The following is a 67,770-nucleotide window of genomic DNA, read 5'->3' as shown; positions in this document are numbered from 1 at the left end:
TTAGAGTTAGGTTTTAAGGTTAGTGTTAGTGTTAGGGTAAGGGTTAGGGATACGGTTAGGCTTCGGTTTATGGTGCAGGTTAGAGTTATGATTAGGTTAGTGTTAGGGTTAGGATTTGGGTTAGGGTTAGATGTTAGGGATAGTTTTAGGGCTAGGGTTAGTGTTACGGTCAGAGTTTAAGGTTAGGGTTAGGGTTTGAGTTAGAGTTATAGTGAGCGGTTAGCGTTAGGTTTGGTTTAGGTTTAGGGTTAAAGCTTAGGTTTAGGTTTAGGGTTATGGTTAGGGTTAGGTTTAGATGTTAGGGTCAGGTTTAGGTTTAGGGTTAGGGTTAAAGCTTAAGTTTGGTGTTAGGGTTAGTGTTAGTGTTAAGGTTAGAGTTAATTTTCATGTGAGGGTTAGGGTTAAGGTTAGGGTTATTGTTAGTGGTTAGCGCTTGGTTTAGGGTTAGATTTAGTTTGAAGTTTAGAGTTAGGGTTAGGCATAGATGTTATGGTTAGTGTTAGGTTTACGGTTAGGGTTAGCGTTAGAATTAGTGTTTCCGTTAGAGTTTAGGGTTAGGTTTAGGGTAAGGTTTAGGGTTAGGTTTAGGGCTAGGGTTAGGGTTATGGTTAGTGTAAGGGTTATGGTTAGAGGTTAGCGTTTGGTTTAGGCTTAAAGTTAGGGTTAGGGTTAGGGTTAGGGTTAGGATTACGCTTAGAGGTTATGGTTAGTGTTAGGGTTACGGTTAGGAATTAAAGTCAGGCCAAGGGTTAGTTTAAGGGGTAGGGTTACTGTTAGGGTTGTGGTTAGGGTTACAATTAGGGTTAGAGATTATGGTTATAGTTAGGGTTAGTGTTATGGTTAGCATTAGATGTTAGGGTTAGTGTTAGGGTTAGGGCTAAGTTTACGTTTAGGGTTAGGGTTTGGGTTAGAAGTTAGGGTCAGGGTTAGGATTAGGGTTAGGTTTAGGGTTAGTGTTAGTGTTAGGTTTAGGGTTAGGATTTAGGGTTAGTGTTAGGGTTAGGATTAGGGTTAGGCTTCGGATTACAGTTAGGGTTATTGTTACGATTAGGTTTAGGGTTAGGCTTAGGGTTAGGTTTAGTGTTACAGTTAGGTTTAGCTTTAGGGTTAGGTGTTACGTGTTAGGGATAGGGTTAGGCTTATGGTAAGATTAGGGTTAGGTTTACGGTTAGGGTTAGCGTTAGGTATAGTGTTAGCATTAGGGTTAGTCTTTAGGTTTAGTGTTAGGGTTAGGGTAAGTGTTAGGGATACGGTTAGGCTTCAGGTTATGGTGAGGGTTGGACTTATGCTTAGGCTAGTGTTAGCGTTGGGGTTAGGGTTAGGGTTAGATGTTAGGGATAGTTTTAGGGTTAGCGTTATGGTCAGAGTTTAGGGTTACAATTAGGGTTAGTGTTATGGTGAGCGGTTAGCATTAGGTTTGGTTTAGTGTTAGGGTTAAAGCTTAGGTTTAGGTTTAGGGTTAGGGTTGAGCTTAGGGTTAGGGTTAGATGTTAGGGATAGGTTTAGGTTTAAGGTTAGTGTTAAAGCTTAAGTTTGTGGTTAGGCTTAGTGTTAGTGTTAGGGTTAGGGTTAATTTTCGTGTGATGGTTAGGGTTAGGGTTAAAGTTTTGGTTCGAGTTTAGCGTTTGTTTTAGGGTTAGATTTAGGGTGAAGGTTAGGGTTAGTGTTAGGCATAGAGGTTATAGTTAGTGTTAGGGTTAGGGTTATTGTTAGGTTTAGGGTTACAATTCAGTTAGGGTTAGGGTTAGGGTTACAATTAGGTGAGGATTAGGCTTAGGGTTAGGTTTAGGGTTAGGGTTAGAGATAGGCTTAGGGTTCGCGTTAGGGTTAGTGTTAGAGGTTAGGGTTAGTGTTATGTTTAGGGTTAGGGTTAGGGTTAGGGTTAGAGGTATGTGTTTGGGTTAGGGTTAGCGTTAGTGTTAGGGTTAAGGTTAGGGTTAAGGTTAAGGTTATCCTAGGGTTATGTTTAGGGTTAGGGTTAGGTATTATAGACACGGTTAGCTTTAGTTTAAGGTGTAGGGTTAGGGTTAGGGTAAGGGATTAATGTTAGGTTTAGGGTTAGGGTTATGGGTATGTTTAGGGTTAGGGTTAGGATTAGAAGTTAGGGTTGGTGTAGGGTTAGGGTTAGGGTTATGGTTACGTTTAGGGTTAGGGTTAGTGTTAGGGGTTAGGTGTTAGGTAGAGTGTTAAGGTTAGGCTTCGGGTTACGGTTAGTGTTAGGGTTACGATTAGGTTTACGGTTAGTCTTAGGCTAGGGTTAGGGTTAGTGTTGGGTAGGTTTAGTGTTAGATTTAGGGTTAAATTTAGCTTTTGGGTTAGATATTAGGTGTTAGGGATAGGGTGAGGCTTACAGTTACCGTTAGGGCTACATAGATGGTTTGGGTTAATATTAGGGATAGTGTTAGTTTTAGGGTTACAGTTTAGGTTTAGTGTTACTGTTAGTGTTCGGTTTACAGTTAGGCTTCGGGTTATGGTTAGGGTTAGGGTTACAATTAGCTTAGGCTTAGGTTTAGGGTTAGGGTTAAGTTTAGGGTTTGATGTTAGGGATAGTTTTAGGGTTAGTGTTAGTGTTACGGTTTGTTTTAGGTTTAGGTTTAGGGTTATTGTTATGGGTAGAAGTTGGCGTGAGTTTTCTATTAGGGTTAGGGTTAAAGCTTAGGTTTATGGTTAGGGTTAGGATTAGGGTTAGTGTTCGGTTTAGGGTTATGGTTAGGGTTAGGGTTATGGTTGGCGGTTAGCGTTTGGTTTAGGGTTAGAGTTAGAGTTAGGTTTAGGCTTAGAGGTTATGGTTAAGGTTAGTGTTAGGATTAGGGTTAAAACTTAGGTTTAGGTTTAGGGTTAGTGTAGGATTAGTGTTAGTGTTAGGATTAGTGTTAGCGTTAGGGTTCTGGGTTAGGTTTTAGGGAAAGGGTTAGAGTTAGGGTTAAGGTTAGGGATAGGGTTAGGTTTAGGTTTAGAGGAATGTGTTAAGGTTAGGGTAAGGTTAGTGTTAGGGTGAGGGTTAGGGTTAGGTTTAGGGTTATGGTGAGGGTTAGAGGTATGGGTTACGGTTAGGTTTAGTGGTAGCATTCAGATTAGGGTTAGTGTTATGGTAGCTTTAGTGTTAGGGTTAGTGTTACGTATTACGGTCAGTGTTAGTGGTGGTTTAACGCGTAGTGTTAGGGTTAGGTTTAGGGATTAATGTTAGGTTTAGTGTTAGGTTTATTTTTATGGTTAGGGTTAGGGTTAGTGTTAGGGTTAGGGTTAGATTTTAGGTTTAGGGTTAGGTTTCTGTTATGGTTAGGGTTAGGGTTAGGACTAGGGTTATGGTTAGGGCCTGGATTAGGATTAGGTTTAGGTTTAGGGTTAGATTTTGGGGTAAGGTTTTAGGGATAGTGTTAGGGTTAGGTTACATCTAGGTTTAGGGTTACGATTAGGTTAGAAATAGGGTTAGGGTTAGTGTTAGCGTTTTCATTAGATTTATGTTTAGAATTATGGTTAGTGGTAGGTTTAGGTTTAGGGGTTAGGTGTTAGAAATAAGGTTGTAATTAGGGTTAGCATTAGTGTTAGGGTTAGGGTTAAGTTTAGGGTTAGTGTTAGAGTTAGTGTTAGGGTTAGGGTTAGGGTTAGGTTTAGAGTTCGGTTTAGTTTTAGGCTTAAGGCTGGGTTAAAGGGTTAAGGGTTACAACTTAGGTTTAGTGTTAGTTTTAGGGTAAGGGATAGGAATAGGTTAGTGTTAGGGTTAGGGTTAGTGTTAGAGGTTAAGTTTAGGATCAGGATTAGGATTAGTGTTAGGGTTAGAGGTATGTGTTAGTGTTAGGTTTAGGGATAGGGTTAGAATTATGGTTAGTTTTAGGGTTAGGGATAGGGTTACAGTTAGGCTTTGGGTTATGCTTAGGTTTAGGGTTATGGTTATGGTTAGCTTTAGGGTTAGGTTGAGCTTTAGGGTTAGGTTTAGCGTTAGAAGTTAGGTTTAGTGTTAGGTTTAGGGTAAGGGTCAGGGATAGGTTAGTGTTAGGGTTATGGTTAGGATAAGAGGTTAAGGTTAAGGTTAGTGTTAGTGTTTGGGCTAGTGTTAGGGTGAGATGTATGGGTTAGTGTTTGGTTTAGCGGTATGGTTATAGTTAGGGTTAGGGTTATGGTAGGTTTAGGGTTAGTTTTAGCGCTAGGTATTACAGTCAGGGTTAGTGTTAGTTTAATAGGTAGGGTTCGGGTTAGGGTTAGCGTTAGGCTTAGAGTTATGTTTAGAGGTTAACTTTAGATTTAGGGTTAGGGTTAGAGTTTAGGGTTAGAGTTAGGCTTAGGGTTAGTGTTATGGTTAACGTTATGGTTAGGATTAGAAGTTAAGGTTACGGGTAGGGTTAGTGTTATGATTACTGTTGGGGTTAAGGTTAGGTTTAGGGTTAGGGTTGGTGTTAGGTTGAGGGTTAGGGTTAGGTTTAGGTTTAGGGTTAGGGTTACTGTTAGGGTTAGAAGTTACTTTAGTGTTTGTGTTAGGGTTAGGGTTAGGGATATAGTTACAGTTAGAGTTAGGATTAGGGTTCGATTTTATGGTTAGGTTTAGGGTTAGGGTTAGTGTTAGGGTTAGTGTTACGAATAGAGTTTAGGGTTAAGGTTATGTTTAGGTTTAGGGTTAGTGGTTACCGTTAGGTTTAGGGTTAGTTGTTACCGTTAGGTTTAGCGTTAGAGCTGGGTTTAGGGTTAGGGTTAGGCTTAGGCTTAGATGTTATGGTTAATGTTAAGGTTAGGGTTAGGGTTAAAACTTAGGTTTAGGGTTAGGGTTAGAGTTTAGGGTTAGAGTTAGGCTTAGGGTTAGTGTTAGGGTTAACGTTATGGTTAGAATTAGAAGTTAGGGTTACGGGTAGGGTTAGGGTTATGATTACGGTTAAGGTTAGGGTTAGGGTTAGGTTTAGGGTTGGTGTTAGGTTGAGGGTTAGGGTTAGGTTTAGGTTTAGGGTTAGGGTTACTGTTAGGGTTAGAAGTTACTTTAGTGTTTGTGTTAGGGTTAGGGTTAGGGATATAGTTAAAGTTAGAGTTAGGATTAGGGTTCGATTTTATGGTTAGGTTTAGGGTTAGGGTTAGTGTTAGGGTTAGTGTTACGGATAGTGTTTAGGGTTAAGGTTATGTTTAGGTTTAGGATTAGTGGTTACCGTTAGGTTTAGGGTTAGTTGTTACCGTTAGGTTTAGGGTTAGAGCTGGGTTTAGGGTTAGGGTTAGGCTTAGGCTTAGATGTTATGGTTAATGTTAAGGTTATGGTTAGGGTTAAAACTTAGGTTTAGGGTTAGGGTTAGGGTTAGAGTTATGGTTAGGGTTATTGTTAGTGTTAGGTTTAGGGGTTACGTCTTAGGGAGATGCTTAGGGTTAGGCTTCATGTTACGGTTAGTATTAGTGTTACGATTAGGTTTAGGGTTAAGGTTAGGGTTAGGGTTATTGTAAGGGTTAGGTTTACTCTTAGTTTTAGGTTAGGTTTACGGTTAGGGTTAGTGGTTTAGTGTTAGGGATAGGATTACGGTTATGTTTCGATTAAGGGTTAGTGTTAGTGTTAGATTTATGGTTAGTTTTAGGGTTATGGTTACTTTAAAGGTTAGGGTTAAGTTTAAGTGTAGGTTTAGGGTTAGAATTAGGGTTAGGGTTTTGCTTAGTGTTTAGCGTTATGTTTAGTGTTAGAGTTTGGTGTTAAGGTTAGTGTTAGGGTTAGGCTTACAGTTTATGGTTAGGCTTAGTGTTAGGGTTTTCATTCAAGCTTAGGTTTGAAGTTAGGGTGATGGTTCGGATTAGGGTTATTAGGGTTAGTGTTAGGGTAAGGGTTAGAGGTATGGGTTAGGGTTATGTTTAGCGTTAGGTTAGTTTTAGGCTTAGGTTTATGCGAGGGTTAGGGTTATGGTTAGGTATTACAGTCAGGTTTAGGGTTAGTTTAAGGGTTAGGTTTAGGGTTAGATTTAGTTTTAGGGATTAATGTTAGGTTTAGGGTTAGGGTTAGGGTTATGGTTATGGTTATGGTTATGGTTATGGTTAGGGTTAGGGTTAGGGTTAGGGTTTGCGTTAGGGTTAGGGTTAGGAGTAGAAGTTAGGATTAGGGGTAGGGTTAGGTTTATTGTTACAGTTAGTGTTAGGGTTAGGTTTATGGGTTAGGTGGTAGCGAGAGGTTTAATATTAGGCTTCGGCTTATGGTTAGCGTTTCGGTTACAATTAGATTTAGTGTTAGCCTTAGGGTTAGGGTTAGCTTTAGGTTTAGTGTTAGTTTTAGGGTTAGGTTTATGGTTATGTTTGGGTTTGGTATTAGCATAGGGTTAGGGTTAGGGTTATGTTTTCGGTAAGGGTTAGGTTTACAGTTAGGGTTAGGGTTAGGAATCGTGTTAGGTTTAGTGTTAGTGTTTGGGTTTAGATTTAGGGTTAGGTATAGGCTTAGAGGTTATGGTTAAGGTGAGTGTTAGAGTTAGGGTTGAAACTTAGGTTTAGGTTCAGGGTTAGGGTTAGTGTTAGGATTGTTAGTGTTATTGTTAGGGTTAGGATTAGGGGTTAGGTGTTAGGGAAAGGGTTGGGGTTAGGGTTAAGGTTAGTGTTAAGTTTAGGTTCAGGGTTAAAGGTATGGATTAGGGTTAGGGTTAGGGTTTGGACTACGGTTAGGGTTAGGTTTAGTGTTAGTGTTAGAGTTATGGGTTAGGGTTAGGGTTAGGTTTAGAGTTAGGTTTAGTTTTTGGCTCAGTGTTGGGTTTATTGTTCAAATTTAGGTTTATTGTTAGTTTTAGGGTTAGGGCTAGGGATAGGTTAGTGTTAGGGTTAGGATTAGGGTTATGGTTAGGGTTAGCAGTATGTGTTAGGCTTGGGTTTAGGTGTAGGGTTAGGATTAGTGTTAGTGTTAGTGTTAGGGATATGTTTACGGTTAGGGTTTGGGTTATGGTTAGGGTTAGCGTTAGGGTTAGAAATTAATGTTAGGTTTAGAGTTAGGGTTAGGGTTAGGGTTAGAGGTATGGCTTAGGTTAAGGTTTAGGGGTAGGGTTAGTGTTAGGGTTAGTGTTATGGTACATTTAGGGTTAGGGTTAGGGCTAGATATTACTGTCAGGGTTAGTATTAGTTTAAGGGGTAGGGTTTGGGTTAGGTGAGGGTTAGGCTTAGGGTTATATTTAGAGGTTTGCTTTAGGTTTAGGGTTAGGATTAGAGTTTAGGCTTAGGTTTAGGGTTAGGGTTAGGTTTAGGGTTAATGTAAGGGTTAGGATTAGAAGTTAAGGAGAGGGGTAGGGTTAGGGTTATGATTACGGTTAGTGTTACTGTTAGTGTTAGGGTTATTTTTAGGGTTAGTGTTACCTCTAGGTTTATGGTTAGATTTACTGTTAGAGTTAGAAGTTGGTTTAGTGTTAGTGTTAGGGTTAGGGTTATGTTTAGAGTTAGAATTAGGTTTAGGGTTATATTTTACGGTTAGTGTTAGGGTTAGGGTTAGGGTTAGTGTTACGGTTAGAGGTTAGGGTTAATGTTAGGGTTAGGGTTATGATTAGAAGTTAGCGTTAGGTTTAGGGTTAGAGTTGGGTTTAGGGTTAGGGTTAGGGTTAGGCTTAGATATTATGGTTAAGGTTAGGGTTAAGGTTAGGGTTAAAACTTAGGTTTAGGGTTAGGGTTAGTGTTAGGGTTATAGTTACGGTTAGGGTTAGGGTTCGTGTTAGGGTTAGTGTTAGGGTTAGGTTTAGGGGTTAGGTGTTAGGGAGAGGCTTAGGGTGAGGCTTCGGATTATGGTTAGTGTTAGGGTTATGAATAGGTTTAGGGTTAGGTTAGTGTTAGGGTTAGGTTTACTGTTAGTTTTAGTGTTAGGTTTAGGGTTAGAATTAGGGGTTTAGTGTTAGGGATAGGATTTGAGTTATGTTTAGGTTAAGGGTTAGTGTTAGTGTTAGGGTTAGGGTTAGGTTTATGGTTAGTTTTAGTGTTATGGTTTGTTTTAGGGTTAGGGTTAGTCTTTAGATTTAGGGTTAGAGTTAGGGTTAGGGTTAGGATTAGTGTTAGGTTTACGGTTAGAGTTTAGCTTTAGGTTTAGTGTTATAATTTGTTGTTAGGGTTAGGGTTAGGCTTAGAGTTTATGGTTAGGCTTAGTATTAGGGTTATCGTTAAAGCTTAGGTTTTGTGTTAGGGTGAGGTTTAGGATTAGGGTTAGTGTTAGGGTTAACGTTAGGGTAATGGTTAGAGGTATGGTTTAGGGTTATGATTATGGTTAGGGTTTGGGTTATGCTAGGGTTAGGCTTAGTGTTAGGTTTAGGTATTACAGTCAGGTTTAGGGTTAGTTTAAGGGGTAGGGTTAGGGTTAGGGATTAATGTTAGGTTTAGGGTTATGGTTATGGTTAATCTTAGGGTTAGTGTTTGGGTTAGGTTTAGAGTTAGGAATCGTGTTAAGTTTAGGGTTAGGGTTTAGGGTTCGGTTTAGGGTTACGGTTAGGGTTACAGTTAGAGTTAGCATTAGGTTTAGATGTTAGGTTATGGTTAAGGTTACCATTAATGTTAGGGTTAAGGTTAGGGTTAGTGTTATGGATAGAATTTAGGGTTAATTTTAGGGTTAGAGTTAGGTTTAAGTTTAGGGTTAGGGTTACGGTTAGAGGTTAGCATTAGGTTTATCATTAGAGTTTGGGTTTAGGTTTAGGGTTAGATTTAGGCTTAGTGATTTTGTTTAAGGTTATTGTTAGGTTTACCATTAAAACTTAGGTTTAGGGTTAGGGTTAGGTTAGGATTAGTGTTAGGATTAGTGTTATTGTTAGGGTTAGGGGTAAGGTGTTAGGGAAAGTGTTAGGGTTAGGTTTAAGTTTAGGGTTAGGGTTACGTTTAGGGTTATAGATATTGCTTAGGGTTACGGTTAGGGTTAAGGTTAGGGTTAGGGTTAGGGAGAGGGTTAGGTTAGGGTTTGGGTTAGGTTAGAAGTTTGGTTTAGGGTTACATTTAGGTGTAGGGTTCGGGTTAGGGTTAGTGTTATGGTAGGTTTGGGGTTAGGATGAGGGTTACATATTACGGTGTTAGCGTCAGTTGAACTCATAGGGTTAGGTTTAGGGTTAGGGATTAATCTTAGGTTTAGGGTTAGGTTTATGGTTAGGGTTAGAATTTAGGGTTATTGTTAGATTTTTTTAGGGTTAGGTTTACGGTTAGGACTAGGTTTAGGTTTAGGGCTTGGATTAGGTTTAGAGTTAGGTTTAGTGTTAGATTTAGGGGTTAGGGGTAGGGATAGGGTTAGGGTTAGGCTTTGGGTTATGTTTATGTTTAGGTTTACGATTAGGTTAGGGTTAGTGTTAATGTTTGCATTAGTTATATGTTTAGTTTTAGGATTAGGGTTAGGGTGAGGTTTAGGTGTTAGGTGTTAGAGATAAGGTTGTATTTAGGGTTAGGGTTAGTGTTAGAGTTAGGTTTAGGTTAAATTTAGGGTTGTGTTAGGGTTAGGGTTAGGGTTAGGTTTAGAGTTAGGTTTAGTTTTAGGCTTAGGATTAGGTTTAGGTGTAAGGTTAAAAGTTAGGTTTAGTGTTAGTTTTAGGGTTAGGGTTAAGGATTGGTTAGTGTTAGTGTTAGGGTTAGGGTTAGAGGTTAAGTTTAGGATTAGGTTTAGGATTAGGGTTAGGGTGAGGGTTAGGGTTAGAGGTTAGTGTTAGGTTTAGGGTAACGTTTAGTTTTAGGGTTAGTGTTACTGTTAGGGTTAGAAGTTGGTTTAGTGTTATGGTTAGGTATAGGGTTAGGTTTAGAGTTAGAAATAGGGTTTGGGTTATACTTTAGGCTTAGGGTTAGGGTAAGGGTTAGGGTTAGGGTTAGGGTTAGGGTTATGATTAGAGGTTAGCCTTAGGTTTATGGTTAGAGTTGGGTTTACGTTTAGGGTTAGGGTTAGGCTTAGATGTTATGGTTAAGGTTAGGGTTAGAGTTAGTGTGAGGGTTAGAGTTACAGTTAGGGTTAGGGTTAGTGTTAGGGTTAGTGTTAGGGTTAGGTTTAGCGTTTAGGTGTTAGGGAGAGGCTTAGGGTTAGGCTTCGGATTTTGGTTAGTGTTAGGGTTATGATTAGGTTTAGGTTTAGGGTTAGGGTTAGGGTTAGTGTTAGGGTTAGGTTTACTGTTACTTTTAGGGTTAGGGTTAGGGTTAGGGGTTTACTGTTGGGGATAGGATTATGATCATGTTTAAGTTAAGGGTTAGACTTAGGGTTAGGGTTAGGGTTAGGGTTAGGGTTAGGGTTAATATTAAGGTCAGAGTTAGGTTTTCGGTTAGGTTTAGGATTAGGTTCAGGCTTAGGGTTAGGGGTTAGGTGTTAGGGATATGGTTAGGGTTATGGTTTGGGTTAGGGTAAGGTTTAGGTTTACTGTTAGGTTTAGGTTTAAGTTTACGTATAGTGTTAGTGTTAGGGTTAGTGTTCAGGGTTAGGATTATGTTTAGGTTTAGGATTAGGTTTAGGCTTATGGGTAGATGTTAGCGTTAGTTTTAGTGTTAGAGTTTGGGGTTAGGCTTATGGTTAGGGTTAGGCTTAGATTTTATGTTTAGGATTAGTGTTACGGTTAGGGTTAAAGCTTAGGTTTAGAGTTAGTGTTACTGTTATGTTTTGGGTTATGTTTAGAGGTTACTCTTAGGGTTAGATTTAGAGTTAGTGTTAGTTTTTGGGATAGGGTTAGGTTTAGAGTTAGGTTTAGGTTTAGGTTTAGGGTTAGTAATAGGGTTATGGTTAGGCTTTGGGTTACGGTTAGGGTATTGGTTAGGGTTATGGTTAGGGTTAGTTTGAGGTTTAGGATTATGGTTAGGTTTAGTGTTAGAAGTTAGGTTTGGTGTTCGGTTTAGGGTTAGAGATTAGGGTTAGGTTTAGGTTAAGCTTTAGGGTTAGGGTTTGGGTTAGTATTTAGGGTTAGTGTAAATTTAGGGTTAGGGTTATGGTTACGGTTAAGGTTAGGGGTAGGTTTAGTGTTTGGGTTGCGGGATAGATGTTAGAGAGATGGTTATGGTTTGGCTTAGTGTTATGGTTAGGTTTAGGGTTACGATTAGTATTAGGGTTAGGCTTAGGGTTATTGTTAGGGTTTTTTTAGGGTTAGGGTTAAGTGTTAGGTGTTATGGATAGATTTAGCGTTAGGTTTAGTGTTAGGATTAGATTTAGGGTTAGGTTTAGGGTTAAGGATAGTGTTAGGATTAGTGTTAGGGATGGGTGCAGGGATAGTGTTAGAGTTAGGGTTAGGATTAGGGTTAGGGTTAGGGCTATGTTAAGGGTTAGAGTTAAGGTTAGAGTTAGTGGTTAGGTGTTAGGGAGAGGGTTAGTGTTAGGCTTCAGGTTACAGTTATGTTTAGGGTTACGATTAGGTATAGGCTTAGGATTAAGGTTAGGGTTAATGTTAGGTTTAGGTTTAGGGTTAGTGTTAGGTTTAGTGGTAGAGTTTAGGGTAAGGGTTAGGTTTAGAGTTAGGTTTACGATTAATTTTAGGGTTAGGGTTAGGTTTAGGGTTATGGTTTAGGATTAGGGTTAGGGTTAGGGTTCATGTTATGATTAGGGTTAGTTTTAGGTTGAAGTTTAGAATTAGCTTTAGGGGTAGTGTTAGGGTTGGGTTAGGGTTGAGTTAGCGTTAAGGTTAGGGTTAGGTTTACATTTCACATAAGAGTTAGGGTTAGATTGAGGTTTAGGGTTAGGGTTAAGTTTCGGGTTAGGGTTAGGTTTAGGGTTAGATGTATGGGTTAGGGTTAGGGTTAGGGTTATGGTTAGGATTAGTGTTATGTTTAAGATTTGGTCTGGGTTAGGGTTAGGGTTAGTTTTACAGTTAGAGGTATGTTTTAGGGTTAGGTTTAGGGGTAGGGTTAGGGTTAGGATTAGTGTTATGGTACCTTTAGGGTTAGGGTTAAGTTTATGTATTAATGTGAATGTTAGTGTTAATTTAAGGGGTAGGGTTATGGTTAGGGTTAGGGATTAATGTTAGGTTTAGAGTTAGGTTTATGTTTAGGCTTATGTTAGTAGTCTTGTTAGGGTTAGGGTTAGTTTTTAGGGTTAGGGCTAGGTTTAGGTTTAGTGTTAGGGCTAGTGTTAAATTTAGGGTTAGAGTTTAGGGTTAGGGTTAGGTTTAGGGTTAGGTTTAGGGTTAAGGTTAGGTTTAGGATTAGAATATAGAGTTAGGGTTAATGTTAGGGTTAGGGTTACAGTTCGGGTTAGGGTTAGGGCTAGGTTTAGGGTTAGTGTTTGTGTTATGTTTAGGCTTAGGGTTTATGGTCAGGGTTAGTGTTAGGATTAGCGTTAGGATTAGGGTTAGGATTGGGTTTATGGTTAGGGTTAGGGATAGTGTTACAGATAGGCTTTGCGTTATGGTTATGGTTATGGTTAGCGTTATGTTTAGGGTTAGTGTTAGATGGAGGTTTAGGGTTAGGGTTAGTGTTAGGGTTAGAATTTAGGTTTAGTGTTAGGTGTAGGGTTAGTGTTAGGGATAGTTTTAGAGTTAGGGTTAGTGTTAGAGTTTAGGGTTAAGGTTTAGGCTTGGGGTTAAAGTCAGGGTTAGGGTAGGGTTAGAAGTAAGCTTTAGGGTTAAGTTTTGGGTTAAGATTAGTTTAGGGATAGTGTTATCATAGGTTTAGAGTTAGGGTTTCTGTTAGGTATTATGGTCAGTGTTAGGGTTAGTTTAAGGGGTAAGGTTATGGTTAGGGGTAGGGTTAGTGTTAGGGTTAGGGTTAGAGTTTAGGGTTATTGTTAGGTTTGTGTTAGTGTTGGGGTTAGGTTTAGGATTCGGGTTAGTATTAGGGCTTGGATTATGATTAGGGTTAGGTTTAGTGTTAGATTTAGGGGTTAGGTGTTAGGGATAGGGTTAGGGTTAGGCTTCGGGTTATGTTTAGGGTTAGGGTTATGATTAGGTTAGTGTTAGGGTTAGGGTTAGAGATATGTGTCAGGGTTACTTTTAGGGTTAGAGTTAGAGATAGGGTTAGGGTTATGGTAGGTTTAGGGTTAGGGTTAGGGCTAAGTTTTACTGTCAGGGTTATTGTTAGTTTAAGTGGTAGGGTTTGGGATAGTGTTAGGGTTAGGGTTAGGCTTAGGGTTATGTTTAGAGGTAAGCTTTAGGTTTAAGGCTTGGGTTAGGGTTAGAGTTTAGGGTTAGGTTTAGGGTTAGGATTAGAAGTTAAGGCTAGGGCTAGGGTTAGGGTTATGATTACAGTTAAGATTAGGGTTAGGTTTAGGTTTAGTGTTATGGTTAGGTTTAGGGGTTAGGTGTTCGGGAGAGGGTTAGGGTTACGGTTAGGGTTAGTTTAGGGTTAGGGTTAGAGGTTAGGTGTTAGGGATTGGGTTAGGGTTAGGCATCGGGTTACTGTTAGTGTTACTGTTATGATTAGGTTTAGTTTTAGGGTAGGGTTAGGGTTAACATTAAGGTCAGAGTTAGGTTTACGGTTAGGTTTAGGGTTAGGTTTAGGCTTAGGGTTAGGGGTTAGGTGTTAGGGATATGGCTAGGGTTAGGGTTAGGGTTAGGTTTAGGTTTACTGTTAGGTTTAGGTTTATGTTTAGGTTTAGTTTTACAGATAGTGTTAGGGTTAGGATTAGGGTTTAGGGTTAGGGTTAGGGTTAGGTTTAGGTTTAGGATTAGGTTTAGGCTTATGGGTAGAGGTTAGCATTAAGTTTAGTGTTAGAGTTTGGGGTTATGTTTATGGTTAGGGTTAGGCTTAGAGTTTATTGTTAGGGTTAGTGTTAGGGTTAGGATTCAAGCTTAGGTTTAGTGTTAGGGTTACGGTTAGGGTTAGGGTTATGTTTAGAGGTTAGTGTTAGGGTTAATTTTAGAGTTATTGTTAGTGTTAGGGTTAGGGATAGGTTTAGGTTTAGGGTTAGGGTTTGTGTTAGGGTTACGGTTAGGGTTTAGGGTTAGGGTTAGGATTAGGGTTAGGTTTAGTGTTAGGGTTTGTGTTAGGGTTACGGTTAGGGTTTAGGGATAGGGTTAGGGTTAGGATTAGGGTTAGGGTTCAGGTTTGGGATGGGGGTTAGTTTTAGGGTTAGGGTTAGCGTTAGAGATAGAGTTAGGGTTAGGGTTAGTGGATAACGGTGAGGGTTAGAGTTATGGTTAGGGTTAGGGTTAGGGTTAGGTTTATGGTAAGAGGTTATGGTTATGGTTATGGTTAGGGTCAGCGTTCATGTTAGGGTTACGGTTAGGGTTAGCATGACCATTAGGGTTAAGGTTAGGGCTACGGTTTGTGTTAGGTTTAGAGATTTAGGGTTAGGATTGGGGTTAAATTTAGTCTTTGGGTTAGTGTTATCATTATGGTAGGTTTAAGGTTAGATGTTCGGTTTAGAGTTAGGGTTAAGCTTGGGCTTATGCTTAGGGTTATTATTACGGGTTCATTTTAGGTTTAGTGTGAATGTTAGGATTAGTGTTACAGTTAGTGTTAAGGTTATACTTAGCTTTAGGGTTAGTTATAGAGTTAGGGATAGGTTTCGTGTTAGAGGTGAGGGTTAGGGTTAGTGTGAGCGTTACAGTTAGGTTTAGATGTTAGAGTTAGAATTAGGGTTAGGATTAGGGTTAGATCTTATGGTTAGGTGTTAGGGTTAGAGTTACGGTTTAGGGTTAGGGTTACGGTTAGTGTTAGGGCTAGGGTTAGGATTAGGTTTAGGTGTTAGGGTTAGGGTTAGAGTTAGGTTTAGGGTTAGAGTTAGGGTTAAGGTTAGTGTTAGGGTTAGGGATAATGATCAGGGTTAGGGTAAGTGATAGGGTTAGGGTTAGAGTTAGGGATAGGGACAGGGATTAGGGTTATTGTAAGTGTTAACGTTAAGTTTAGGGGTAGCATTTGGGTTAGATGATAGGGTTAGTATTAAGGGTAGGGTTAGGTTTACGGTTAGGGTTAGAGGTTAGGGTTAGTGTTAGGGTTAGTATTAGGGTTAGGACTTAAGGTTAGGTGTCAGAGTGGGGGTTAAGTTTATGGTTAAGGTTAAGATTCGGTTTAGAGTTAGGGTTAGTGATAGGGTTAGGGTTAGGGCTGTGTTAGAGGTTTAATGTCAGGGTATGTTTAGGGTTAGGGTTAGAGTTTTGGGTTAGAACTAGTGTTATGGTTAGTGTTATGGTTAGGTTTAAGTTTAAGTCTTAGGGTTAGGGTTTGTGTTAAGGTTAGGGTAAGTGTTATGGTTTGGTTTATGGTTAGGGTTAGGTTTCGGATTAGACGTTAGGGTTAAGGTTAGGGTTACGATTAGGCTTAGATGATAGGATTGGTCTTCGGGTTAAGGTTTAGGTTTAGATTTAGGGTTATGGTTAGTGTTAGTTTAGGATTACTGTTTAGGGTAATGGTTAGGTTTAGGTTTGGATTTACGGTTAGTTTTAGAGTTAGTGTTAGGATTGGATTAGGGTTGGTTAAGAGTTAGGGTTGGTTGAGGTTTAGGTTTAGGGTTAGGGTTAGGGTTAGAAGTTAGGTAAAGGGTTAGTGTTAGGGTTAGGGTCAGGGTTAGGTTTAGAGGTTAGTGTTAGTTTTAGGGTTAGTGTTAGGTTTAGTGTTGGGGTTAGGGGTTAGTTGTTAGGGAGATGGTTGTTAGGCTTCGGGTTATGGTTTGTTTTAGGGTTACGATTAGGTTTAGGGTTAGGTTTAGGGTTATGGTTAGGGTTTGTTTTACTGTTAGGGTTAGGGTTAGGACTAGGTTTAGGTGTTAGGGAAAGAGTTAGCGTTAGGGTTAGGTTTGGATTAGTGTTAGCGTTAGGTTTAGGGTAAGGGATAGTGTTAGGTTTAGGCTTAGCATTAGCATTAGGGATGGGGTTCAGGTTAGGCTTAGGTTTAGTGTTTAGGGTTAGTCTTAGGGTTATTGTTAGGGTTAGTGTTAGGTTGAGGTATAGGTTTAGAGTTAGGGTTAGGTTTAGGGTAAGTGTTAGGTTTAGGTTTCAGGTCAGGTTTAGGGTTAGGGTTAGAGTTTAGCATCAGGTTTAGGGTTACGGTTAGTGTTAGGGTTATTGTTAGGTTTAGGTTTAGATATTAGGGTTAGTGTTGTTTTAGTGTTAGAGTTAGTGTTATGGTTAGTTTTATGATTAGAATTTAGGGTTAGGGTGAGGGTTAGGTATTACGGTCAGTGTTAGGGTTTGTTTTAGTGTTAGTCTTAGGGTTAGGGTTAGGGATTAAGGTTAGGTTTTGGGTTAGGGTTATGGTGAGGGTTAGAGTTAGGTTTTGGTTTAGGGTTAGGGTTAGGGTTAGAGTTTAGGGTTAGGGTTAGGGTTAGAGTTTAGGGTTAGGGTTATGGTTAGTGTTCGTGTTAGGGTTAGGGTTATGTTTAGCGTTAGAATTTTGGATTATAATTAAGTTTAGTATTACGACTAGGCTTAGGCTTATGGTAGGGTTAGGGTTAGGGTTAGGTAGTATGTCAGGCTTAAAGGTAGTTTTAGTGTTAGGGTTAGGGTTGTAGTTAGGTTTAGGGTTAGGGTTAGGGTTAGTGTTAGGATTAGGATTAGAAGTTTGGGTTAGAGTTAGTGTTAGCGTTACGATTATGTTTAGGGTTAGGTTTAGAATTAGTGTTAGGTTTAGGGTTAGGGATGGGGGTTAGGGTTAGGGTTAATGTTAGGGTTAGAGATAGAGTTAGGTTTGGGGTTAGTGGATCAGGGTGAGTGTTAGCGTTACCATTAGGGTTAGTGTTAGGGTTAGGTTTATGGTTAGAGTTTAGGGTTATGGTTAGGGTTAGGGTTATGGTTAGGGTTTGGGTTAAATTTAGCATTAAATTTAGTGTTAGGTTTAGGTTTAGGTTTAGGTTTAGAGTTAGTGTTAGGGTTTAGGGTGAGGGTTAATTTTCGGATTTGTGTTAGGGTTACGTTTAGGGTTAGCATTATCGTTAGGGTTAAGGATAAGGTTAGGCTTAGAGTTAGGGTTAGAGGTTTAGGGGTAAGGTTATGGTTAGGGTTACAGTTTCGTGTTAGAGTTACGGTTAGGGTTAGTGTTATGGTTAGGTTTAGGGTTAGGGTTTAGGGTAAGGGTTAGTGTTAGGGTTAAGGTTTCGGTTATGGTTAGTGTTAGCGTTATGGTTAGGTTTAGGGATAGAGTTAGGTTTAGGGTTAGGTTTCGGATTAGAGATTTGGGTTAGGGTTAGTGTTACGATTAGGTTTAGAGGATAGAGTTAGTGTTAGGGTTAATGTTATGTTTAGAGTTAAGGTTACGATTAGAGTTAGAGATTAGGGTATGGGTTAGGGTTAGGGTTATGTTAGGGTTAGGGTTAATGTAAGGCTTAGAGGGTAATGGTTATGGTTATGGTTATGGTTATGGTTATGGTTATGGTTAGGGTTAGTGTTAAGTTTAGTGTTAGGGTTACAGGTTAGTGTTTTCGTTAGGTTTAGTGATATGGTTATCATTATAGTTAGAGTTTAGGGTTCATGTTTGGGTTATGTTTAGGGTTAGGGTTAGAGTTAAACTTAGAGATTTTGGTTTGAGTTAAAGTTAAGGTTAGGGTTTGGGTTACGGGTTGGTGTTTGGAATAGTGTTAGGTTTAGGTTAGGGTTAGTTTTAGGTTTAGAGTTAGGTTTAAGTTAATGGTTATTGTTAGGGATAGGTTTAGGTTTAGGCTTAGGTTTAGGTTTAAGGATAGGTTTAGGTTTAGTGTTAGGGTTAGGATTACGGTTAGGGGTTAGGCTTAGGGTTAGGATTAGGGTTAGGGTTAGGGTTAGGGGTTAGTGTTAGTGTTAGTGTTAGTTTTCGTTTCGTGTTAGAGTTAAGGTTAGTGTTAGAGGGTTAGGGTGAGTGATAGGTTTAGGGTTACGGTTAAGGTTAGGGTTAGGGCTAGGGTTTTGCTTATTGGTTAGGGTTAGTGTTAGGGTTAGAGTTATGATTAAGGTTAGGGTTATGTTTAGCGTTAGGGTTAGAGTTTAGGGTTTGGGTTATCATTAGCGTTAGGGTTAGGGGTTAGGGGTAAGGGTTACGTTTATAGTTCGTGTTAGGGTTACGGATAGGGTTAGCATTACGGTTAGGTTTACAGCTAGTTTTAGGGTTAGTGTTAGGGTTAGGGTTAGGATTAGAGGGTTAGGGACAGAGTTAGGCTTAGGTTTAGAGTTAGGGTTAGTTTTATGGTTATGGTAGGTTTAGGGTTAAGGTTAGGGTTAGAGCTTCGGTTTAGAGTTAGGGTTACCCTTAGGGTTTTGGTTAGGGTTAGGATTGGGGGTCCAGCCAGGGTTAGTGTTAGGGTTAGGATTAAGGTTACGGTTAGCATTAGGGTTGTGGTTAGGTTAGGGTTAAGGTTAGAGTTAGGGATAGTGTTCAGTTTAGATGTTAGCATTAGGGTTAGGGTTAGTTTTACGGTTAGGGTTCGAGTTTAGGTTAGGTTTAGGGTTAGGATTAGGGTAGGAGCTTATGGTTATTTGTTAGGGTTAGGGTTAGGTGTTAGGGTTATTGTTAGGCTTAGCTATAGTGTTAGGTTTAAGGTAACAGTTAGTGTTTGAGTTCGGATTGAGTTTAGGGTTAGGTTTATGGTTAGGGTTAGTGTTAGGATTAGGGGTCAGGGTTAAGGGTTAGGGTTATGGTTAGGGTTACCCTTAGGTTTAGTGTTATAGTGAGGTTTATTGTTATGGTGAGGGTTACGGTTAGGGTTAGCATTAGAGTTAGGTTTAGGAATTTTGGTTAGAGTTAGGTTTAGTTTACAGTTAGGGGTTAGGGTTCAGTTTAGGATTAGGGTTAATGTTAGTGTTAGGGTTAGTGGTTAGTGTTAGGGTTAAGGTTAGGTTTAGGTTTAGAGTTAGGGTTAGGGTTAGTGTTAGAGGGTTAGGGTTATGGTTAGTGTTAGGGTTACCCTTAGGGTTAGGGTTACCGTTAGGGTTAGGTTTAGGGTTAAGGTTAGGGTTAGGGTTAGAGTTAGGGTTAATGATTAGTTTAGGGTTATGTTTAGGGTTAGGGATAGGGTTAGGTTGTTGGGTTAGTGATATTGTTAGTGTTAGGTTTATGGGTAGGTTTAGGGTTCCGGATTAGTGTTAGGGTTAGGTTTAGAGTTAGTGATAGAGTTAGTGTTAGGTTTAGGTTTATGGATTAGGTTTAGGGTGAAGGTTATTATTAGAGTTAGGGTTAGGCTTAGGCTTATGGTTAGCATTAGGGATAGGGTTAGGTTTAGGTTTTGGGTTATTGTTTGTGTTAGGGTTATTGTTAGGATTTAGGGTTAGGGTTAGGATTAGGGTTAGGGTTTGGGTTAGGGTTAGCGTTAGAGATAGAGTTAGGTTAGGGTTAGTAGATGAGGGTGAGGGTTAGGGTTACAGTTAGGGTTAGGTTTATTGTTAGAGGTTAGGGTTTTGGTTATGGTTAGGATTAGGGTTCTTGTTAGGGTTATGGTTAGGGTTAGCATGACCGTTAGGGTTAGGTTAGGGTTAGGGTTTTGGTTAGGGTTAGAGGATTAGGGTTAGGGTTAGGTTTATGTTTAGGCTTTGGGTTAGTGTTACAGTTATGGTAGGGTTAGCGTTAGAGGTTTGGTTTAGATTTAGGGTTAGGCTTGGGCTTATGGTTAGCGCTATGAATAGGGGTTAGATTTAGAGTTAGTGTGAGTATTAGGATTTGTGTTACGGTTAGAGGGAAGGTTATGCTTAGATTTAGGGTTAGTGGTAGAGTTAGGTATATGTTTTGGGTTAGAGGTGAAGGTTAAGATTAGGGTTAGCATTATGGATAAGGTTTGGGTTAGGGTTAGGGTTAGTGTTAGGGTTAGGGATAGGGATCAGGGTTAGGGTAAGTGTTAGGGTTAGGGTTAGGGTTAGAGTTAGGTTTGGGGATAGGGATTAGGGTTAGGGTAAGTGTTAGGGTTAAGTTTAGGGATATCATTTGGGTTAGATGGTAAGGTTAGGTTTAGGGTTAGGTTTAGGTTTACGGTTAGGGTGAGAGGTTAGGGTTAGTGTTAGGGTTAGGGCTTTAGTTTAGGTGTCAGAGTTGGGGTTAGGTTTATGGTTAAGGTTAAGATTAGGGTTAGAGATAAGGTTAGTGTTAGGGTTAAGGTTCGGGCTGGATTAGAGGTTTAATATCAGGGTTATGGTTAGGGTTAGGGTTAGATATTCTGTTTAGAGTTAGTGTTATGGTTAGGTATAAGGTTAGGGGTTAGGGTTAGGTTTAAGGTTTGTGTTAAGGTTAGGGTTAGGGTTATGGTTACGTTTTGGTTTAGGGTTAGGGTTCGGATTAGACGTTAGGGTTAGGCTTAGGATTACAATTAGGCTTAGATGATAGGGTTGGTCTTCGAGTTAAGGTTAGGTTTAGAGTTAAGATTGCTGTTAGAGATTAGGGTTAGGGTTAGGTTTAATTTAGGGTTAGGGTTAAGGTTAGAGGTTTAGAGTTTGGGTTAGGGTTAGGGTTAGGCTTAGCGTTAGCTTTAGGTTTAGAGTTAAAGGTTAGGGTTAGGGTTAGGGTTAGTGTTAGGTTTAATGATAAATTTAGGGTTATGTTTAGGGTTAGGATTAGGGTTAGGGTTAATGTTAGCGTTACGGTTATGTTTAGTGTTATGGTTAGAGTTGGGCTTAGAGATTTTTGTTTGGGTTAATGTTAGGGTAGGGTTGGAGTGAAGAATAGTGTTAGGGTTTGGTTTGGGTTAGGGTTAGGGTTAGGGTTAGAGAGTTAGGGTTAGTGTTAGGGTTAGGTTTAGTGTTAGGGTTAGGGTTAGGGTTAGTATTATGGTTCGGGTTAGAGTTTATGGTAATGTTAGTTTAGGGTTAGGGTTTTGTTTATGGTTAGGGTATGGGTTATGGTTAGGTTTAAGGTTATGTTTAAGGTTAGGTTTAGGGTTCAGGTTAGAGGTTAGGGTGAGGGTTATGGCTAGGGTTATGGTTAGGGTTAGAGGTTAGGTTTAGGGTTAGAGTTTGGAGTTAGAGCTGGGTTAGTGTTAGTGTTAGTGTTAGGATTAGGGTTATGGTTAGTGTTAGGGTTCTGGATAGAGGTTAGGTTTAGGGTTACGTTTAGGTTTAGAGTTAATGTTACGGTTAGGGTTGGAGATTTGGGTTAGAGTTAGGGTTAAGGTTAGGGTTAGGGTTAGTTTAAGGGGCATGGTTAGGTTTAGGGTTAGGGTTAGTGTTAGGTTATAGTTAGGGTTAAGGTTAGGGTTATGGTTAGAGTTTAGCATTATATTTAGGGTTAGAGATTGGGGTTGGGTTAGGGTTTGGTTTAGGCTTAGAGGTTAGGGTTAGGGTTAAAGCTTAGATTTAGGGTTAGGGTTAGTTTTAGTGTTAGGGTTAGATGTTGGTTTAGTGTTAGGGCTAGTTTTAGGGTTAGGTTTATGGTTAGGGTTAGGGTTTAGATGTTAGTTATAGTGTTAGGCTTAGTTTTAGGGTTAAGTTTAGGTTTACGGTTAGGGTTCAGGATAGTGTTAGGGTTAGGGTTAATTTAGTGTTAGTGTTATGATTTGTGATAGGGTTAGGTTTAGGGTTATGGTTAGAGTTTAGCATTAGGTTTAATGATAGTGTTTGGGGTAGGGTTAGTGTTAGTGTTAGGCTTAGAGGTTATGGTTAGAGTTAAGGTTAGGGTTAGGTTTAAAGCTTAGGTTTAGGGTTAGTGTTAGGCTTAGCGTTAGGGTTAAGGTTAGGTTTAGAGTTAAGGTTACAGATTTGGTTTAGGGTTAAGGTTAGGGTTAAGGATAGTGTTAGGGGTTGGGGTTAGGGATAGTGTTAGGGTTAGTTTTATGGGTAGGGTTAGTGTTAGGGATTAGGCTAGGGTTAGGTTTATAGTTAGGGATAGAGTTAGTGTTAGGTTTAGGGTTAGGAATTAGGGTTAGGGTTAGGTTGTTTTTAGGGTTAGCTTTAGTGTTAGGCTTAGGGTTAGCGTTAGGGATAGGGTTAGGTTTAGGTTTAGAGTTAAGGTCTAGTTTAGGGTTATGGTTAGGTCTTAGGGTTAGGGTTAGAATTAGTGTTAGGGTTAGCGTTAGGGTGGAGGGTTAGTGTTAGGGTTAGGGTTAGCATTAGATATAGAGTTAGGGTTAGGTTTAGAGGATTAGGGTGAGGGTTAGTGTTATGATTAGGGTTAAGGTGAGGGTTAGGTTTATGGTTAGAGGTTAGGCTTATGGTTATTGTTAGGGTTATTGTTATGGTTAGGGTTAAGTTTAGCGTTAATTTCAGTGTTACGCTTAGGTTTAGGGTTAGAGTTAGGGTTAGGGGTTAGAGTGTGGGTTAGTGTTCGGGTTCGTGTTAGGGTTATGGTTAGGGTTAGCATTACCTTTAGCGTTAAGGATAGGGTTAGGTTTAGGGTTAGGTTTAGATGGTTAGGGTTAAGGTTAGGGTTAGGGTTAGGGTTAGAATTTCGTGTTAGAGTTACGGTTATGGTTAGTGTTATGGTTAGCTTTAGGGTTAGGGTTTAGGGTTAGGGTTAGGGTTAGTGTTAGTGTTTGGGTTATCGTTAGTGTTAGGTTTATGGTTAGGTTTAGGGATAGGGTTAATGTTAGGGTTAGGTTTCGAATTAGAGATAACGGTTAGGGTTAGGTTCACGATTAGGTTTAGAAGATAGAGTTGGTGTTAGGGTTAATGTTAGGTTTAGAATTAAGTTAATGTTTAGGGTTAGAGATTAGGTTTAGGCTTAGCGTTATGTTATGGTTAATGTTACTCTTAGAGGGTAATGGTTATGGTTATGGTTATGGTTATGGTTATGGTTATGGTTATGGTTATGGTTATCGTTATGGTTATGGTTAGGGTTAGCGTTAGGTTTAGGGTTGGGGTTAGGGGTTAGGGTTAGGGTTAGGATTAGTGATATGGTTATCGTTATAGCTAGAGTTAGGGTTAGTGTTAGTGTTATGTTTAGGGTTAAGGTTAGAGTTAAGCTTAGGATTTTGGTTTGGGTTAAGGTTAAGGTTAGGGTTTGTGTTATGAGTTGGTGTTAGGAATAGTGTTAAGTTTAGGTTAGGGTTAGGTTTAGGTTTAGATTTAGGTTTAAGGTAATGGTTAGTGTTAGAGATAGGGTTAGGGTTAGGGTTAGGTTTAAGGATAGGGTTAGGTTTAGTGTTAGGGTTAGACTTACAGTTAGGGGTTAGGCTTAGGGTTAGGATTAGGGTTAGGGTTAGGCGTTAGTTTTAGTGTTAGGTATATTTTCATGTTAGAGTTAGGGTTATTGTTAGAGGGTTAGGGTGAGGGATAGGGTTAGGGTTACGGTTAAGGTTAGTGTTAGGGCTAGGGTTATGCTTAGTGGTTAGGATTAGTGTTAGGGTTAGAGTTATGATTAGGGTTAGCGTTAAGTTTAGCGTTAGGGTTAGAGCTTAGTGTTTGGGATATCGTTAGCGTTGGATTTAGGGGTTAGGGGTTAGGGTTACATTTATAGTTCATATTTGTGTTAGGGTTATGGTTAGGGTAAGCATTACAGTTATGTTTACAGCTAGGTTTAGGGTTAGTGTTAGTGTTAGGGTTAGGGTTAGAGGGTTAGGGATAAAGTTAGGCTTAGGTTTAGGGTTAGGGTTCATTTTAGGGTTATGGTAGGTTTAGGGTTAAGGTTAGGGTTAGAGGTTCAGTTTAGAGTTAGGGTTAGCCTTAGGGTTTTGGTTAGGGTTAGTGTTGGGGGTCAGGTTTAGGGATAGTGTTAGTGTTAGGATTAAGGTTACAGTTAGTGTTAGGGTTGTGGTTAGGTTTAGGGTTAGGGTTAGGTTTAGCGATAGTGTTCAGTTTAGAGGTTAGCATTAGGGTTAGGGGTAGCTTTACATTTAGGGTTATATTTTAGGGTAGGGTTAGGATTAGGGTAGGAGCTATGGTTAGTTGTTAGGGTTTGTGTTAGGGGTTAGGGTTATTTTTAGGCTTATTGTTAGGCTTAGGTTTAGTGTTAGGTTTAAGGTAACGGTTAGTGTTTGGATTAGGATTAAGTTTAGAGTTAGGTTTAGGGTTAAGTTTAGGGTTACGATTAGGCATCAGGGTTAAGGGTTAGGGTTATAGTTAGGGTTAGCCTTAGGTTTAGTGTTACGGTTAAGTTAAAGGTTATAGTGAGGGTTACGGTTAGGTTTAACATTAGATTTTGGGTTAGTAATTTCGGTTAGGCTTAGGGTTAGGTTTAGCGTTATGGTTAGTTTTACTGTTTCAGTTAGGTGTTAGGGTTCAGGTTAGGATTAGGGTTAGTGTTAGTGTTAGGGTTATGGGTTAGTGTTAGGGTTAAGGTTAGGTTTACGGTTAGAGTTAGGTTTAGGGTTAGTGTTAGAGGGTTAGGGTTATGGTTTGGGTTAGGATTACCGTTAGGGTTAGGGTTACCACTAGGGTTAGGTTTAAAGTTAGGGTTAGGGTTAGAGTTAGGGTTAGGGATTTGGTTTAGCATTAAGTTTAGGGTTAGGGATAGACTTAGGGGTTTGTGTTAGTGATATTGTTAGTGTTAGGTGTATGGGTAGGGTTAGCATTCCAGATTAGGGTTAGGGTTAGGGTTAGAGTTATTGATAGAGTTAGTGTTAAGTTTAGGTTTAAGGAATAGGTTTAGGGTGAAAGTTATTATTAGGGTTAGGGATTAGGGTTAGGCTTAGCGTTAGCGTTAGGGATAGGGTTAGGTTTAGGTTTAGGGTTAGGGTTTGTGTTAGGGTTACGCGTAGGGTTTAGGGTTAGTGTTAGGATTAGGTTTAGGGTTCGGAATAGAGATGGGGGTTAATTTTAGGGTTAGGGTTAGCGTTAGAGATAGAGTTAGGGTTACGGTTAGTGGATTAGGGTGAGGATTAGGGTTACCATTAGTTTTAAGTTTATGGTTAGAGGTTAGGTTTATGGTTATGGTAATGGTTAGAGTTAGGGTTCGTGTTTGGGTTACGGTTAGGGTTAGCATGACCGTTAGGGTTAAGGTTAGTGTTAGGTTTTGGTTTAGTTTTAGAGGGTTAGGGTTAGGTTTAGGTTTAGTCTTTGGGTTAATGTTACGGTTATGGGATGGTTAGGGTTAGAGGTTCAGGTTAGAGTTAGGGTTAAGCTTAGGCTTATGGTTAGCGTTATGATTAGGGGTTTGTTTTAATGTTAGTGTTAGTGTTAGGATTAGTGTTACGGTTAGTGTTAAGGTTATTCTTAGGTTCAGGGTTAGTGGTAGAATTAGGGATAGATTTCGGGTTAGAGGTGAGGGTTAGGGTTAGGGTTAGCGTTACGTTAGGGTTAGAGGTTAGAGTTAGAGTTAGGTTTAGGATTAGGTTTAGATCTTATGGTTAGGTGTTAGGGTTGGAGTTAGAGTTTCAGGTTAGGGTTACAGTTAGGGTTTGTGTTAGGGTTAGGGTTAGTGTTAATGTTAGGGTTAGGGTTATATTTAGTGTTAGGGTTAGAGTTGGGCTTAGAGATTTTTGTTTGTGTTAATGTTAGTGTTAGGGTTGGCTTTAGGGATTGGGGTTAGGAATAGTTTTAGGGTTTGGTTAGGTTTAGAGTTAGGGGTTAGGTTTAGGTTTAGTGTTCAGGTTCCTGTTAGAGTAAGGGTTTGAGTTAGGGCTAGGGTTAGTGGGTTAGGTTTAGCATTAGTGTTATGTTTAGTGTTAGGGTTAGGGTTAGGGTTATGGTTAGGGTTAGGTCTATGGTTTAGGGTTAAGGTTAGGGTTAGGGTTAGTGTTAGGGTTATTGTTTGGGTTAGTGTTAGTTTAAGGGACTTGGTTAGGTTTAGTGTTAGGGTTAGTGTTAGTCTTAGGTTTATGGTTATAGGTTAGTGTTAGGTTTTGGGTTAGATTTTTTGGTTGGGTTAGCTTTAGGTTTAGGCTTAGAGGTTAGAGTTAGGGTTAGGGTTAGGTATAAAGCTTAGGTTTAGGGTTAGTTTGAGGGTTAGAAGTTGGTTTAGTGTTGGGGCTAGTTTTAGGGTAAGTTTTAGCATTAGGTTTATGGTTAGGGTTAGGATTAGGGTTAATTTAGGTTTAGTGTTAGGGTTAGGGTTATGGTTAGAGTTTAGTGTTAGGTTTAGTGATAGAGTTTGGGGTTAGAGTTAGGGTTAGTGTTAGGCTTAGAGGTTATGGTTAAAGTTAAGTTTAGGATTAGGTTTAAAGCTTCGGTTTAGGTTTAGGGTTAGGGTTAGCATTTGGGATAGGTTAATGGTTAGAATTAGGGTTAGTCGTTAGTTTTAGGTTTAGGGTTAGGGTTAGGTTTAGGGATAGGGTTAGGTTTTCTGTTGGTGTTATGGTTAGGAATAGTGTTAGGGTTAGTGTTAGGGTTAGGATTAGTGTTAGTGTTAGGATTAGGGTTAGGTTTAGGTTTAGGGTTAGTGTTCAGGTTAGAAGTTGTTTTAGGGTTAGGGTTAGGGTTAGGGTTAGAGTTACAGTTACAGTTAGGGTTAAGGTTAGATATTAGGGTTAGGGTTAGTGTTAGGGTTAGTGTTACAGTTAGACTATAGGGTTAGGGTTAAGGTTAAAGTTAGGGTTAAAATTAGGGTTAGGGTTAGGTTCAGGTTAGGTTTAAAACTTAGGCTGAGGATTAGGTTTAGGATTAGGGTTAGGGTTAACGTTAGGGTTAGTGTTAGTGTTAGTGTTAGTGTTAGTGTTAGTGGTAGTGGTAGTGGTAGTGTTAGATCTAGAGTTAGGTGTTAGGTGTTAAGGAGAGGGTTAGTGTTAGTCTTTTGGTTACGGTTGGGTTTAGGTTTACGATTAGGTTTAGGCTTAAGGTTACAGTTATGTTTAGGGTTATGTTTAGGTTTAGAGTTAGGGTTATGGTTAGTGTTAGGATTAGGGATACTGTTTAGGGTAAGGGTTAGGTTTAGTGTTAGGTTTACCATTAGTTTTAGGGTTAGGTTTAGGGTTGGGTTAGGGTTAGGTTAAGAGTTAGGGTCAGGTCGAGGTTTAGGTTTAGGGTTAGGGTTAGGGTTATAAGTTAGGTTTGGGTTAGTGTTAGAGTTAGGGTTAGGGTTAGAGGTTAGTGTTAGTTTTAGGATTAGGTTTAGTGTTGGGGTTAGGTGTTAGTCGTTAGGGAGATGGTTATGGTTAGGCTTCGGGTTACGTTTAGTTTTAGGGTTATGATTAGGTTTAGCATTAGGTTTACTGTTATGGTTAGGTTTTGTTTTACAGTTAGGGTTAGGGATAGGTTTAGAGCTAGGGTTAGGTGTTAGGGATAGAGTTAGCATTAGTGTTAGGGTTAGGATTAGTTTTAGGGTTAGGTTTAGGGTTAGGGATAGTGTTAGGTTTAGGCTTAATGTTATGGTTAGGAATAGGGTTTGGGTTAGGCTTCGGGTTACAGTTTAGGGTTAGGGTTAGGGTCATTGTTAAGGTTACTGTTAGGTTGAGGTTTAGGTTTAGGGTTAGCGTTAGGGTTAGTGTTAGATTTTGGTTTCAGGTCAGGGTTAGGGTTAGGGTTAGAGTTTAGCGTTAGGTTTAGGGTTAGGGTTAGGTTTAGGGTTAGGTTTAGGGTTAGATATTAGGGTTAGGGTTAGGTTTAGGGTTAGAGTTAGGGTTAGGGTTAGTCTTATGATTAGAATTTAGGGTTAGTGTTAGGGTTAGGTATTACGCTCAGGTTTAGGGTTAGTTTTAGGGTTAGGGTTAGGGTTAGGGTTTAAGGTTAGGTTTTGGGTTCGGGTTATGGTGAGGTTTAGGATTAGGTTTTGGGTTAGGGTTAGGGTTAGGGTTAGGGTTTAGGGTTAGGGTTAGTGTTCGTGTTAGGGTTAGGGTTAGGTTTAGCCTTAGAATTTAGTGTTAGAATTATGTTTAGGGTTAGAATTTGCTTAGGCTTGTGGTCAGATTAGTGTTTGGGTTAGGTATTACGTTCAGGGTTAAATTTAGTTTTAGGTTTAGGGTTAGAGTTAGGTTTAGGGTTAGAGTTTAGGGTTAGAGTTTAGGGTTACAATTAGGTTAGGGTTAGGGCTAGGATTAGTGTTAGGGTTAGGTTAACCGTTAGGGATAGTGTTAGGTTTAGGCTTAGGGTTAGGGTTAGGGATAAGGTTCGGGTTAGGTTTAGGGTTAGGATTTAGGGTTAGGGTTAGGGTTAGTGTTATTATTAGGTTTAGAGTTAGGTTTAGGTTGAGGTTTGGGGTTTGGGTTAGGGTTAGAGTTAGGTTTAGTGTTAGGGTTAGAATTTAGGGTTAGGTTATGGTTATGGTTAGGGTTAGCGTTAGTTTTAGGGATAGATACTAGGGTCAGGGTTAGGGTTATTTTTAGGGTTAGAGTTAGGTTTAGGGTTAGTTTTATGATTAGAATTTAGGGTTAGGTTTAGGGTTAGGATTAGGTTTTATGGTCAGGGTTAGGGTTAGTTTTAAGGTTAGGGTTAGTGTTAGGGTTAGGGATTAGGTTAGGTTTTGGGTTAGGGTTATGGTGAGTGTTAGTGTAAGGTTTTGGGTTAGAGTTAGGTTTAGGGTTAGAGTTGAGGGTTAGTGTTAGTATTAATGTTAGGGTTAGGGTTAGGTTTAGCGTTAGAATTTAGGGTTAGAATTATGTTTAGATTTAGGATTAGGCTTAGACTTATGGTAGGATTAGGGTTAGGGTTAGGTATTACGGTCAGGGTTAAAGTTAGTTTTAGGGTTAGTTTTAAGGTTAGAGTTAGATTTAGGGTTAGAGTTTAGGGTTAGAACTAGGTTTAGGGTTAGGTTTAGGGTTAGTGTTAGAATTAGGATTAGAAGTTAGGGTTCTGAGTAGGGTTAGGGGTCAGTTTAGGGTTATGATTACTGGTAGGGATAGGGTTAGTGTTAGGATTAGGGTTACGTGTTAGGTGTTAGGGAGAGGATTATGGTTAGGCTTCAGCTTACGGTTTGTGTTAGCATTACAATTAGGTTAAGGTTTAGGGTTATGGTTATGGTTAGAGTTAGGTTTACGGTTAGTTTCAGGGTTAGGTTTAGGGTTAAGCTTAGGGGTTAGGTGTGAGGGATAGGTTTAGGGTTTGGGTCATGGTTAGATTTTATGGTTAGTGTTAGTGTTAGGGTTAGTATTAAGGTTAGATGTATGGTTTAGCGTTAGGGTTAGGATTAGGGTTAGGGTTAGGGTTATGCTAGGGTTAGGATTAGTGTTAGGGTTAGGTATTACAGTCAGTGTTAGGGTTAGTTTTAGGGGTAGGGTTAGGTTTAGGATTAGGGGTTAATGTTAGGTTTAGGTTTACGGTTATGGTTAGAGTGAGGGTTAGGATTCATGTTCAGGTTAGGATTTGAAGTTATGGTTATTGTTAGGGTTAGGGTTAGGTTTAGTGTTCGTTTTAGGGTTAGTTTTAGAGTTAGGGCTGGGGTTAGGTGTTAAGTATAGGGTTAGAGTTAGGGTTAGAGTTAGGTTTTCAGTTAGGTTTATGGTTAGGAATTGTGTTAGGTTTAGGGTTAGGGTTAGTGTCAGGGTTAGGGTTAGTGTTAGGGTTATGGTTAGGTTTAGGGTTAGGGTTAGTGTAAGGGTTAGGTTTAGGTTTAGATTTAGGGTTAGGGTTAGTGTTAGGGTGAGAAGTTGGTTTAGTGTTAGCGTTAGGGTTAGAGTTAGAGTTAGATTTATAGTTAGGATTAGGGTTAGATATTAGGGTTAGTGTTAGTATTAGGTTTAGTGTTACAGTTAGACTTCAGGGTTAGGGTTAAGGTTAGAGTTAGGGTTAAGGTTAGGATTAAGGGTTTGAAGTTAGAGTTAGTGTTAGGTTTAGGGTTAGTGTTATGGATTGGTTAGTGTTAGGGTTACGGTTAGGGTTAAAACTTAGGTTTAGGGTTAGTGTTACGGATCGGTTAGTGTTAGTGTTAGGGTGAGGGTTAGGGTTAAAACTTAGGTTTAGGGTTAGGGTTAGGGTTAGCGTTAGGGTTAAGTTTAGTGTTATTGTTAGTGTTAGGGTTACGGATCGGTGTTAGATATTAGAGAGAGGATTAGGGTTAGGCTTTGCATTATGGTTAGGTTTAGGGTTATGATTTCGTTTAGGCCTAAGGTTTCGGTTAGGTTTAGGGTTACGTTTAGTTTTAGAGTTAGGGTTATAATTAGTGTTAGGTTTAGGGGTACTGTTTAGGATAAGGTTTAGGTTTAGGGTTAGGTTACGTTTAGTTTGAGGGTTAGGGTTGGTTTTGGCTTAGGTTAAGAGTTAGGTTTAGGTCGAGGTTTAAGTTTAGTCTTAGAGTTAGGGTTAGAAGTTAGGTTTAGGGTTAATGTTAGTGTTAGGTTTAAGGTTAGAGTTAGGGTTAGAGGTTAGTGTTAGTTTTAGGGTTAGTGTTAGGTTTAATTTTGGGGTTAGGCATTAGTTGTTAGGGAGACGGTTAAGGTTAGGCTTCAGGTTAGGGTTATTAAGGGTTAGGGTTAGGGTTAGCTGTTAGGTGTTAGGGAGAGGTTTATGAATAGACTTCAGGTTACGGTTAGTGTTAGAGTTACGATTAGGTTTAGGGTTAGGCTTAGGGTTAGGGTAAAGTTTAGGGTTAGGGTTAGGGTTAGTGTTAGGGTTAAAAGTTGGTTTAGTGTTTGGCTTAGTTTTAGGGTTAGGTTTATGGTTATTGTTAGGGTTTAGGTATTAGGGATAGTGTTAGGCTTACGGTTAGGGTTAGGGTTAGGTTTACAGTTGGGTTAGAGATAGTGTTAGGGTTAGGGTTAGTTTATGGGTTAGGATTAGGTTTAGAATTGGTTTAGTGTTATGTTAGGGTTAGCGTTAGTGTTAGGGTAGGGTAGTGTTATGTTTAGGGTTAGCGTTTAGTGTTAATGTTAATGTTATCATTAGGTGTAGGTTTAGGTTGAGGTTTAGGGTTGGTGTAGGGTTAGGGTTAGAAGTTAGGTTTAGTGTTAGGTTTGGGTTAATGTTAGGGATAGGTTTAGCGTTAGAGTTAGTGTTAAATTTTATGGTTAGTGTTAGGGTTAGGGTTAGTGTTAGGGTTAGGGTTAGGGATAGAGTTATGCTAGGTTTAGGGTTAGTGTTAGGGTTAGGTATTACAGTCAGTGTTAGGGTTAGTTTAAGCGATAGGGTTAGGTTTAGTTTTACAGAGCAATGTTAGGTTTATTGTTATGGTTATGGTTAGGTTATGGTTAGGATTCGGGTTAGGGTTAGGGTTAGAAGTTATGGTTAGGGTTAGGGTTATGGTAGGTTTAGTGTTAGTTTTAGGGTTAGGTTTAGGGTTAGGGTTGGGATTAGGTATTAGAGATTTGGTTAGGGTTAGTTTTAAGGTTAGTGTTAGGTTTTTGGTTAGGTTTAGGGTTAGGAATAGTGTTAGCTTTAGGGTTAGGTTTTAGGGTTAGGGTTAGGGTTAGGGTTAATGTTAGGGTTAGGGTTAGGTTTAGGGTTAGGGTTAGTGCTAGGGTTAGAAGCTGGTTTAGTCTTAGGGCTAGAGTTAGGGTTAGAGTTAGAATTATAGTTAGGGTTAGGGTTAGATATTAGGGTTAGGGTTAGTGTTAGAGTTAGGGATATGGTTAGAGTTTAGGGTTAGGGTTAAGGTTAGATTTAGGGTTAAGGTTTGGGTTAGGGTTAGGGTTAAAACGGGTTTAAGTTTAGGGTTACGGTTAGGCTTAGGGTTAGTGTTAGTTTAGTGTTAGGGTTAGGGTTAGGGTTATGTGTTAGGTGTTAGGGAGAGGGTTAAGGTTAGGCTTTATGTTATGGTTAGGTTTAGGGTTACGATTAGGTTTAGGCTTAAGATTATGGTTAGGTTTAGGTTTAGAGTTTGTGTTATGGTTAGCGTTAGGTTTGGGGTAATGTTTAGGGTATGTGTTACGTTTAGGGTTAGGTTTACGGTTAGTTTTAGGGTTAGGGTTGTTTAGGGTTAGGTTAAGAGTTAGGGTTAGGTGGAGGTTTAGGTTTAGGGTTGGTGTTAGCATTAGAAGTTAGGTTTAGGTTTAGTTTTAGGGTTAGGGCTAGGGTTAGAGGTTAGTGTTAGTTTTAGGGTTAGGGTTAGGTTTAGTGTTGCGGTTAGGGGTTAGTTGTTAAGTAGACGGTTATTGTTAGGCTTCGGTTTACAGTGTGTTTTAGGGTTACGGTTAGGTTTAGCATTATCGTTAGAGTTTATTTTACGGTTAGGGTTAGGGTTAGGGTTAGGGCTATGGTTAGGTGTTAGATGTTATGGATTGAGTTAGCGTTAGGGTTAGGTTTACGATTAGTGTTAGGGTTAGGTTTAGGGTTAGGGATAGTGTTAGGTTTAGGCTTAGGGTTAGGGTTACGGATAGGGTTTTGTTTAGGCTTAGGGTTAGGGTTTAGGGTTAGGGTTAGGGTTATTGTTAGGGTTAGGGTTAGGTTGAGGTTTAGGTTTAGGGTTTGGGTTAGGTTTAAGTTTAGTGTTAGGGTTAAGTTTCAGGTCAGGGTTAGGGTTAGGGTTAGAGTTTAGGGTTCAGTTTAGGGTTAGGGTTAGTGTTAGGGTTAGGTTTAGGGTTAGATATTAAGGTTAGGGTTAGGTTTAGGGTTAGAGATAGGGTTAGAGTTATTTTTATGATTAGAATTTAGGGTTAGGGTTATGGTTAAGTATTACGGTCATAGTTAGGGTTAGTTTTAGTGTTAGGGTTATGGTTAGGTTTCGGGATTAAGGTTAAGTTTTGGGTTATGGTTATGGTGAGAGTTAGGGTTAGTTTTTGTGTTAGGGTTAGGGTTAGGATTAGGGTTAGAGTTTAGGGTTAGGGTTATGGTGAGAGTTTGGGTTAGTTTTTGTGTTAGGGTTAGGGTTAGGATTACGGTTAGAGTTTAGGGTTAGGGTTAGTGTTAGTATTAGTTTTAGGGTTAGGATTAGGTTTAGCGTTAGAATTTAGGCTTAGCATTATGTTTAGGGTTAGGATTACGCTTAGGCTTATTGTAGGGTTAGGGTTAGGGTTAGGTATCGCTGTCAGTGTTAAAGTTAGTTTTAGGTTTTAGTTAGTTTTATGGTTAGGGTTAGATTTAGGTTTAGTTTTATATTTTAGAGTTAGAATTTGGTTTAGTTTTCGGGTTAGTGTTAGGGTTAGGTGTTATTTGTTAGACAGAGAGTTACGGTTAGGCTTCGGGTTATTGTTAGTTTTAGTGTTATTATTAGGTTTAGCTTTAGGGTTAGGATTAGGATTACAGTTAGTTTCAGGGTTAGGTTTAGGGTTAGGATTAGCATTAGGGGTTAGGTGCTAGGGATCGGGTTAAGGTTAGGGTTAGGGTTAGGTTTAGTGTTAGGTTTAGGTTTACAGTTAGGTTGAGGGTTACGGATAGTGTTAGGATTATGATTAGGGCTAGGGCTAGGGTTAGGGTTAGGTTTAGGGTTACGGTTAGGATTAGTGTTACTGTTATAGTTACAGGTAGTGTTAATTTTAGTGTTAGAGTTTGGGGTTAGCGTTAGGGTTATGGTGTTAGGGATAGAGTTAGCATTAGGGATAGTGTTAGGTTTACTGTTAAGGTTAATTTAGGGTTAGGTTTAGGGTTAGGGATAGTGTGAGGTTTAGGGTTAGGGTTAGGGTTAGGGTTAGGGATAGGGTTCGTGTTAGGTTAAGGGTTAGGGTTTAGGGTTAGGGTTTGGGTTAAGGTTAGGTTTATGATTAGAATTTAGGGTTAGGGTTAGGGTTAGGGTTGGGGTTTTGGTTAGGGTTAGGGTTACGGCTAGGTTTAGGGCTAGCGTTACGGGTTAGGTCTTAGAGAGAGGGTTAGGGTTAGGCTTTGTTTTAAGGTTAGATTTAGGGTTTTTATTAGGTTTAGGCTTAAGGTTATGCTTAGGTTTAGTGTTATGATTATTTTTAGGATTAGGTTTAGGGTTTTGGTTAGGGTTTGTTTTACGGTTAAGGTTATGGTTAGGTTTAGTGTTAGGGTTAGGGTTAGGGTTAGGTTTAGGGTTAGGGATAATGATAGGTTTAGGGTTAGGGTTAGGTTTAGTTTTAGGTTGATTAGGGTTAGGTTGAGGTTTAAGTTTAGGGTTAGTGTTAGTGTTAGAAGTTAGGTTTAATATTAGTGTTAAAGTTAGTGTTAGGGTTAGGTTTAGGGTTTAGTGTTTTTGTTAGGTTTAAGGTTAGGGTTAGGTTTAGGGTTTGAGTTAGCATTAGGTTTAGGGTTAGAGGTATTGGTTAGGCTTATGTTAGGGTTAGGCATAGGGTTAGTTTAGGGTTAGGTATTACGGTCAGGGTTAAGGTTAGTTTTAGGGTTAAGGTTAGGGTTAGGGTTTGCGAGTAAGGTTAGATTTAGGGTTTGGGTTATGGTGAGGGTTAGGGTTAGGGTTAGGGTTAGGGTTGTTGTTAGGGTTAGATTTAGGTTGAGATTTAGGCTTAAGAGTTATTGTTAGGGTTAGACTTAGGGCTATGTTTAGGGCTAGCGTTAGGGGTTAGGTTTTAGGGTGAGGGTTAGGGCTAGGCTTTGGTTTACGGTTAGGTTTAGAGTACCAATTAGGTTTAGGCTTAAGTTTACAGTAAGGTTTATGGTTAGGGTTATGGTTAGTGTTAGGTTTAGGGGTACTGTTTAGGTTAAGAGGTTTTGTGTTTGGTTTATGGTTAATTTTAGGTTTAGGGTTAGGGTTAGGTTAAAGCTTAGGGTTAGGTTAAGGGTTAGGGTTAGGTAGAAGTTTAGGTTTAGGGTTAGAGTTAGGGTTAGAAGTTAGGTTTAGTGTTAGTGTTAGGTTTAGATTTAGTGTTAGAGGTTAGTATTAGGTTTAGTGTTAGGGTTAGGTTTATGGTTTGAGTTAGGGTTAGGTTTAGGGTTAGAGGTATGGCTTAGGCTTATGGTAGGGGTAGGGTTAGGTATTACGGTTAGGGTTAGGGTTAATTTTAGGGCTAGGGTTATAGTTAGGGTTAGGGATTAAGATTAGGTTTTTGGTTAGTGTTATGGTGAGAGGTAGGTTTAGCGTTAGGTATTGGGTTTGGGTTAGCGTTATGGTTAGATGTTAGAGTTAGGGTTAGGGTTAGTTTTAGTCTTAGGTTATGGTGAGGTTTAGGGTTAGAATTTAGGGTTAGAATTAGGGTTATGGTTAGGATTAAGTTTAGGCTTATGGTAGGGTTAGAGTTAGGCTTAGGGTTAGGTATTACGGGCAGGTTTAAAGTAAGATTAGGCTTAGATTTAGGTTTAGGTTTAGAGTTTAGGTTTAGGGTGGGGTTTAGGGTTATTTTCACGTTTAGGGTTAGGATTAGAATTCAGGGTGAGGGGTACAGTTAGTGTTACTGTTAGATTTAGGGTTAGTGTTAGGGTTAGGTTTAGGTGTTAGGTGTTAGGGAGTGGTTAGGGTTAGGCTTTTGGTTACATTTAGTGTTAGGGTTACTGTTCGGGAAAGGGTAGGGTTAGGTTTACATTTAATTTCAGGGTTAGATTTAGGGATAGGGTTAGGAGTTAGGTGTTAAGGATAGGGTTAGGTTTAGGGTTAGGGTTAGGTTTACAGTTAGGTTTAGGGTTATGTAAAGTGTCAGGATTATGCTTAGGATTAGGGTTAAGGTTAGGGTTAGGGTTAGGATTAGGGTTAGGGTTATGATTAGAGGTTAGCGTTAGGTTTAGTGTTAGAATTTGGGATTAGCGTTAGTGTTAGGGTTAGATTTAGAGGGTTAAGGTTAGGGTTAGGGTTAGGGCTAGGGTTATGTTTAGGGTTAGCATTAGGGTGAGGGTTAGTGTTAGTATTAGGTTTAGGGTTAGGGTTAGGTTTATGGTTTGAGTTAGGGTTAGGTTTACAGTTAGAAGTATGGGTTAGGCTTATGGTAGGGTTAGGGTTAGGTATTACGTTTAGGGTTAGGGTTAATTTTAGGGCTAGGGTTATAGTTAGGGTTAGGGATTAAGATTAGATTTTTGGTTAGTGTTATGGTGAGAGGTAGGTTTAGCGTTAGGTATTGGGTTTGGGTTAGCGTTATGGTTAGATGTTAGAGTTAGGGTTAGGGTTAGTTTTAGTCTTAGGTTATGGTGAGGTTTAGGGTTAGAATTTAGGGTTAGAATTAGGGTTATGGTTAGGATTAAGTTTAGGCTTATGGTAGGGTTAGAGTTAGGCTTAGGGTTAGGTATTACGGGCAGGTTTAAAGTAAGATTAGGCTTAGATTTAGGTTTGGGTTTAGAGTTTAGGTTTAGGGTGGGGTTTAGGGTTATTTTCACGTTTAGGGTTAGGATTAGAATTCAGGGTGAGGGGTACAGTTAGTGTTACTGTTAGATTTAGGGTTAGTGTTAGGGTTAGGTTTAGGTGTTAGGTGTTAGGGAGTGGTTAGGGTTAGGCTTTTGGTTACATTTAGTGTTAGGGTTACTGTTCGGGAAAGGGTAGGGTTAGGTTTACATTTAATTTCAGGGTTAGATTTAGGGATAGGGTTAGGAGTTAGGTGTTAAGGATAGGGTTAGGTTTAGGGTTAGGGTTAGGTTTACAGTTAGGTTTAGGGTTATGTAAAGTGTCAGGATTATGCTTAGGATTAGGGTTAAGGTTAGGGTTAGGGTTAGGATTAGGGTTAGGGTTATGATTAGAGGTTAGCGTTAGGTTTAGTGTTAGAATTTGGGATTAGCGTTAGTGTTAGGGTTAGATTTAGAGGGCTAAGGTTAGGGTTAGGGTTAGGGCTAGGGTTATGTTTAGGGTTAGCATTAGGGTGAGGGTTAGTGTTAGTATTAGGTTTAGGGTTAGGGTTAGAGGTATGGGTTAGTGTTAGGTTTAGGGATAGGTTTCAGGTTAGGGTTAGTGTTATTGTAGGTTTAGGGTAACGGTTCGGGTTATGTATTATGGTCAGTGTTAGAGTTAGTTTAATGCGTAGGGTTAGGGTTAGGTTTAGGGATTAATGTTAGTTTTAGGGTTAGGATTAGAGTTAGGGTTAGGGTTAGGTTTAGGGTAAGGGTTAGGTTTACGGTTAGGGTTAGGGTTAAGAATAGTGTTAGGTTTAGGTTTAGGGTTAGGATTAGTGTAAGGGTTAGAAGTTGGTTAGGGTTAGGGTTAGGATTAGGGTTAGGGTTAGAATTAGGGTTACATTTCAGGGTTAGGGTTAGAGTTAGTGTTAGTGTTACGGTTAGAGTTTAGTGTTAGGTTTAGTGTTAAAGTTAGGGTTAAGGCTAGGTTTAGGGTTATGTTTACAGGTTAGCGTTAGGTTTAGGGTTAGAGTTTGGGTTTAGGGTTGTGGTTATGGTTAGGATTAGAGGTTATGGTTAAGGTTAGGGTTAGTGTTAGGGTTAAAACTGAGGTTTAGGTTAGTGTTAGGGTTAGTTTTTGTGTTAGGTTTAGGTTTAGATTTAGGGTTAGGGTTACTGTTAGGGTTAAAAGATAGTTTAGTGTTACTGTTAGGGTTAGGTTTAGAGTTAAAGTTAGGGTTAAGGTTAAGGTTATGGTTATGGTTATGGTTAGGGTTAGTGTTAGGTTTAGGGTTAGGTGTTAGGTGTTAGCGATAGGGTTAGGGTTAGGATTCGGGTTATGCTTTGTGTTAGGGTTACGATTAGATTTAGGTTTAGTGTTAGGGTTAGCTTTAGGGTTAGTTTTTGAGGTAGGTTTAGGGTTATGGTTTGGGGTTAGGTGTTAATGATAGTATTAGTGTTAGGGTTAGTGTTAGGGTTAGGTTTACAGTTAGGGTTAGGGATAGGGTTTAGGTTAGGGTAAGGGTTATGGTTAGTGTTAGGTTTAGGGTTAGGTTTAGGGTTAGGCTTAGAGGTTATGGTTATGGTTAGGGTTAGGGTTACGGTTAGGGTTAGGGATAGGTTTTGGATTAGGATTAGGGTTAGAGTTAGGTTTATGGGTCAGGTTTTAGGGATAGAGTTATGGTCAGGCTTCGGGTTATGGTTAGGGTTAGGGTTACGATAAGGTAAGGGTTAGGTTTAGGCCTACTGTTTGTGTTAGATTTATGTTTAGTTTTAGGGTTAGGGTTAGGGTTAGGTTTAGGAGCTAGATGTTAGGGATAAGGTTGTAGTTAGTGTTAGGGTTAGGGTTAGAGTTTAGTGTTAGTGTTAAGTTTAGGGTTAGGGTTAGGGTTAGGTTTATGGTTAGTTTTAGCATTAGGCTTAGGGTTAGGGTTAGGGTTAGGGTTATGATTACAATTTAGGGTTCAGGTTATTTTTAGGGTTTAAGTTTACAGTTGCCATTAGGTTTAGGGTTAGGTTTAGGGTTAGGGTTAGGTTTTAGGTGTTAGGGATAGATTTAACGTTAGGATTAGTGTTAGGTTTTGTTTTAGAATTAGGTTTAGTGTTAGGGATAGTGTTATGTTTATTGTTATGGTTAGGGTTAGGGTTATGGATAGGGTTCAAGTTAGGGTTTCGGTTAGGTTTTAGGGTCAGAATTAGGTTTACGGTTAGGTTTATTGTTAGCTTTAGGTTTAGGTTGAGTTTTAGGGTTAGGGTTAGGGTTAGTGTTAGGGTTATGCTTAGGGCTAGGTATAGGTCTAACTTTAGGGGTTAGATTTTAGGGAGGCAGTTATGGCTAGGCTTTGGTTAACGGTTAGGTTTAGGGTTCTGATTAGGTTTAGGCTTAAGTTTACAGTAAGGTTTATGGTTAGGGTTATGGTTAGTGTTAGGTTTAGGGGTATTGTTTAGGGTAAGAGTTATGTTTATTGTTAGGTTTATGATTAGTTTAGGGTTAGGTTTAGGGTTAGGTTTAGGTAGAGGTTTAGGATTAGAGTTAGGGTTAGAAGTTAGGTTTGGTGTTAGTGTTAGGGTTAGGTGTAGGGTTAGATTTTGGGTTAGAGGTTACTGTTAGGTTTAGGGTTACGGTTAGGTTTAGGGTTCGAGTTAGGTTTATGTTTAGGGTTAGAGGTATGGGTTAGGCTTATGGTAGGGTTAGGGTTAGGGTAGGGTTAGGTAATATGATTAGGGTTAGGGTTAATTTTAGGGTTGGTTTTAGGGTTAGGTTAGGGATTAAGTTTAGGTTTGGGTTAGGGTTATGTTGAGGGTTAGGTTTAGGGTTAGGTATCACATTAGGGTTAGGGTTAGGGTTAGACTTCAGTGTTAGGGTTAGGGTTAAGTTTAGGGTTAGAATTTAGGGTTATAATTAGGTTTAGTGTTAGAATTTAGGGTTAGAATTAGGGTTAGGGTTAGAATTAGTTTTAGGCTTATGGTAGGGTTAGGGTTAGGGTTAGGTATTACAGTCAGGGTGAAAGTAAGTTTAGGGTTAGATTTTGGTTTAGGGTTAGAGTTTAGGGTTAGGGTGAGGTTTAGGATTATTGTCAGGTTTAGGGTTGAGGTTAAGATTAGAATTTAGGGTTAAGGGTACGGTTAGTGTTATGGTTACTGTTAAATTTAGAGTTAGTTTTAGGGTAAGGTTATGTGTTAGGTTTTAGGGAGCGGTTAGGGTTAGTCTTCTGGTTACAGTTAGTTTTAGGGTTATGATTAGGTTTAGGGTAACTATTAGGGAAAGGGTTAGGGTTAGGTTTACGTTTAATTTCAGTGTTAGGTTTAGGGTTAGGGTTAGGGGTTAGATGTCAAGGATAGGGTTAGGGTTAGGTTTATGGTTAGTTTTAGGGTTACGGATAGTGTTAAGATTATGCTTAGGATTAGGGTTAAGGTTAGGGTTAGGGTTAGGATTAGGTTTAGGGTTATGATTTGAGGTTAGCGTTAGGTTTAGTGTTAGAGTTTGGGATTAGTGTTATTGTTAGCATTAGCCTTAGAGGTTATGGTTAAGGTTAGTGTTAGGGTTAGGTTTAAAGCTTAGGTTTAGGGTTAGGGTTACAATTTTGGTTAGATTTAGGTTTAGAGGTTAGTGTTAGGCTTAGGTTTAGGGTTAGTGTTGGTGTTAGTGTTAGCGTTAGGTTTAGAGTTAGGTTTTGGTTTAGGGTTAGGGTTAGGATTAGGGTTAGTGTTAGGATTAGGGATAGGGTTACGGTTAGGCTTTTGTTTATGTTTAGAGTTAGTGTTAGGGTTATGTTTAGGGTTAGAGTTGGGTTGAGCTTTAGGATTAGGGTTAGGGTTATGGTTAGAACTTAGGTTTAGTGTTATGTTTAGGTTTCGTGTTAGGGATAGGTTAGTGTTAGTGTTAGGGTTGGGGTTAGAGGTTATGTTTAGGGTTAGGGTCAATGTTAGAGTTATGGTTAGGGTTAGGGTAAGAGTTAAAGGTTAGTGTTAGTGTTAGGGTTAGTGTTAGGGTTAAAGTTAAGGTTTTGTGCTATGGTGAGGGTTAGGGTTAGTTAGGTTTAGGGTTAGAGTTTAGGTTTAGGGTTATGTTTAGGGTTAGGGTTAATGTTAGGATTAGAAGTTAGTGTTAGAGGTAGCGTTAGTGTTATGGTTATGGTTAGGGTTAGGGGTAGTGTTAGGGTTAGGGTTAGGGGTTACGTGTTAGGGGGAGACTTATGGTTATGCTTAGGGTTACGATTAGTGTTAGGGTTATGATTAGGTTTAGGTTTAGGGTTAGGGTTAGGGTTAAGGTTGGGGTTAGTGTTAGGTTTATGGTTAGTTTTAGAGTTAGGTTTAGTGTAAGGGTTAGGCATTAATTTTTAGTGATAGGCTTAGGGTTATGATTAGCGTTAGGGTTAGGGCTACGGTTAGGGTTAAGGTTTGTTTTACCTTTAGTTTTAGGGTTATGGTTAGGTTTAGGATTAGGGTTAGTCTTTAGGGTTTGGATTAGTTTTAGGGTTATGTTTAGAGGTTAGCATTAGGTTTAGTGTTAGAGTTTGGTGTTAGGGTTAGGGTTAGTGTTAGGCTTAGATATTATGGTTATGCTTAGTGTTAGGGTTATCCTTAAAGCTTAGGTTTTGGGTTAGGTTTAGGCTTAGGATTTGGGTTAGTGTTAGGGTTAGGGTTAGAGGTATGGGTTAGGGTTATGCTTAGGATTAGGGTTACGGTTTTGCTAGGGTTAGGGTTAGGTTTAGGCTTAGGTTTTAGAGTCAGGTTTAGGGTTAGTTTAAGGTGTAGGGTTAGGGTTAGGGTTAGGTTTAGGGTTAGGATTAGGATTAGAAGTTAGGAATGGGGTAGGGTTAGGTTTATGGTTAACGTTAGTGTTAGGTTTAGTGTTAGGGGTTAGGTGTTAGGGATAGGATTAAGATTATGCTTCGCGTTACGGTTATCGTTAGGGTCACGATTAGGTTTAGGGATAGGCTTTGGGTTAGGGTTAGGCTTAGTGTTAGTTTTAAGGTTAGGTTTATGTTTAGGGTTTGGGTCGTGTTTAGTGATAGTGTTAGGTTTAGGGTTCGGTTTAGGTTTATGGTAAGGGTTAGGTTTACGGTTAGGGTTAGTGTTAGGAATCATGTTAGGTTTAGGGTTAGCGTTTTGAGTTAGGTTTAGGGTTAGGTTTAGGGTTAAGTTTAGGTTTAGGTTTAGAGTTAGGTTTAGTTTTAGGGTTAGACGTTGCTTTAGTGTTACGGTTGCGGTTTGGGTTACAGTTAGAGTTAGGGTTAGGGTTAGATGGTAGGGTTACAGTTAGGGTTATAGTTAGGGCTAGGGTTAGGGTTATGGTTATTGTTATGGATTGAGTTTAGGTTTATGGTTCGAGTTAGGGTTAAGGTTATGGTTTGGGTTATGGTTACAGGTTAGGTTTAGGGTTAGAGTTTGTGTTTAGGTTTAGGCTTAGGGTTAGGCTTAGAGGTTATGGTTAATGTTAGTGTTAGGGTTAAGGTTAAAACTTCGGTTTAGGGTTAAGGTTAGAGTTAGGGTTAGGGTTAGTGTTAGGATTAGTGTTAAGTTTAGGGTTAGGGGTTTGGTGTTAGGGAAAGGGTTAGGGTTAGGGTTAAGGTTCGGGATAGTGTGAGGTTTAGTGTTTGAGGTATGGGTTAGGGTTAGGTTTATGGGTAGGGTTCACTGTAGGGTTAGTGTTATTGTAGGTTTAGGGTTACAATTAGGGTTATGTATTACGGTCAATGTTATCGTTAGTTTAACGCATAGGGTTAGGGTTAGGTTTAGGGATTAATGTTAGGTTTAGTGTTAGGTTTATGGTTAGGGTTAGAGTTAGGGTTAGCTTTAGGTTTACTGTTAAAGTTTATCTACTTTTGAAGACCTACAATATCTCCAATGTTTTGGTTTTGTCGGTTTTATTCTTTATGGTTTTGTTCAATTGTACTACAACTAATGATATAGGCAATTCTATTAGAAATAGCAGGAGTCACTATGGTAACCATTGTTGATCACCTTGTATTATGTTTTTATATTATCTATTATGTCCACCCTTTTGACTTGACCGATTCTGTTCTGTTATGTCACATTTGGTTTTACTCTCTTCCAAAAAAGCAATAAGAACCGTAGAAAACCAAAATCTGTAATAGTCACTGTACAAAAGAGAGGAAAAGAAAGTGCTCTAAACTATATAACTGCATGTATATTTAAATGTATAAGATAGAAAATGATATCACAGAGTTTTATTAGATCATTGAACAGAACTGTTTGCAGTATCATTGTTGGAATGTCCACTCTACAAGCTTTAATTTTGTGACTTGAACAATTATTTCTAAGATGGCAATATGTAATCCATTAACTAGTGATTTCCTACTGCGCATTTTTTTATTCTGTAAATCTGTATAACTGGTACCCCTTCACTGTATTTTTTTTTCTTTATTTTCTCCTAAAATAAAAAAAAAAAAAGTTTAGGGTTAGTGTTAGGTTTGTGTTAGGGTTAGGATTAGAGTTAGGATTAGTGTTAGGGTTAGGGCTTGGATTAGGATTAAGATTAGGTTTAGGGTTACATTTAGTTTTTAGGTGTTAGTGATAGGGTTAGGGTTAGGTTTCGTGTGACGTTTAGGGTTAGGGTTATGATTAGGTTAGGGTTAGTGTTGGGGTTAGGGTTAGCCTTTGCATTAGATTTATGTTTAGTTTTAGGGTTAGGTTTAGGGTTAGGGTTAGTGTTAGAGTTAGTGTTAGGGTTTAAGGTTAAGTTTAGGTTTAGTGTTAGGTTTAGGTTTTGGGTTAGAGGTATGAGTTAGGGTTAGGGTTAGGTTTAGTGTTAGGGTTAGGTTTAGAGTTAGGTTTAGTAGAGGCTAGCATTAGGTTTAGTGTTAGAGATTGGTGTTAGGGTTATGCTTAGGGTTAGGCTTAGAGGTTATGGTTAGTGTTTGTGTTAAAGCTTAAGTTTAGGGTTAGGATTACAGTTAGAATTACTGTTAAGTTTAGAGGTTAGTGCTAGGGTTAGGTTTAGAGTTAGTGTTAGGGTTAGGGTTACGTTTAGAGTTAGGTTTAGGTTTATGATTAGGGTTAGGGTTAGTGTTAGGATTAGGGTCAGGGTTAGGTTTAGGGATAGGGTTATGGTTAGGCTTTGGGTTATAGTTAGGGTTATGTTTAGGGTTATGGTAGGGTTACATTGAGGTTTAGGTTTAGGGTTAAGGTTAGGGTTAGAAGTTAGGTTTAGTGTTAGTTTTAGGGTCAGAGTTTAGGGTTAGGGTTAGGTTAAGTTTTAGTCTTAGGGTTATGGTTAGGATTAGAATTTAGGGTTAGGCTTAGGTTTATGGTTAGGGTTATGGTTACGGTTAGGGTTATGTTTAGGTTTAATGTTAGGGTTACGGGATAGGTGTTAGGGAGATGGTTATGATTATTCTTAGTGTTATGGTTAGTTTTAGGGTTACAATTAGGTTTAGGGTTAGGTTTAGGATTATGGTTAGGGTTTGTTTTAAGGTTAGGTTTATGGTTACGTGTTAGGTGTTAGGTGTTAGGGATAGAGTTACCGTAAGGGTCATTGTTAGGGTGACGGTTAGGGTTAGGGTTAGTTCTAGGGTTAGGTTTAGGGTTAGGGATAGTGTTAGGTTTAGTGTTAGGGTTGGGGGTAGTGATAGTGTTAGAGTTAGGGTTAGGGTTAGAGTTTAGGGTTAAAGTTATATTTAGGGTTAGGGTTAAGTTGAGGTTTAGGATTAATGTTAGGGTTACAGTTAGATTTAGTGTTAGGGTTAGGTTTCGTGTTAGCGTTAGGCTTAAGTTTAGAGTTTAGGTTTAGGGTTACATTTAGGTTTAGTGTTAGGAATAGGGTTAGGTTTAGGATTCGAGTTTAGGGTTAGGGTTAGGTATAGGGTTAGGCTTAGGGTTACTGTTAGGTTTAGGATTAAACTTTAGGGTTAGGGTTATGGTTAGGTTTAAGTTTAGTGTTAGGGTTAGGGTTATGGTTAGGGTTAGAGTTAGGGTTAGGGTTACTGTTAGGGTTAGTGATAGATTTAGGGTTAGCATTTGTGGTTAGGTGTTAGGCAGAGAGTTAGGGTTAGGCTTCGGGTTACAATTAGGTTTACGGTTACGTTTAGGTATAGGCTTAAGGTTAAGGTTAGGGTTAGTTTTAAGTTTAGGTTTAGGGTTCGGGTTAGGGTTAGTGTTAGGTTTAGGGGTAGAATTTTGGGTAAAGTTTAGGTTTTGAATTAGGTTTATGGACAGTTTTAGGGTTAGGTTTAGTGTTAGGGTTTAGGGTTATGGTTAGGGTTAATGTTATGATTAGGGTTAGGGTTAGGTAGAGGTTTAGCATTAGGTTTAGGGTTAGTGTTAGGGTTAGGGTTAGGGTTAGACTTAGGGTTAGGGTTAGGGTTAGATTTAGGTTTGGTGTAAGTATTAGTGTTAGGTTGTAGTTTAAGGTTAGGGTTAAGGTTAGGGTTAGGGTTAGAGATTAGGTTTAGGGTTAGGGTTAGGGTTAGGGTTAGTTTTATTGATAGATGTATGTGTTAGGGTTAGGGTTATGGTTGGGATTAGGGTTATGCTTAGGGTTATGTTTATGGTTAGGTTTAGTGTTAGAGGTATGGGTTAGGGTTAGGTTTAAGGGTAGGTTTAGGGTTAGGATTAGTGTTATGGTAGGTTTAGGTTTAGGGTTAGGGTTACGTTTTATGGTCAGTCTTAGGGTTAGTTTAATGGGTAGGGTTAGGTTTAGGGATTAATTTTAGATTTACAGTTAGGTTTATTGTTAGGGTTATGGTTAGGGTTAGTGTTAGGGTAAGGGTTAGAATTTAGGATTAGGGTTAGTTTTAGGGTTAGTTTTAAGGTTAGGGTTAGGTTTAGGTTTGGAGCTTAGGGTTAGGGTTAGGTTTAGGGTTAGGATTAGTGTTAAAGTTAGTTTTAGGATTAGAATTTAGGGTTAGGGTTAATGTTAGGGTTAGGGTTACAGTTACGGTTCAGGTTATGGCTAGGTTTAGGGTTAGCTTTTGTGTAAGGGTTACGGTTAAGTTTTAGGGTCAGGGTTAGGGTTATGGCTATGTTTAGGGTTAGCTTTTGTGTAAGGGTTACGGTTAAGGTTTAAGGTCAGGGTTAGGGTTATGGATAGAATTAGGGTTATATTATGGTCAGAGTTATGCTGAGGTTTAGGATTAGGTTTAGGGTTAGCTTTAGTGTTAGTGTTAGTGTTAGTGTTAGGTTTAGAGTTAGGGTTACATTTAAGGTTAGGGTTAGGGTTAGGGTTAGGGTTAGGGTTAGGGTTTGGATTAGGGTTAGGGTTACGTTTAGGGATAGTGTAATGGAATGGCTTTGGGTTATGGTTAGGGTGAGGGTTAGGGTAGTGTTAGACTGAGTTTTAGGTTTAGGTTAGGGTTAGGGTTAGAATTTAGGTTTAGCGTTAGGTTTAGGGTTAGTGTTAGGGATAGTTTTAGGGTTAGGTTAGTGTTAGAGGTTATGGTTAAGGTTAGGTTTGTGGTTAGGGTCGGGGTTAGGGTAGGGCTAGAAGTAAGGTTTAGGGTTAGGTTTAGGGTTTGGATTAGGAATAGGGATAGTGTTATGGTAGTTTTAGGGTTAGCGTTCCGATTAGGTATTACTGTCAGTGTTTCGGTTAGTTTAAGGGATAGGATTAGGGTTAGAGTTAGGGATTAATCTTAGGTTTATGGTTAGTTTTAAGGTTAGGGTTAGGGTTAGTGTTTAGGGTTAGGTTTATGTTTAGGGTTACTGTTATGGTAACGGTTAGGTTTAGGTTTAAATTTTAGGGGTAGTTTTACGTTTAGGATTAGGGTTATTTTTATGGTTAGGATTAGAATTTAGGGTTAGAGTTAGGTTTAGGTTTAGAGTTATGGTTACGGTTAGTGTTACAGTTAGTTTTAGGGTTAAGGTTAAATATTAAGTTTTAGGAAGAGGGTTATGGTTAGGCTTCGGGTTAGGGGTAAGGTATTAGGGATGGAGTTGGCGTTAGAGTTACGGTTAGGGTTAGGTTTAGGTTTAGGTTTAGGGTTACATTTATGTTTAGGGTAAGGTTCAGGGTTAGTGATAGTGTTAGGTTTAGTGTTGGGTTTAGAGTTAGGGATCGTGTTAGTGTTAGGGTTATGGATAGGGTTAGGTTTAGGGTTAGATTTTAGGTTTAGGGTTAGGTTTAGGTTTAAGTTTAGGGTTAGTGTTAGGTTTAGGATTATAATTTATGGTTGGTGTAGGATTAGGTTGAGGGTTACATTTAAGGTTATGGTTAGGGATAGGTTTAGGTTAGAGTTAGGGGTTAGGTGTTAGGGAGACGGTTAGGTTTAGGCTTCCGGTTACTGTTAGGTTTTGGGTTATGATTAGGTTTAGGCTTAGGGTTATGGTTAGTGTTATGGTGAGGTATAGGTTTAGGGTTAGATTTAGAAGTAGGGTTATCATTAGTGTTAGGGGTTAGGTGTTAGTGACAGGGTTAGTGTTAGGGTTAGGGTTAAATATTGCAGTCAGGCTTCAGGTTAGTTTAGGGCATAGAGTTAGGGTTAGGGTAAGGGATTAATTTTAGGTTTAGGGTTAGGGTTATGCTTAGGTTTAGGGTTTCGATTAGGATTAGAAGTTAGGGTTAGTGGTAGGGTTATGGTTATTGTTATGGTAGGGGTAGTGTTAGGTTTTGAGTTAGGGTTTAGGGTTAGTGTTAGGGTTAATGTTAGGGTTAGGGTTAGATTAGGGTTATAGTTTACCTTTATGTTTAGGTTAGGTTTAGGGTTAGTGTTAGGGTTAGGGTTAGGCTTAGGCTTAGGATTAGGCTTTGTGTGAAGGTTAGGTTTAGGTTATGATTAGGGTGAGGATTACCGGTTAGGTGTTAAGAAGAGGTTTAGGGTTAGGCCTTGGGTTAGGGTTAGTGTTAGGGTTAAAATTAGGTTTAGAGTTAAATTTTGGGTTAGTGTTAGGGTTAGATTTATTGTTAGTTTTAGAGTTAGGGTTAAGGTTAGGTGTTAGGTGTTAGGGATAGTCTTAGGGTTAGTGTTAGGTTTAGGTTTAGGGTTAGGTATACGGTTAGGGTTAGTGGTTAAGTTTAGGGTTAGGATTACAGTTAAGTTTAGAGGTTGGTGTTCGCATACGGGTTAGGGTTAGTGTTAGTTTTAGTGTTAGGGCTAGGGTTAGAATTAGAGTTATGGTTAGGGGTAGTTGTAGGGTTAGGGTTAGTGTTAGGGTTAGTGTTAGGATTAGAATTTAGTGTTAATGTTAGTGTTAGGATTAGGTTTAGGGTTGGTGTTAGTTGTTCGGTGTTAGCGGTAAGGTTAGGGTTAGTGTTAAGGTTATGGTTAGAGGTTACCGTTAGGTTTAGGGTTAGGGTTAGGGTTAGAGTTAAAGGTTTGGATTAAGGTTAGGTTTGAAGATTGTTTTAGTGTTAATGTTAGGTTGAGGGTTAGGGTTAGTATTAGGGTTAGAGGTTAGTGTTAGGTTTAGAGTTAGCTTTAGGGTTAAGGTTAAGGTTAGTGTTAGGTTTAGGGTTAGAAGTATGGGTTAGTGTTAGGGTTAGGGTTATCGTTATGGTTAGGTTTAAGTTAGCGTTAGTTTTAGGGTTAGGTTTAAGGTTAGGGTTAGGGTTAGGGATAGGGTTAGGTTTAGGGTTAGGGTTATGATTAGGGTGAGGATAAGAGGTTAGGTGTTAAGAAGAGGTTTAGGGTTAGGCTTTGGGTTGGGTTTAGGGTTAGGGTTACAATTAGGTTTAGGGTTAAATTTAGGGTTACTGTTAAGGTTAGATTTAGTGTTAGTTTTAGAGTTAGGGTTAGGTTAGTGGTTAGGTGTTAGTTATAGTGTTAGGGTTAGTGTTAGTTTTATGATTAGGTTTAGGGATAGTGTTAGGATTAGGGTTAGGGTGTAGTGGTTAAGGTTAGGGTTAGGATTACGGTTAATGTTACGGTTAAGTTAGAGGTTAGTGTTCGTGTTCGTGTTTTTGTTCGTGTTAGGGTTAGGGTTAGAGTTAATGTTAGGGTTAGGGTTAGGGTTACGGTTAAGTTTAGTGTTAGGGTTAGGGTTCGGGTTATGGTTTGACGTTACCGTTAGATTTAGTGTTAGGTTTAGGGTTAGGGTTATGGTTAGGGCTAGAGTTAAAAGTTAGGATTAAGGTTAAGTTTAGGGTTAGTGTTAGGTTTAGGGTTATGTTTACTGTTATTTTTAGGGTTAGAGTTATGGTTAGGGTTAGGGGTTAAGTGTTAAGGGTAGGCTTACGGTTATTGTTAGGGTTACGGTTAGGGTTACAGTTAGGGTTAGGTTTATGGTTAGAGGTATGGGTTAACGTTAGGGTTAGGTTTAGGGTTAGGTTTATAGTTAGGGTTAGGGTTAGGGTTAGGTTTAGGGTTATGCTATGGTTATGGTTAGGGTTAGGGTTAGGTATTATAGTCAGTTTTATGGTTAGTTTAAGGGGTAGGGTTAGGGTTAGGGATTAATGTTAGGTTTAGAGTTATAGTTATGGTTAGTGTTAGTGTTAGGGTTAGTGTTAGGGTTAGATTTAAATGTTAGGGTTAGCAGTAGTGTTTGGGTTATGGTTAAGTCTAGGTTTAGTGTTAGGGTGAGGTTTAGGGTTAGGGGTTAGTTGTTAGGCAGTGGGTTAAAATTAGGCTTTGGGTTACGGTTAGCATTAGTATTAGGTTTAGGTTTAGGATTAGGGTTAGGGTTAGGTATTAAGTTTTAGGAAGAGGGTTATGGTTAGGCTTCGGGAAATGGTTAGGGTTAGGGTGAGGATTAGGGGTAAGGTGTTAGGGATAGAGTTAGCATTAGGGTTAGGTTTAGGGTTAGGTTTAGGTTTAGGGTTATGTTTAGGTTTACAGTAAGGTTCAGGTTTAGGGTTAGTGTTAGGTTTAGGGTTGGTTTTAAGGTTAGGGATAGTGTTAGGGTTAGGTTTAGGGTTAGGAATAGGTTTAAGGATAGAGTTTAGGTTTAGGGTTAGGTTAGGTTTTAAGTTTAGGGTTAGGGTTAGGTTTAGGATTACAATTTATGGTTGGGGTAGGATTAGGTTTAGGGTTATATTTAAGGTTAGGGTTAGGTCTAGGTTTAGGGTTAGAGTTAGGGGTTAGGTGTTAGGGAGAGGGTTAGGGTAAGGCTTCCAGTTACGGTTAGGTTTTGGGTTATGATTAGGTTTAGCCTTAGGGTTATGGTTAGGATTATTTTTAGTTTTAGGTTTCACGTTAGATTTAGAGGTAGGGTTAGCCTTAGGGTTAGGGGTTAGGTGTTATTGACAGGGTTAGGGTTAGGGTTAGGGTTAAGTATTACAGTCAGGCTTTGGGTTAGTTTAGGGCATAGAGTTAGGGTTAGGATAACTGATTAATGTTAGGTTTAGGGTTAGGTTTTGGTTATTTTTAGGATTAGGCCTAGGATTAGAAGTTTGGGTTAGTGGTAGGGTTAGGGTTATTGTTATGCTTAGGGTTATGGTTAGTGTTAGTGTTAGGGTTGGGGTTAGGGGTTAGGTAGAGGGTTAAGTTTATGCTTTGGACTACGGTTAGATTTAGGGTTACAATTAGCTTTAGGGTAAGGCGTAGGGTTAGGGTTAGTGATAGCATTAGTTTTATTATTAGTTTTAAGTTTAGGTTTAGCGTTAGGGTTAAGGGTTAAGTGTTAGGCATAGGGTAAGGGTTAGGGTTAGGTTTACGGTTAGTGTTAGTGTTAGGGATAATGTTAGGTTTAGAGTTAGTGTTTAGGGTTAGTGTTAGGGTTAAGGTTAGGGTTAGGGTTAGGTTTAGGGTTATAGTTTGAAGTTATGTTTAAGTTAGGTTTAGGGTTAGTGTTAGTGTTAGTGTTAGTGTTAGTGTTAGTGTTAGGGTTAGGGTTAGGGTTAGGGTTAGGGTTATGATTAGGGTGAGGATTAGAGTTTAGGTGTTAAGAAGAGGGTTAGGGTTAGGCTTTGCGTTAGGGTTATGATTAGGTTTAGGGTTAAATTTAGGGTTAATGTTAGGGTTAGATTTAGTGTTAGTTTTAGAGTTAGGGTTAAGGTTAGGGGTTAGGTGTTAGGGATAATGTTAGGGTTAGTATTAGGTTTAGGTTTAGGGTTAGGGTTAGGGTTAAGGATAGTTTTAGGGTTATGGTTAAGTTTAGGGTTAGGATTATGGTTAGTGTTACAGTTAAGTTTAGAGCTTAGTGTTCATGTTAGTGTTAGGGTTAGTGTTAGGGTTAGGTTTAGGGTCGATTTAGGGTTAGGATTAGTGTTAGGTTTAGGGTTAGGGTTAGGGTTAGGTTTAGGGTTATGGTTTGAGGTTACCGTTAGCTTTTTTGTTAGGGTTAGGGTTAGAGTTAAAGGTTACGATTAAGGTTATGTTTAGAAGTTTCTTTTAGTGTTAGTGTTAGGTTTAGGGTTAGGGTTAGTGTAAGGGTTACAGGTTAGTATTATGTTTAGAGTTAGGTTTAGGGTTAAGGTAAGGGTTAGGTTTAGGTTTACGGTTAGAGGTATGGGTTAACGTTAGGGTTAGGGTTAGGGTTAGGTTTATGGTTAGGTTTAGGGTTAGCGTTAGTTTTAGGGTTAGGGTTAGGGTTAGTGTTAGAAGTATGTGTTGAGGTTAGGGTTATTGTTAGGTTTAGGGCTATGGTAGGTTTAGCGTTAGGGTTAGGGTTACATATTATGGTCAGTGTTAGTGTTAGTTTAATGGGTAGGGTTAGGGTTAGCGATTAATGTTAGGTTTAGTGTTAGTTTTATGGCTAGTGTTAATGTTACGGTTAGTGTTAGTTTTAGGGTTAGAGTTTAAGGTTATAGCTAGTTTAGGGTTATTGTTAGTGTTAGGGTTAGGTTTCAGTTTAGAATTTAGGCTTAGGTTTATTGTTAGGTTTAGGCTTAGAGGTTATTGTTAGGGTGAGTGTTAGGTTTAGGCTTAATCCTTAGGTTTAGGATTAGCATCATGGTTAGGGTTATGGTTAGGTTTAGATGTTAGTTTTAAGGTTATATTTAAGGTTAGTGTTAGGGTTAGGTTTAGAGTTATGTTTAGGTTTAGGGTTAGTGTTAGGTTTAAGGATAGAATTAGGGTTAGGGTTAGGGTCACGGTTAGGCTTTGGTTACGGTTATGGTTAGGGTTAGGCTTATGGTAAGAGTTAGGGTTAGATTGAGGTTTAGGGTTAGGGTTAGTCTTAGGGTTAGAAGTTAGGTTTAATGTTAGGTTTAGGGTTACAGTTAGGGATAGGTTTAGGGTTAGGGTTAGTGTTAGAGGTTAGGGTTATGGTTAGGGTTAGCATTAGGGTTAGGATTAGAAGTATTTGTTAGTGTTTGGTTTGGGGTTAGGTTTAGTTTAGGGTTAGGGTTAGGGGTTAGGTGTTAGGCAGAGTGTTAGGGGTAGGCTTCATGTTATGGTTAGGGTTAAGTTTACATTTAGGTTTAGGGTTAGTGTTAGGGTTAAGGTTAGAATTATGGTTACAGGTAGAATTAGTGTTTTGGTTACGGTTATAGTTTAGGTTTAGGGTTAGTGTTAGGTTTAGGGTAAGGGTTAGAGTTGGGTGTAAGGTGTTAGGGATAGAGTTAGTGTTAGAGTTAGGGTTAGATGTAGTGTTAATAGTAGGTTTAGGGTTAGGTTTAGGGTTAGGGATAGTGTTAGGTTTAGGGTTAAGGTTATGGTTAGTGATAGGGTTAGGGTTAGGGTTAGCGTTTAAGGTTAGGGTTAGTGTTAGGGTTGTTGTTAGGGTTAGGTTTAGGTTGACGTTTAGTGTTAGGTTTAGTGTTTGGGTTAGGGTTAGTTTTAGGGTTAGGTTTCAGATTAGGGTTAGGGTTTGTGTTAGAGTTTCATGTTAGGGTTTGTCTTAGTGTTAGGTTCAGGGTTAGATGTTGGCCTTAGTGTTAGGTATAGGTTTAAGGTTAGGGTTAGGGTTATGGTTTGGGTTAGGGTTAGGGCTAGGTTTAGGGATAGCATTAGGTGTTAGTTGTTAGGGAAATGGTTAGGGTTAGGCTTCATGTTATGGTTAGGTTTAGGGTTATGATTAGGTTTAGGCTTAGGGATAGGGTTAGGGTTTGTGTTAAGGTTAGTGTTAAGTTTATGGTTAGTTTCAGGGTTAGGTTTAGGGTTCGGGTTAGGGGTTAGGTGTTAGGGATAGGATTAGGGTTAGGGTTATGGTTAGGGTTAGTGTTAGGGTTCACGTTATGGTTAGGTTTAGGGTTATGGATACTGTTAGGGTTAGGCTTAGTGTTAGGGATAGGGTTAGGGTTAGGGCTAGGGTTTGGCTTACAGTTAGGGTTAGGGTTAGGCTTAGGGGTTATGGTTAGGGTTAGCGTTAGTGTTAGAGTAAAGCTTAAGGTTATGGTTAGTGTTATGCTTAGGGTTGGGGTTGGATTAGAGGTTAGAGTTTGGGGTTAGCGTAAGGGTTAGGGTTACTTTTAGAGTTAGGTTTAGGTTTAGGGTTTAGGGTTAGTATTAGGGTTAGTGTTAGGGTTAGGGACAGGGTTATGGTTAGGCTTTGGTTTATGATTAGGGTTAGGGTTAGGGTTATGGTTAGGGTTAGGCTTAGGTTGAGGTTTAGTGCTAGGGTTAGTTTTAGGGTTAGGGCTAGAAGTTAGGATTAATCTTAGGTTTAGGTTTAGGGTTAGGGTTAGGCTTAGAGTTTAAGGTTAGGGGTAGTGGTAAGGTTATGGTTAGGGTTATGGTTCGGTTTAGGGTTAGTGTTTGTTTTAGGGTTAAGGGTTAGGTCTTAGGGTGAGGGTTATGGTTAAGCTTCGGGTTAGAGTTTTAGACTTCGGTTCGTTTTAGAGTTACGATTAGATTTAGGGTTAGGGTTACGGTTAGGTTTAGTGTTATGGTCAGAGTTAGGTTTACGGTTATGTTGAGGGTTAGGTTTAGGGTTAGGATTAGCGGTTAGGTGTTAGGGATAGAGTTAGGGTAAGGTTTACATTTAGGTTTACCTTTAGGGTTAGGGTTAGGATTAATATTAAGGTCAGAGTTAGGTTTACAGTTTGGTTTATGGTTAGGGTTAGGGGTTAGGTATTAGACATAAGGTTATGGTTAGGGTTAGGGTTAGCTTTACTGTTAGGTTTAGCGTTATGGATAGAGTTAGTGTTAGTGTTAGGGTTTAGGGTAAGGTTTCGGGTTAGGGTCAGTTTAGGATTACTTCTAGGCTTAGGTTAGAGTGTATCTTTAGGTTTAGTGTTAGTGTTTGGATTTAGGGTTAGGGTTAGGATTAGGCTTAGATGTTATTTTTAGAGTTAATGTTAGGATTAGGGTTAAAGCTTAGGTTTAAGGTTTGGGTTATGGTTAGGGTTAGGGTTAGGTTTAGAGGTTAGTGTTACTGTTAGGTTTAGAGTTAGTGTTAATGTTAAGGTTAGGGTTAGGTTTAGAGTTAGGTTTAGCTTTAGGGTTAGGGTTATACTAGGTTTAGGGTTAGGGTTAGGGTTAGGAATTAAAGTCAGGCCTAAGGTTAGTTTAAGGGGTAGAGTTATGGTTAGGGTTACAGTCAGGATTTTGATTAGGGTTAGAGATTATGGTTACGGTTAGAGTTATGGTTAGGGTTAGTGTTATGGTAGTGTTAAGTTTATGTTTATGTTTAGGGTGAGGGTTAGGTTTAGGGTTAGGTTTAGGGTTAGGATTTAGGGTTAGTGTTAGGATTAGGGTTAGGGTTAGGGTTAGCGTTATCATTAGGCTTCGGATTACGATTAGGTTTAGGGTTACTATTAGGTTTAGGGTTAGGCTTAGGGTTAGGTTTAGGGTTACAGTTAGGTTTAGCATTAGGTTTAGGGGTACGTGTTAGGGATAGGGTTAGGGTTAGGGTAGGGTTAGGGGTAGGTTTACGGTTATGGTTCTGGTTAGGTATAGTGTTAGCTTTAGTGTTAGGGTAAGGGTTAGGGTTACAGCTAGGCTCCGGGTTATCTTGAGGGTTAGAGTTATGGTTAGGTTAGGGTTAGGCTAGGGTTAGGGTTTGGGTTAGGGTTAGATGTTAGGGATAGTTTTAGGGTTAGGGTTAGTGTTACGGATTGAGTTTAGGGTTAGGGTTAGGGTTAGCGTTAGAGTTATGTTTAGCTGTTAGGGTTAGGTTGGTTTAGAGTTAGGTTTAAAGCTTAGGTTTAGGGTTAGGGTTAGGGTTAGGGTTAGATGTTAGGGATAGGTTTGGTTTTAGGGTTAGTGTTAAAGCTTAAGTTCGGTGTGAGGGTAAGTGTTAGGGTTAGGGTTAATTTTTGTGTTAGGGTTAGGGTTAGGGTTATGGTTAGAACTTAGCGTTTGGTTTAGAGTTAGATTTAGGGTGAAGGTTAGGTTTAGGGTTTGTCATAGAGGTTATGGTTAGTGTTAGGGTTAGGGTTAGGTTTTATGGTTAGTGTTAGGGATACAATTAGGTTCGGGTTAGAGTCAGGGTTAGGGTTAGTGTTATGGGTAGGGTTAGCATTGAGGGTTAGGTTTAGTGTGAGGGTTAGTGTTATGGTTAGCGTTAGGTTTAAGTTGAGGTTTATGGTTAGATTTAGGTTTAGGGTTAGAAGTTAGGTATAGTGTTAGGTTTAGTGTTAGGGTTAGGGATAGGTTTTGCATTAGGCTTAGTATTAGAGTTTAGGTTTAGGGTTACGTTTAGGGTTAAGGCTAGTGTTAGAGGTATGTGTTAGGGTTAGGGTTAGTGTTAGGGTTAGGGTTAGGGTTAGGGTTAGGGTTATGCTAAGTTTAGGGTTAAGGTTAGAGTTAGGTATTACAGTCAGGGTTAGCATTAGTTTAAGGGGTAGGATTAGGGTTATGGTTAGGGTAAGGGATTAATGTTAGATTTAGGGTTAGGGTTATGGTTATGGTTATGGTTCGGGTTAGGGTTATGGTTAGGGTTAGGTTTAGAGGTTAGTGTTAGTGTTAGGGTTAGAGTTAGGGTTAGAGTTAGGGTTAGGATTAGGGTTAGGATTATGTTTAGGGGTAGGGTTAGAGGTTAGTGTTAGTGTTAGTGTTAGGTTTAGGGTTAGGTTCAGTGTTACGGTTAGAGTTTAGTGTTAGGTTTAGGGTTAGGGTTATGGTTAGAGTTTTGCATTCGGTTAAGTGTTAGAGTAGGGTTAGGTTTAGGTTTATGGTTAGGGTAAGTGTTAGGACAAGTGTTAGTGGTTAGGTTTAGTGTTAGGATTATGGTTGGTGCTAGGGTTAGATTTAGAGGTTAGTTTTAGTGTTAGGATTAGGGTTAGGGTTAGTGGTTGTATTAGGGTATGTGGTTAGGTTCGGTTAGGGTTAGGGTTAGGGTTATGTTTATAATTAGAGGTTAGGTTTACGGTTAGGGTTAGGGTAACGCTTAGTGTTTGGGTTATGATTAAGGTTAGGGTTAGGGGTTCGGTGTTAGGGAGAGGGTTAGGGTTAGGCTTTGTGTGATGGTTATGGTTAGGGTTACAATTAGGTTTAGGTTTAGGGTTAGGGTTAGGGTTAGGGTTCGGGTTAGTTATAGGGTTAGTTTTAGAGTTAGGGTTAGGGTTAGGGGTTAGGTGTTTCGATTGGGTTAGGTTTAAGGTTTGGATTCGATTTAGGGTTATATTTATGGTTAGGCATAGTGTTAGTGTTAGGGTTAGGGTTTAGGGTTAGGGTTAGGGTTAGGGCTAGGGTTAGGGTTATGGTTAGTGTTAGGGTTATGGTTAGATATTAGTGTTTGGTTTAAGGTTAGAATTAGGGTTAGGGTTATTGTTAGGATTAGGCTTAGAGGTTATTGTGAGGGTTAGTGTTAGGGTTAGTGTTAGGGTTAGGTTTAGGGTGAAAGCTTAGGTTCAGGGTTAGGTTTAGGGTTATGGTATGTTTTAGGGATAAGTTAAGGGTTAAGATTAGGGTTAGATATAATTTTTATTGTTAGGGTTAAGGTTATGTTTAGGGTTAGCTTTAGGGGTTGGTTTTAGGGTTGTTAGTCATAGGGTTAGTGTGAGTGTTAGGTTTAGGGTTAGAGTTAGGGTTCGGGTTATGGTTAGGCTTAGCTTTATGGTTTGGGTTAGGATTACATTTAGGTTAACGTTAGGGTTAGGGTTAGGTTTTGCATTAGATGTAGTGTTAGGGTTAGGGTTAGGGTTAGGGTTAGGTTTAGGTTTTAGTTATTAGGGATAGGGTTATGTGTTAGGGTTAGGGTTATTGTTAGGGTTAGGGTTATGTTTAGGGTTTGGATTATGGTTAGGGTTAGCGTTTAGTGTTAGGCTTAGGGAGGCTTAGTGTTATGGTTAGTGATATTGTTAGGTTGAGGTTTAGGGTTAGGTTAGGATTAGGGTTACAAGTTAGGTTTAGTGCTAGGTTTAGGGTTAGGGATAGGTTTCGGGTTAGGGTTAGTGTTAGATGTTAGGGTTAGTGTTATATTTAGGGTTAGGGTTAGAGGTATGTGTTAGGGTTAGTGTTAGCGTTAGGGTTAGGGTTAGGGTTAGGGTTAGGGTTAGGGTTATGGTAGGGTTATGTTTAGGTTAAGGGTTAGGTATTATAGACAGTGTTTGTTTTAGTTTAAGGGGTAAGCTTAGGGTTAGGGTAAGGGATTAGTGGTAGCTTTCGGGTTAGGGTTATGGGTATGGTTAGGGTTAGGGTTAGGTTTAGAATTAGAATTTAGGGTTAGGGGTAGTGTTAGGGTTATGTTTATATTTAGGGTTAGGGTTATTGTTAGGGGTTAGGTGTTAGGGAGAGTGTTATGGTTAGGCTTCGGGTTACGGTTAGTGTTAGTGTTACGATTAGGTTTAGGGTTAGACTTAAGTTTAGGGTTAGTTATAAGGTTAGATTTAGCATTTGGGTTAGGTGTTACGTGTTAGGGATACGGTTAGTGTTAGGGTTAGGGTTAGGTTGACGGTTAGGTTTAGGCTTATGGATAGTGATAGCTTTCGGGTTAGGGTTTAGGGTTAGTGTTACGGTTAGGATTCGGGTTGCGGTTAGGCTTCGGCTTATGGTTAGGTTTAGGGTTACGATTACGTTAGGGTTAGGGTTAGGTGTAGGGTTTGATGTTAGGGATAGTTTTAGGGTTAGTGTTAGTGTTATGGTTAGAGTTTAGGGTTGGATTTAGGGTTAGGGTTAGGTTTATGGTTAGAGGTTAGCATAGGTTTCGATTAGAGTTAGTGTTAAAGCTTAGGTTTATGGTTATGGTTAGGGTTAGGGTTAGTGTTCAGTTTAGGGTTGTGTTTAGGGTTAGGGTTGTTGTTGGCAGTTAGCGTTTGGTTTAGTGTTAGAGTTTGGGTTACGTTTAGGCTTAGAGGTTATTGTTAGTGTTAGGTTTAGGATTAAAGCTTAGGTTCAGGGTTAGGGTTAGTGTTAGTGTTAGGAATAGGGTAAGGGTTAAGATTAGGGTTACTGGTTAATTTTAGCGTTTGGTTTATGGTTAGGGTTAGTGTTAGGTTTAGAGATTAGTGTTAGTATTTGGTTTAGTGTTAGTGTTAATGTTAGGGATCGGGTTAGGTTTAGAGTTAGGTTTAGTATTAGGGTTAGGTTTAGGGTTAGGGTTAGGGTTAGGGTTAGGGCTAGGGTAACGATTAGGCTTTTGGTCACGGTTAGGGTTATGTTTAGGGTTATGTTTAGAGGTATGGGTTATGGTTAGCATTAGGGTTAGCATTAGGGTTAGGGTTATGCTAGGGTTGGGATTAGGGTTAGGGATAGGAATTAAAGTAAGGCCTGAGGTTAGTTTAAAGGGTAGGGTTATGGTTACGTTTACGGTCAGGGTTACGATTAGGGTTAGAGATTATGGTTACAGTTAGGATTATGGTTTGGGTTAGTGTTATGGTTAATGTTAGATGTTACTGTTAGGGTTAGGTTTAGGGTTAGCGTTAAGTTTAGGTTTCGGGTTAGGGTTAGGGTTAGGGTTAGAAGTTAGGGTTAGGGTTAGGGTTCGGGTTAGGGTTAGTGTTAGGTTTAGGGTTAGGATTTATGGTTAATGTTAGGGTTAGAGTTACGGTAAGGCTTCAGATTACGGTTAGGTTAGGGTTACGATTAGGTTTAGTGTTATGGTTAGGGTTACGGTTAGGTTTAGCATTAGGGTTAGGGGTTACGTGTTAATGATAGGGTTATGGTTAGGGTAGGGTTAGGTTTAGGGTTAGTTTTAGAATTAGGGTTATTGTTAGGGTTAGGGTTATGGTTAGCGTTAGATGTTAGGGTTAGTGTTAGGGTTAGGGTTAGTTTTAGCGATAGTTATAGGGTTAGAGTTAGTGTTAGATGTTAGGGTTAAGGTTTAGGGTTGTGGTTAGGGTCAGGTTTAGGGTAGAGTTAGAAGTAAGCTTTAAGGTTTGGTTAAGGGGTAGGGTTAGTGTTAGGGATAATGTTATCGTAGGTTTAGCATTAGGGTTCGGGTTAGGTATTAAGGTCAGTGTTAGGATTTTTTTAAGGGGTAGGGTTAAGGTTAGGGTTAGGGTTAGTATTAGAGTTAGAGTTAGGGTTAGAGTTTGGGGTTATTGTTAGGTTTGTATTAGGGTTAGTGTTAGGTTTAGAGTTAAGTTTAGTTTTAGAATTAGGTTTAGGGTTAGGTTTAGGGTTAACATTTAGGTTTAGTGTTAGTTTTAGTGTTAGTGTTAGGGTTAGGGATAGGTTAGTGTTAGGGTTAGGATTAGCGTTAGATGTTAAGGTTAGGATTAGGATTAGGGTTAGGGTTAGGGTTAGAGTGATGGGTTAGTGTTAGGTTTAGTGTTATGTTTAGGATTAGGGTTAGTGTTAGGGTTAAGCATAAGGTTATGGTTAGGCTTTGGGTTATGTTTAGGGATAGGGTTAGGGTTATGGTTAGGTTTAGTGTTAGGTTGAGGTTTCGGGTTAGGGTTAGTGTTAGGGTTAGGGTTACAAGTTAGGTTTAGTGCTAGCTTTAGGGTTAGCTTAGGGAAAGGTTAGTGTTAGGGTTAGGTTTAAGGTTAAAGGTTAAGTTTAGGATTAAAGGTATGTGTCAGGGTTACTTTTAGGTGTAAAAGTAGGGTTAGGGTTATGGTAGGTTCAGGGTTAGGCTTAGGGCTAGGTATTACTGTGAGGTTTAATGTTAGTTTAAGGGGTAGGGTTTGGGTTAGGGTTAGGGTTAGGCTTAGGGGTATGTTTAGAGGTAAGCTTTAGGTTTAGGGTTAGCGTTAAGGTTCAAGTTTAGGGTTAGGGTTAGGGTTAACGTTAGGGTTAGGATTAGAAGTTAGGGTTAGGGGTAGGGTTAGGGTTATGATTGCGGTTAGGGGTAGGGTTAGGGTTATTGTTACCGTCAGGGTTAAGGGTTACATGTTGGGGAGAGGGTTAGTGTTAGGGTTACGCTTAGGGTGAGTTTAGGGTTAGGGTTAATGCTTATGTGTTAGGGAGTAGGTTAGGTTTAGGCTTTGGGTTACTGTTAGCGTTAGTGTTATGATTAGTTTTAGGTTTAGGGTTAGATTTAGGGTTAATATTAAGGTCAGATTTAGGTTTACGGTTAGGTTTAGGGTAGGGTTTAGGCTTAGGATTAGGGTTTAGATGTTAGGGATATGGTTAGGGTTAGGGTTAGTGTTAGGGTTAGGGTTAGGTTTACGGTTAGGTTTAGGTTTAGTGATAGTGTTAGGCTTAGGGTAAGGGTTTAGGGTTAGGGTTAGGGTTAGGTTTAGGTTTAGGATTAGGGTTAGGCTTAAGGGTAGATGTTAGCATTAGGTTTAGTGTTCGAGTTTAAGATTAAGGTTATGGTTAGGGTTAGGCTTAGTGTTTATGGTTAGGGTTAATTTTAGGGTTAGTGTTAAAGCTTAGGTTTAGGGTTAGAGTTACGGTTAGGCTTAGGGTTATGTTTAGAGGTTAGTGTTAGGGTTAGGTTTAGAGTTAGTGTTAATGTTAGGTTAGGGTTAGGTTTAGAGTTAAGTTTAGATTTAGGCTTAGGGTTAGGGTTAGCTTTAGGATTAGGGTTAGGTTTAGTTTTAGGAATAGGGTTAAGGTTACACTTTGGGTTATGGTTACGGTTATAGTTAGGTTATGGCAAGGGTTAGGTTGAGGTTTAGCATTATGGTTAGAATTAGAGATAGAAGTTAGGTTTAGTGTTACGTTTAGGGTTAGAGATTAGGATTAGGGTTTGGTTAAGTTTTAGGGTTAGGGTTAGGATTTGAATTTAGGTTTAGGTTTAAGTTTAGGGTCAGGGTTATGATTACAGTTAGAGTTAGGGTTAGGATTAGTGTTAGGGTTACGGGATAGGTGTTAGGGAGATGGTTATGGTTAAGCGTAGTGTTATGGTTAGGTTTAGGGTTACGATTAGGTTTAGGGTTATGGTTAGGGTTTGTTTTAGTGTTAGGGTTAGGGTTACTGGTTAGGTGTTAGGGATAGTGTTAGCGTTAGGGTTAGTGTTAGGGTTAGGGTTTTTCTTAGGTTTAGGGTTATGTTTAGGGTTAGGGATAGTGTTAGGTTTAGTGTGAGGGTTGGGGGTAGGGATAGTGTTAGAGTTAGTGTTAGGGTTAAGTTTATGGTTAGTTTTAGGGTTAGGGTTAGGGTTTAGGGTTAGGGTTAGTGTTAGGGTTAATGTTATGATTAGGGTTAGGGTTAGGTTGAGGTTGAGGTTTAGGGTTAGGTTTAGGGTTAGTTTTAGTGTTAGAATTAGTGCTATGGTTATGATTAGGGTTAGGCTTACGTTTAGCATAAGGGTTAGGGTTAGTTTTAGTGTTAAGGTTAGGTTTAGGGTTAGAGTTTACTTTTAGGTTTAGTGTTAGGGTTAGGGTTAAGGTTAGGGTTAAGGTTAGGTTTAGCATTAGATATATGGGTTAGGATTAGGGTTAGGGTTAAGGTTATGGTTAGGATTAGGGTTATGTTCATTGTTAATGTTAGGGTTAAGATTAGGATTAGGGTTAGGGTTATGGTTAGAGTTTAGCTTTAGGTTTATTGTTAGAGTTTAATGTTAGGGTTAGGCTTAGAGTTTATGGCTAGGCTTAGTATTAGGGTTATCGTTAAAGCTTAGGTTTTGTGTTAGGGTGAGGGTTAGGATTAGGGTTAGTCATAGGGTTAGTGTTAGTGTAAGGGTTAGAGGTATGGGTTAGGGTTATTGTTATGTTTAGGTTTGGGTTAGGGTTATGCTAGGTTTAGGGTTAGGGCTAGGTATTACAGTCAGGTTTTGGGTTAGCTTAATTGGTAGGATTGGTGTTATGGATTAATGTTAGGTTTAGCGTTATGATTATGGTTATGCTTAGGGTTAGGTTTTGAGTTAGGTTTAGGGTTAGGGTTACGATTAGAAGTTAGGGTTAGGGGTAGGATTAGGTTTATGGTTACAGTTAGGGTTAGGTGTAGTGTTAGGCTTAGGGTTATGGGTTAGGTGTTAGGGAGAGGATTAAGAATAGGCTTCGGGTTTTGGTTAGGGTTACGATTAGGTTTAGGGTTAGGCTTAGGGTTATAGTTATGGTTTCATTTAGTGTTAGTTTTAGGGTTAGGTTTATGGTTAGGGTTGGGGTCTGGTGTTAGGGATAGGGTTAGGGTTAGTTTTAGTGTTAGGTTTTAGGGGAAGGGTTAGGTTTATGGTAAGGGTTAGTGTTAGGAATCGTGTTAGGTTTATTGTTAGGGTTTATGGTTATGTTTAAGGCTAGGGTTAGAGTTAGAGTTAGAGTTAGGGTTAGGGTTAGATGTTAGGGTTAGGGTTAGGGTTACCATTAGGGTTAGGGTTAGGGTTACGGTTAGGGTTACGGTTAGTGTTACAGATAGAGTTTCGGGTTAGGTTTAGGGTTAGAGTTACTGTTAAGTTTAGGGTTATTGTTATGGTTAGAGGTTAGCATTAGTTTTAGGGTTAGAGTTTATGTTTAGGTTTAGGGTTAGGTTTAGGCTTAGAGGTTATGGTTAAGGTTAGTGTAAGGGTTAGGTTTAAAACTTATGTTTAGTTTTAGGGTTAGGTTAGTGTTAGGGTTAGGGTTAGGGTTAGGGTTGGGGTTTAGGTGTTAGGGAAAGGTTTAAGGTTAGGTTTAAGATTAGGGTTAGCGTTAGGTTTAGAGGTATGGGTTAGGGTTAGTTTTAGGGGTAGTTTTTGGGTTAGGGTTAGTGTTATGGTAGGTTTAGGGTTATGATTAGGGTTACGTATTACGGCCAGTGTTAGCGTTAGTTTAACGTGTTGGGTTATGGTTAGGATTATGGATTAATATTAGGTTTAGGATTGGATTTATGGTTTGGGTTAGGGTTAGGGTTAGAGATTAGTTTTATTGTTAGGTTTGTGTTTGGGTTAGAGTTAGGGTTAGGATTAGGGTTAGAGTTAGGACTTGTATTAGGATTAGGGTTAGTTTTAGGGTTAGATTTAGGGGTTAGGTGTTAGGGATATGTTAATGGTTAGGCTTCGGGTTATTTTTTGTGTTAGGGTTATGATTAGGTTAGGGTTAGTGTTAAGGTTTGCTTTAGATTTATGTTTAGTTTTAGGATTAGTGTTAGGGTTAGGTTTAGAGGTTAGGTGTTAGGGATAAGGTTGTAGTTAGGGTTAGAGTTAGTGTTAGTGTTAGGGTTAGAGGTATGTTTTAGGATTTGTGTTAGGGTTAGGGTTAGGTTTAGATTTAGGTTTTGTTTTGGCTTAGGGTTATGGTTTGGTTTATGGTTAAGGTTAGGATTAGTTTTATGGTTAGGTTGAGTTTTAGGGTAAGGTTTAGAGTTAGGGTTAGGGTTAGGGTTAAGGTTAGAGTTAGCATTAGGGTTAGGGTTATTGTTAGGTTTATGTTTAGAGTTAAGTTTAGGGTTAGGATTAGAGGTTAGTGTTAGGTTTAGTGTTAGGTTTATGTTTAAGGTTAGGGTTACATATAGGTTTAGGTTTAGATGTATGGGTTAGCATTAAGGTTAGAGTTAAGGTTATGGCTACAATTAGGGTTATGTTTAGTGTTAGGGTTAGGGTTAGAGGTATGTGTTAAGGTTAGCTTTAGGGGTAGGGTTAGGATTAGTATTATGGTTGTTTTAGGGTTAGGGTTAGGGTTACGTATTACGGTCAGTGTTAGGGCTAGTTTAACAGGTAGGCTTATGGTTAGGTTTAGGGATGATTGTTAGGTTTAGGGGTAGGTTTAGGGTTAGGGTTAGGTTAGTGTTCTTGTTAGGTTTAGGGATAGGTTTAGTGTTAGGGTTAAGGTTAGAGGTTAGGATTAGGGTTATATTTAGGGTTAGTGTTAAGGTTAGGGTAAGGTTTATGGTTAAATTTTAGGGTTAGGGTTGCGTTTAGGATTAGGGTTATTTTTAGGGTTAGAATTAAAAGTTAGGGTTAGAGTTAGGTTTAGGGTTAGTGTTACGATTACTGTTAGGGTTAGGGTTAGGTTTAGGTTTAGGTTTAGGTTTAGGTGTTAAGTGTTAGGAAGAAGGTTATGGTTATGCTTCGGTTTAGGGTTAGTGTTAAGGTTAGGGGTTAGGTATTAGGGATAGACTTAGCGTTAGGGTTAGGTTTAGGTTTCGGGTAAGGTTTAGGGTTAGGGGTAGTGTTCGGTTTAGGGTTAGGTTTAGGGTTAGGTTTAGTGCTAGGGTTTGGGTTAAGTTTAGGGTTACAATTTATGTTTGGGGTAGGGTTAGTTTTAGGGTTATGTTTAAGGTTAGGGTTAGGGCTAGGTTTAAGGTTAGTTTTCGGGGTTAGGTGTTAGGGAGAGGGTTAGAGTTAGGCTTCCGGTTATGGTTAGGTTTTGGGTTACAATTACATTTGGACTTAGGGTTATGGTTAGGGTAAGTGTTAGGTTTAGTGTTAGGGTTAGGGTTTGGGTTAGGTATTACTGCCAGGCTTCGGATTAGTTTAAGGTGTAGAAATAGGGTTAGGGTAATGTATTAATGTTAGGTTTAGTGTTAGGGTTATGGTTTGGTTTAGGTTTAGGCTTAGGATTAGAAGTTAGTGTTAGTGGTAGGGTTAGGATTATGGTTACGTTTAGGGTTACGGTTAGTTTTAGGGTTAAGGTTAGGGGTTAGCGGTTAGGGAGAGGTTTAAGGTTAGGTTTCGGATTACGGTTAGAGTTAGCATTACGATTAGCTTTGGGATAAGGCTTAGGGTTAGGGTTAGTGTTAGGGATAGTTTTATTGTTAGATTTAGGGTTAGGTTTAGCGTTAGTGTTAGGAGTTAGGTGTTAGGGATAGGGTTATGGTTAGGGTTAGGAATTTGGTTAGGGTTAAGGTTAGGGGTAGTGTTAGGTTTAGAGTTAGGGTTTATGGTTAGTGTTAGGGTTAAGGTTAGGGTTATGCTTAGGGTTAGAGTTTAGGGTTATGGTTAGATTAGGGTTAAGTTTTGCCTTAGTGTTAGGGTAAGGTTTATGGTTAGGGTTAGTGTTATGATTAGGGTGAGGATTAGAGGTTAGATGTTAGGAAGAGGGTTAGGGTTAGGCTTTGGGTTAGGTTTAGGGTTAGCGTTAAGATTAGTTTTAGTGTTAGGGTTAGGGTTAGATTTAGGGTTAATTTTAGAGTTATGGTTAGTATTAGGGTTAGAGGTTAGTTTTAGTTTTAGAGTTAGCTGTAGGATTAAGTTTAGGGTTAGGGTTAGGTTTAAGGTTAGATGTATGGGTTAGGGTTAGGGTTAGGTTTAGGTTTAGGTTAGGTTTACGGTAAGGTTTAGCGTTAGGGATAGTGTTAGTTTTAGGTTTAGGTTTATGGATAGGGATAGTGTTAGGGTTAGGGTTAAGGTTAGATTTAGGGTTACAGTTTAGTTTTAGAGTTAGATTTAAGGTTAACATTATTGTTAGGTTTAGGATTACAATTTATGGCTGGTGTAAGGTTAGTTTTAGGGTTACATTTAAAGTTAGGGTTAGGGCTAATTTTAGGGTTAGAGTTTAGTTTTAGGGTTAGGTTTAAAGTTAAGTTTAGGGTTAGGTTTAGGTTTCGGATTACAGTTTATAGTTGGGGTAGGGTTAGTTTTAGGATTACGTTTAAGGTTAGGGTTAGGGCTAGGTTTAGGGTTAGAGTTAGTGGTTACGTGTTAGGGTGAGGGTTAGAGTTAGGCTTTCGATTATGGTTAAGTTTAGGGTTATGATTAGGTTTAGGCTTAGTGTTGTGTTTAGGGTTAGGGTTAGGTTCTGGATTAGGGTTAGAATTAGAGGTAGGGTTAGGGTTAGGGTTTAGGTGTTAGTGACAGTGTTAGGGTTAGAGTTAATGTTAGGTATTACAGTCAGGCTTTGGGTTAGTTTAAGGGGCAGAGTTAGGGTTAGGGTAACGGATTAATGTTAGGTTTAGGGTTAGGGTTATGGTTAGGTTTAGGGTTAGGGTTAGGATTAGAAGTTAGGGTTAGTGGTAGGATTAGGATTATGGTTATGGTTACAGTTAGGGTTAGTGTTAGGGTTAGGTCTAGGTGTTAGGGGTTAGCACAAGGCTTAAGGTTAGTCTTCAGATTTCAGTTAGGGTTAGGGTTACGATTAGCTTTAGGGTAAGGCTTAGGGTTGAGGTTAGTGTTAGGGATAGTTTTAGTGTTAGTTTTAGGGTTAGGTTTAGCATTAGGGTTTGGGTTAGGGAGAGGTTTAAGGTTAGGCTTCAGATTATGGCTAGGGTTAGGGTTACAATTAGCTTTAGGATAAGGCTTAGGTTTAGGGTTACTTTTAGTGTTAGGGTTAGGGTTTGGGTTATGATTAGGGTGAGGATTAGAGGTTAGGTGTTAGGAAGTGGGTTAGGGTTAGGCTTTGGGTTAGGGTTAGGGTTAGCATTACGATTAGGTTTAGTGTTAGGGTTAAGGTTAGATTTAGGGTTAGTTTTAGAGTTAGGGTTAGGGTTTGGGGTTAGTTGTTAGGGCAGTGTTAGGGTTAGTGTTAGGTTTAGGGTTAGGGTTAGTGTTAGTGATAGAGTTAGGGTTAGGGTTAGGGTTAGGGTTAGGGTTAGGGTTTGAGTTATGCTTAGGTTTAGTTTTAGGTTTATGTTTAGGTTTAGGGTTAGGGTTAGGTTTAGGGGTAGTGTTAGGTTTAGAATTTAGGGTTAGGGTTAGGGTTAGGATTAGGTTTACGGTTAAATTTTAGGGTTGGGTTTCTGTTTAGGGTTATAGTTATTCTTAGGTATAGGATTAGAATTTAGGGTTAGGGTTAGGGTTAGGATTAGGTTTACGGTTAAATTTTAGGGTTGGATTTCTGTTTAGGGTTAGGGTTATTCTTAGGGATAGGATTAGAATTTAGGGTTAGAGTTAGGTTTCAGGTTAGGGTTACTGTTACGGTTAGGGTTAGTGTTAGGTTTAGGTTTAGGTTTAGGTGTTAAATGTTGGGAAGAGATTAATGGTTATTCTTCTGGTTAGGGTTAGGGTTAGTGTTAGGGGTTAGGTATTAGGGATAGAGTTAGCGTTAGTGTTAGGATCATGATTAGGATTGAGTTTAGGGTAAACTTTAGGGTTAGGGATAGTGTTAAGTTTAGGATATGTTTATGGTTAGGGATAGTGTTAGGGTTAGGTTTAGGGTTAGGTTTAGTTTTAGGGTTAGAGTTTAGTTTTAGGATTAGGTTTAGGGTTAAGTTTATTTTTAGGATTAGGTTTAGGATTACAAATTTTGCTTGGGGTAGGGTTAGTTTCAGGGTTACGTTTAAAGTTATGGTTAGGGCTAGGTTTATGGTTAGAGTTTAGTTTTAGTGTAAGGTTTAGGCTTAAAGTTGGGTTTAGGATTAAAATTTATGGTTGGTGTAGGGTTAGTTTAGGGATAATTTAAGGTTAGGGTTAGGGCTATGTTTGGTTTAGAGTTAGGGATTAGGTCTTAGGGTGAGGGTTAGAGTTAGGCTTCCGGTTACGGTTAAGATTTGGGTTACAGTTAGGTTTAGGCTTAGGGTTATGTTTAGGGTTAGGATTAGGTTTAGGATTTGGGTTAGATTTAGAGGTAGGGTTAGGGTAAGGGTTAGGCGTTAGTTGTTAGCGACAGGGTTAGGGGTAGGGTTAGTGGTATGTATTACAGTCAGGCTTCAGGTTAATTTAAGGGTTAGAGTTTGTGTTAGGGTAACGTATTAATGTTAGGTTTAGGGTTAGGGTTATGGTTAGGTTTAGGGTTAGGATTAGGATTAGAACTTAGGGTTAGTGGTACTGTTAGGATTATGGTTATGGTTATTGTTAGGGTTAGTGTTAGGATTAGGGTTAGGGGTTAGGGGTTGGGGAGGCTTAAGGGTAAGCTTCAGATTACGGTTAGGGTTGGGGTTATCATTAGCTTTAGGGTAGGGCTTAGGATTAGGGTTAGTGTTAGGGTTAGTTTTAGTGTTAGATTTAGGGTTAGGTTTAGTGATAGGGTTAGGGCTTAGGTGTTAGGGATAGGGTTAGGGTTAGGGTTAGGTTTATGGTTAGGGTTAGGGTTAGGGATAGTGTTAGGTTTAGAGTTAGGGTTTAAGGTTAGTATTAGGGTTAAGGTTAGGGTTATGGTTAGGTTAGGGTTAGGGTTAGAGTTAGGCTTAGGGTTAGGGTTAGGGTTTGGGTTATTGTTATGATTAGGGCAAGGGATAGAGGTTAGGTGTTAGGAAGAGTATTAGGGTTAGGCTTTGGGTTAGAGTTACGGTTAGGGTTATGATTAGTTTAGGTTTAGGGTTAGCGTTAGATTTAGGGTTAGTTTTAGAGTTAGGGTTAGGGTTAGGGCTTAGGTGTTAGGGATATTGTTAGGGTTAGTGGTAGGTTTAGGGTTAGGTTTAGGGATAGTGTTACGGTTAGAATTAAATGTTAGGATTAAGGTTAGGGTTAGAAGTTTGGTTTAGTGTTAGTTTTAGTGTTAGTGTTAGGGTTAGTGTTAGGGCTAGAGGTTAGTGTTAGGTTTAGAGTATGGTTTAGGGTTAAGGTTAGGGTTAGGGTTATGTTTAGGGTTACAGGTATGGGTTAGTGTTATGGATAGTGTTAGGGTTAGGGTTAGGGTTAGGGTTATGGTTAGGTTTAGGTTTAGGGTTAGGGTTAGGGTTAGTGTTAGAATTATGGTTTAGGGTTAGGGTTGGAGTTTGTTTTAGGGTTATGGTACATTTAGGATTATGCTTAGGGTTACGTATTACAGTCAGTATTTGTGTTAGTTTAACGGGTAGCGTTAGGGTTAGGGGTAGGGATTAATGTTAGTTTTAGTGTTAGGTTTATGGCTAGGGTTAGGGTTAGGGTTAGTATTAGTGTCAGGGTTAGTGTTTAGGGTTAGTGTTATTTTTAGGGTTATTGTTAGTGTTGCGGTTAGGTTTAGGTTTAGAGCTTAGCATTAGAGTTAGTGTTAGGCTTAGGTTAGACGTCATGGTTAGGGTTAGTGTTAGTGTTAGTGTTAAATCTTATGTTAAGATTAAGGTCACAGTTAGGGTTAGGGTTAGGTTTAGAGGTTAGTGTTAGGGTTATGTTTAGGGTTAGTGTTAGTGTTAGGGTTTGGGTTAGGTTTAGATTTTTGTTTAGGTTTAGGGTTAGTGTTAGAGTGAAGGATAGAATTATGGTTAGTCTTAGGGTTAGGGTTAGGATTAGGGTCATGGTTAGGCTTTGGGTTACGGTTATGGTTAGTATTAGGGTTATGGTTAGGGTTAGGTTTAGGTTGAGGTTTAGGATTAGGGTTAGGGTTATTTTTAAAAGTTTGGTTTAATGTTAGGTTTAGGGTTTGCTTTAGGGATAGGTTTAGGAT

This window comes from Cavia porcellus, unplaced genomic scaffold (genome assembly GCF_034190915.1).
Source record: "Cavia porcellus strain 051 isolate PalLab524CR breed Dunkin Hartley unplaced genomic scaffold, mCavPor4.1 scaffold_34, whole genome shotgun sequence".
In the NCBI taxonomy this organism is placed as follows: Eukaryota; Metazoa; Chordata; class Mammalia; order Rodentia; family Caviidae; genus Cavia; species Cavia porcellus.
The sequence above is the reverse complement of the archived record's forward strand: the minus strand, read 5'-3'. Positions refer to the sequence as shown.